This window comes from Mus musculus, chromosome X (assembly GCF_000001635.26).
Source record: "Mus musculus strain C57BL/6J chromosome X, GRCm38.p6 C57BL/6J".
Lineage (NCBI taxonomy): Eukaryota > Metazoa > Chordata > Mammalia > Rodentia > Muridae > Mus > Mus musculus.
In genome coordinates this window covers 163,220,398-163,292,486 of record NC_000086.7, presented here as the reverse complement: position 1 = coordinate 163,292,486, position 72,089 = coordinate 163,220,398, and the positions used below count along the sequence as shown (strand labels likewise).

The following is a 72,089-nucleotide window of genomic DNA, read 5'->3' as shown; positions in this document are numbered from 1 at the left end:
AGTGGCATTTTACATGCTTCAGTAGTCAAATAAAACTAGCCATCCCTATCCAACCTAGCCATAGACAGGTCATGGCTTAATCTGGAAAGTGTCACTAGTACTTCTTACTTGGCACTGCTGTTGCAAGGACTTTGAATACAGCATGCACAGTGATTTATTGTATCTAACATTATTCCAGAAAAAAATCCCCAGGCACTACTTAGTATCGTCAAAAACTCTCTACTTACATAGGTACACAAGAGGCTGACAGTGGTACTAGAGCATGAAGATAAAATAAGGTACATTAGAATTCCTCTATCTAATGTATATTTATTGCCCATCAACCACATGAATGTGCAAACCAAACCACATAGCCATGGGGGAAACGGTGAGCGAAAGTGAGATAACAATGAAAACAAGTGTGGCTTGCCGGAGGCCAACTCCTACCAACAACCATTCACATAGCTTTTTCATGTTAAGAGGCAGAAAATAACAGAAGAAAAAGTGAGAGACACAAATTTTAGCCTAAGTGATGGTTGCTTTTAGTTTTAGCCAGTGCCTTGGTTTTGCTCCAGATTAAAGTAGTTATGGGATCTAAAATATGTGAGAAAGAAATGAACCTACCCCATCTGGCATCACTCTCAGCCACCCAGCTTCAGATGTGGGTCAGTGATGAAGGGCTTCACTACTTGTAGCACAGATTCCTTACTACTGGTGACATAGAAAAGTCATGTACATAGACTTTTCACAATGATATCTCATAGGGCTCAATCTGCTAGGTTCTGATTCAATTAATTAATGGTGTCAGTGCAACAGAATGGTTTTAAGAAGGCTCCTTGGATGAGCTGACTGTAAAACCAGGGCTGAGATATTTCAGTGTGCATGCATACATGCAAAGGCTTAGAATTCCTTCCTATCCCACAGCAGATAAAACTAAGGTAAACAACTTTGGATGGTGGAAAAAAGCTACATTCCTTGATATTAACTTGAGAGCCCAGAAGCAATTCTCTGTTGTAATTCTGAAATAATATGATCTCCATTGGCATGGGTACTTTAAAGACTTTTTTTAAAGCCCTTTCCATGCTACAGAGATGGTTTAGTAGGTAAAACACTTGCTATACAAGTATAAGGACCTGAGCTCAAATCCACAGGATCATGTTAAGTTGGGTGTGGTAGCATGCATCTGCAATCCCAGTGCTCCTATGATGAGATGGAAGGTAAGAACAAGAGAATCCCTCAAAACTCATGCCAGCTAGCCTGGAGTACAGTGACAAACACATTGGAGACCCTGCTTCAAATAAGGTGGAAAACAAAGAGTAATTCTTGAGGTATTCCTTTGAATACCTATGGAAATATACATGCCATGTCTCATGTGTGCCAACACTACACACACACACACACACACACACACACACACACACAATCACATCATATACATACAAATATATGTACATCATATCACACCACAAAAAGAAACAGATTTGGGGCAATGGCTAGGTGTGTAAAGGCTCTTGCCACACAAAGCTTGATGACCCGAGTGCAATCCCTGGAACGAGGCAAATGGTGGACAGAGAGAATCAATTCTAAAAAGTTCCCCTCTCACTTCCAAAGATATGTACCTGCACCCTGCAGCACATACATATCATGGACACATACAAATAATAAAATTTATTAAAAACTCTATGGTATTAGTACAGAGACAGGCAGGTAGATAAATGGAATGGAATGGAAGACCCAGAAATGAACCCACACACCTATGGTTACTTGATTTTTGGCAAAGGAGCTAAAGCCACCCAGTGGAAAAAAAGACAGCATTTTCAACAAATGATGCTGGTTCAACTGGCAGTCAGCATGTAGAAGAATGCAAATCAATCCAATCTTATCTCCTTGTACAAAACTCAAATCCAAGTGGATCAAGGACCTCCTCATAAAACCAGAAACACTGAAATAGAAGAGAAAGTGGGGAAGAGCCTCAAATACATGGGCACAAGGGAAATTTCCCGAACAGACCACCAGTGGCTTATGCTCTAAGATCAACTATAGACAAATGGAACCTCATAAAATTGCAAAGCTTCTGTAAGGCAAAGGGCACTGTCAATAGGACAAAATGGCAATCAACAAATTGGGAAAAGATCTTTACTAATCCTACATCTGATACAGGGCTAATATCCAAAATGTACAAAGAATTCAACAAGTTAGACTCCAGAGAACCAAATAACCCTGTTTAAAAAATGGGATACAGAACTAAATAAAGAATTCTCAACTGAGGAATACCAAATGGCTGAGAAGCACCTCAAGAAATGTTCAACATCCTTAGTCATCACAGAAATGCAAATCAAAACAACCCTGAGATTCCACCTCAAATTTAGTCAGAATGGCTAAGATCAAAAACTCAGGGGACTGCAGATGCTGGAGAGGATGTGGAAAAAGAGGAACACTCCTCCATTGTTAGTGGGATTGCAAGCTGGTACAACCACTCTGGAAATCAGTTTGGCGTTTCCTCAGAAAATTGGACATAGTATTTATTACCTGAGGACTCAGATATACCGCTCCTGGGCATATATATCCAAAAGATGCTCCAACATACAACAAGGACACATGCTCCACTATATCCATAGCAGCCTTATTTATAATAGCCAGAAGCTGGAAAGAATCCAGATGCCATTCAACAGAGGAATGAATACAGAAAATGTGGTACATTTACACTCAGCTATAAAAAAACCGATGACTTCATGAAATTCTTACGCAAATGGTGGAACTATAAAATATCATCCAGAGTGAGGTAACCCAATCACTAAACAACACACATGGTATGCACTCACTGATAAGTGGATATTAGCCAAAAATCTTGGAATACCCAAGATACAATTCACAGACCACGTGAAGCTCAAGAAGAAGGAAGACCGAGGCAGGCAGATTTCTGAGTTTGAGACCAGCCTGGTCTACAGAGTGAGTTCCAGGACAGCCAGGGCTACACAGAGAAACCCTGTCTCAAGAAAACCAAAGAAGAAGAAGAAGAAGAAGAAGAAGAAGAAGAAGAAGAAGAAGAAGAAGAAGAAGAAGAAGAAGAAGAAGAAGAAGAAGAAAGACCAAAGTGTGGATGCTTCGGTCCTTCTTAGAAGGGGGAACAAAATACTCACAGGAGGGAATATGGAGACAAAGTGTGGAGCAGAGACTTAAGGAAAGGCCATCCAGAGATTGCCCCATCTGGGGATCCATCCCATATACAGTCACCAAACCCAGACACTATTGTGGATGCCAAGAAGTGCTTGCTGAAAGAAGCCTAATCTAGCTGCCTCCTGAGAGGCTCTGCCAGAGCCTGACAAATACAGAGACAGATGCTTGCAGCCAACCATTAGACTGAGCACAGGGTCCCCAATGGAGGAGTTAGATAAAGGACTGAAGGAGTTGAAGAGGTTTGCAACCCCATAGGAAGAACAACAATATCAACCAACCAGACCCCCAGAACTCCCAGTGACTAAACTACCAACCAAAGAGTACACATAGAGGGACCCATGTCTCCAGCTGCATATGTAGCAGAGGATGGCCTTGTATCAATGGGAGGAGAGGCTCTTGGTTCTGTGAATGTTCAATGACCCAGTGTAGGGGAATTCCAGGGCAGGGAAGCAAGAGTGGGTGGGTTTGTGTGGGAGCACCCTCATAGAAGCAGGGGGAGGGGGAATGGGTTAGGGGTTTCCGAGGTGGAGGGAGGCAGGAAAGGGGATAACATTTGAAATGTAAATAAAGAAAACATCCAATAAAAAATTAAAATAAATAAATAATAAAATAATGCCCTTTCTTTATATTATGTTATAAAGGAGAGATCTAAGACCAAAAGAAGGTCAACCTAATTTAGCCCAATGAGATTGTCACCATGACTGAAACCTAGACATATTTTAACAAGCTAGGTTAGGTTGTAATTGGGCTACCTAATGCTAAATGACTTCCCATGAGCTACTCAGCAACACCCATGTTTTCTTTCTGCAGTGTTCTCACACTTGTTCCTTATCCATCCTCTCTGAGAGTTGTATGGGCAGAGGCACGCTGTATGTCTCATCTCATTCTGCAGTGAATCCCCAGCATCTAGCAAGATGGCAGATACAAGTTTTCTCAGATACATTTGGCCCCTTACTGGCCTTTTGCTTTCTCCATAATTTCACAAACTTGAGTACAATTGGTTACATAGAACCTTTCCAATCTTTTTTTTAAGGCTTGTTCTTACTTAATTCTAAGAAACAGTTCCAGGGCACAGATAGCCATGCTTCCATATAACCTAAAAATCTGAGTTCATTCTCTAAGGCCCACATTGTAGAAGGTGAAAATTGACTCCTGAAAGTTGTCCTTTGATCTCTGCACATGTATGAATATGCACACAGACACACAGAGACAGACATACACAATGGGGGGAGGGGGAGAAAAAAACCATTTAGCTTTTGTGTTGCTGTGACAAATCACTTTGACCAAAAGCAACTAAGGAAGGAAAACATTTTATTTATCTAGCAAGTTAATAGTCCATCATTGAAAGAAGCCAATACAGGACCTTGAAACAGAAACCAGGAAGGAAGGATGCTGACTGGCTTGCTCACAAGCTTATGTTCAGCTAGCTACCTTTCTTAATATAGCTCAGACTCACCTTCCTAGGAATGGTACTGCCCACAGTGGGCTGGGCCATCCTACACCAATTAGCAAATTTTTAAAAACGGCCACACCCACCTATCTATGCTGAACTTTCAGGTTACAAAGTTTAGATAGTCTTAACAATATTGAATCTGTGATATGTGACATTCAGAGTCCATGAAGAAGGACACGATTCTTCAATTGAGGTTTCCTCTTCCCAGCTGTGTCAAGTTGAGTAGTCGTCACACTCCCAAATAAATAAATGTGGAAATTCAGTTAATAGCTCCATATTGTAACCCATAACATTACAAAGCATGGGTTAAATCTTCGGTATTTCAACAATGTTTTGAGGTGCTGGGTATTGAACCCAGGCTCTCAAATATCCTAAGCAAGAGATCCACCACTGAGCTACTTCTCAGCCCGGTCTGAAAATGTGGAAATGGCCCATCGCATTGAGTAGATCAGTACGTTCCCAGGGGCAGATTAGACAGAATTTAATCACACATCCGAACAACACTGGGTTCCACATCCCTATGCTTTGCACCTTAAAAGATAGAAAAGCATATCCAGATAGATGCTGCACATTTCTTACCACCTCCTTCACCGATAGTGTTCTCACAGTCCTATTTTCTGCAAAGAGCAAAATCAATATTTCAGGGTAACCTTAGTATTAAGAGGATTCCTCATGACTCTCAAGATTCTTTTAATTGAATCTCCAAAGTCTGTGAAAAGGAAATCTAAGCCAGCATACAGTACATGTATAAATCCTTACATCTGGCCCTTTCTTAGTTCCAAGCTGCCAGCCTAAGGGTTTAGGGAAGGCAGTGGGGAAGAAAGTTCAGCATGAGGCTTTAGAGGACCTGAACAAGAAGGCGCCCAGGATTTTCAAAACCAGATAGATATGTGACACATAGCTCTCTTCACTGCATGCCAAGGGAAAACACACTAAAGCGGCTGTGATGGTTTGTATATTCTCGGACCAGGGAGTGGCACCATCTGGAGGTGTGGACTGGTTGGAATAGGTGTGTCACTGTGGGTGTGGGCTTAAGACTCTCATCGTAGTTGCCTGGAAGTCAGTCTCCCACTAGCAGCCTTTGGATGAAGACGTAGAATTCTCAGCTCCTCCTGCACCATGCCTGCCTGGATACTGCCATGCTCCTACCTTGATGGTAATGGACTGAACCTCTGAACCTGTAAGCCAGCCCAATTAAATGTTTTTTATAAGACTTGCTGTGGTCATGGTGTCTGTTCACAGCAGTAAAACCCTAACTAAAACAGATGTTGGTACCAGGGACTGGGGTATTTCTGTGATAGGCCTGACCATGCTTTTATTTGAAAGAATGTGGATTTTTGGACTTTGGATTTGGAAAGCAGTGGAATACTTTAAATGGGGCTTAATGGGTCATCCTAGTAGGAATATGGAAGACTTTGTTGCTGGGAGTAATTTGAACTGTGTTGACCTGGCCCAAGAGATTTCAAAGGAGAAGAATTTCAGAATGTGGCATAAAGACTGTTTTTGTGGTATTTTGGTGAAGAATGTGGCTACTTTTTGCCCATGTCTGAAAAGTCAGCCTGAGGCTAAGGTGAAGGGAATCAGATTAATTGCATTGACAAAGGATATTTCAAAAAAGCTCAGCAGAGACTTTGTTCTCTGATTAAATCTTATGAAGAGAAGTTTAAACAAGCATAGCAAGCTTAGAAAGGAAAAATATAAAATATATGGTTCGAGTATTAAAGGGGTACCAGGAAGTGAAATAGAGCAAAATCCTGTGTTCTAGGAGATAACAGATTAAGGGTGTGGGACCTTGGGGCAAGATCCTACACAGCTAAATTTAGATCCAGACATGGTGGTACACATCTTTAATCCCAGGAGACAGGCATGCTGATCTCTGCATTCAAGGCCAATCTACAGAGCAAGACCCAGGATAGCCAAGCTTAGGCAGTAAAGGATTTGGAAAACAGAAAGCCAGTGACAATGTAATAGTACAAGCGGGTCATGTTCTAATCCTGCAAGCAGCAGAACTCGGCAGCTTCAGCCATGTGGCTCTGGCTCTAGAGTTAAGAATGTAAGGAACTTCTGGGACAATTGATACTTGTTAGCTGAAGCTAAGAAATTAGCAATGATTATGAAGAGACTAGCATCATCGAGGTGAAATCTTCTGGGAAGTGTTTTCTGGGAGCACAAAGAAGCTGTGTTCCAAAGATAGCCAAGGTTGTACCTTGTGCTGCAGCTGGACTTGGTAATGTGTAAGAATCACCCAGGTGGTACTGGTTTTGAAGGCATGAAGGTGCCATGAAGAACAGCTGAGGCTTGGCACTGTGAGAGGTCACGGAAGGCCATTGGAGAAGGTATAGCCTCAGCTGTAGTTGATGGCCCAGGACTGAAGGGGTCAGGCAAAGGATTTGAGGCTTGGCACTATGAAGAGAGCCTATTGGTGAAGCCTAGTTGGAATGGAACACCCCAGTGTATTGGAGATGTCAGTACCATGGGATGATCACCAAGAACAGCAGCCGTAGTGGAGTGAATCAACCTGAGCTTAGAGTGCTACAGAGGGCAGAGCTGGAGAAGTGATGCCAGCCCTTAGGAGGAGTCCAAAAGATCAAGTGGAATCCCAGACACTGAAACAAGAAGCTGTAACATTGAAATTGCCTTGGAGACTCAAAGATGTTAAAGATGCCAGAGCCATGGGGTACATGCTGAGGAAAGCTGCTAACAGGGAGTGGAACCAGTCCAGGAGAAAGCAGTTTGTTGTAGTCAACAAAGATGAAAAAGGAGTGGCGATCTGAAGACTGCTTTGACATCAGCCATGGAGATGCAGAGTTTGGAGTTTGCCCAGCTGGTTTCCTGTCTTTCTTTGGGGATTATAGTTAATTAGTTGGATGAATCTCAGAAGAGACCTTGAACTTTGGACTTTTAGCATTGTTGAGACTGCTATAGACTATGAGGACTTTGAAAGTTGAACTAAATGCATTTTGCATTATGATATGTTTAAGTATGGCCCCCATAAGAAAGAAAGAAAAAAACAGTATGGCCCCCATAGACTCATGTTTTTGAAAAAGTCTATGAGGGCCAGGGAGTGAAATGTGATGGTTTGTATATTCTCGGACCATGGACTGGCACCATCTGGAGGTGTGGCCTGGTTGGAATAGGTGTGTCACTGTGGGTGTTGGCTTAAGAGTCTAGTTGCCTGGAAGTCAGTCTTCCACTAGCAGCCTTTGGATGAAGACATAGAACTCTCAGCTCCTCCTGTGCCATGCCTGCCTGGATACTGCCATGCTCTCACCTTGATGATAATGGACTGAACCTCTGAACCTGTAAGCCAGTCCCAATTAAATGTTGTTTTTTATAAGACTTGCCGTGGTCATGGTGTCTGTTCACAGCAGCAAAACCCTAACTAATACAGTGGCTTTCTCTTGTTACTTTGTTTTCACAGAAGCCTAGCCAACATGCAAGTAGAATGGATTCTATGTGTCACATATCACAGACTCAATATTGTTAAGACTGTCTAAACTTTGTAACCTGAAAGTTCAACATGATAATAAAAAACATCACATTGATGATTTTTATAGATGTTAATAAATTGATCCTAAAATTTCTAAAGAAGTGCACAGGACATTGACTAGACAGATTAGAAAAAAATAAAAAACACAGACTAGGAAGACTCTTTTGAATTTTAAGACAAACAAATTAAAGCATCTAAGAATTGGAGCAAAACATTATTATTCATAGGAAATTGAAAATAATATACAAATTAACAGAATTAATGCTCATTCTATTGAGTATTCACTTTAGAATAATCTTCAGAATTACTTACCGAAAAATAATATGTGCCTAATGTACTATCGGTTTATTCCATTTTAGAAATACAGACTAGGAAACTCTTACATGCTTCTAACTAGGAGAAATTTATAACTATATAAATAGGATTGTGTTCATGTTAGGAACAAATAGAGCAATAAGAAAACCAATGCAAATACCTCTCAGTAATAGATAAGATACGTACATCATAATCATCACATGAAGGAACATTATGCAACAGTGAACTAAGTACTTAATCTCTTGTCTACCGATTCCACTTGTGATCCTATATAATGTTTTCAGAGTGCTGGCAATGAGTGACAGGTTGGACCAGGATAGAAGAGGAAGTAGATCAACAAAACCTCAAATCTTGGTCTGACTTAGGAAGCAAACTCTAAGGACAACCTAAGAGACAACGGCCTGCACATTTTTATTTCCCTGGGTCATCAATGTCTCCAGGCTCTGGAGTTTGAATGGGTCACTATAAAATGACTCCAAAAGAAGCTTTTACATTCAATTTTGTGTATCAAATGCATCAAGTGTAGAGTTAGATTAAATCTCTTCTTAGTTCCCTGAGTCTTTTGATCAAAATAGAAAGGGTTCTTTTCTTCTTTCATTGTGATACATAATAGCATATGTCTTATCCTAGGATTGTCACCAATTTCTCAATAATAATTTTGCTCTCCATTCAACCCACATAAAAGCTCACTGTTTCAGCCTTTGTGAGTACTAGTTCGACTGAGGGTAACAAGCTTCCTGAAGAGCTACAATGTGTTTGTGTCTTCTAGTTATAGTTGACATCCTTATTTAACAGCACAGTTCCCCTATTTAAAACATTATGTATCTCCTTGATTTCTTCTTGTCTTTTTCTCCCACGAAAGTTGGAGTTCATCATCAAAACCATTTCAGAGACACTTCAGTTTTCAATCATCCAGATTCGAACTACTCTTTTGTTCTCACATACACAGCCTCAAACAAAATGGCTTCTGAAAATACAAAGCACATCAGGGGCCATCTGTAAGCGACATCCCACTTACTTATAAACCAGTGTGTGTCCATCAGCTTGTAGATGGCCACGTTCTTGTTGCATTTTCACACTGGAGAGGAAACAGACAAAACTCTAAATCCTGATGTTTCCTCTTTTAAGGACATTAATCTACCTGGTGAGATGGGTCAGCAGGTAAAAGCACTTGCTGCTAGACCCAAAGACCTGAGTTCAATCCCCAGAATTCACACAGTGAAAAGACAGAACCAACTTCCCTGATGTCCACACCCACTCCATGATGCAAACCAATCCACATACACATAAACACATAGAGACACAAACAAACCAATAAATGAGCAAATATAATTTTTAAGGTAGGAAGAGCTAGAGAGACAGTTTAGCTGTGAAGAACTAACTGCTCTTGTAAATAGCATAAATTCAGCTCCCAGTACCCACATCAGGTGGCTCACAACTACCTGTAACTCCAGCCCCAGAGAATCTGATACACACACACACACACACACACACACACACTTTAAAAGTTAATTTTACAAAAAGAAAATGAAGACACTAATCCCATAGGATCATGGTTCCACCCTTACAATATCATTTCACAATATAATTACTTCCTGAAATGGAAACTTCTGGTTTCTTTGGAAAGTCAGCTATGTCAAGTGATGTTCTGCTATGGCACACAGGCTAAAGAATGTTTTGCTAAGCCGGACGTGGTGGCGCACGCCTTTAATCCCAGCACTCGGGAGGCAGAGGCAGGCAGATTTCTGAGTTCAAGGCCAGCCTGGTCTACAAAAGTGAGTTCCAGTACAGCCAGGGCTACACAGAGAAACCCTGTCTCAAAAAACCAAAAAAAAAAAAAAAAAAAAAAAGAGAATGTTTTGCTAAAGCAGACACACAAAAGAATGTTTTGCTGAAATCTACAGCAAACCAGTAGCCAACATCAAAGTAAATGGAGAGAAGCTGGAAGCAATCCCACTAAAATCAGGGACTAGACAAGGCTGCCCACTTTCTCCCTACCTTTTCAACATAGTACTTGAAGTATTAGCCAGAGCAATTCGACAACAAAAGGAGATCAAGGGGATACAAATTGGAAAAGAGGAAGTCAAAATATCACTTTTTGCAGATGATATGATAGTATATATAAGTGACCCTAAAAATTCTACCAGAGAACTCCTAAACCTGATAAACAGCTTCGGTGAAGTAGCTGGATATAAAATAAACTCAAACAAGTCAATGGCCTTTCTCTATACAAAGAATAAACAGGCTGAGAAAGAAATTAGGGAAACAACACCCTTCTCAATAGTCACAAGTAATATAAAATATCTTGGCGTGACTCTAACTAAGGAAGTGAAAGATCTGTATGATAAAAACTTCAAATCTCTGAAGAAAGAAATTAAGGAAGATCTCAGAAGATGGAAAGATCTCCCATGCTCATGGATTGGCAGGATCAACATTGTAAAAATGGCTATCTTGCCAAAAGCAATCTACAGATTCAATGCAATCCCCATCAAAATTCCAACTCAATTCTTCAACGAATTGGAAGGAGCAATTTGCAAATTTGTCTGGAATAACAAAAAACCTAGGATAGCAAAAAGTCTTCTCAAGGATAAAAGAACTTCTGGCGGAATCACCATGCCAGACCTAAAGCTTTACTACAGAGCAATTGTGATAAAAACTGCATGGTACTGGTATAGAGACAGACAAGTAGACCAATGGAATAGAATTGAAGACCCAGAAATGAACCCACACACCTATGGTCACTTGATCTTCGACAAGGGAGCTAAAACCATCCAGTGGAAGAAAGACAGCATTTTCAACAATTGGTGCTGGCACAACTGGTTGTTATCGTGTAGAAGAATGCGAATCGATCCATACTTATCTCCTTGTACTAAGGTCAAATCTAAGTGGATCAAGGAACTTCACATAAAACCAGAGACACTGAAACTTATAGAGGAGAAAGTGGGGAAAAGCCTTGAAGATATGGGCACAGGGGAAAAATTCCTGAACAGAACAGCAATGGCTTGTGCTGTAAGATCGAGAATTGACAAATGGGACCTAATGAAACTCCAAAGTTTCTGCAAGGCAAAAGACACAGTCAATAAGACAAAAAGACCACCAACAGATTGGGAAAGGATCTTTACCTATCCTAAATCAGATAGGGGACTAATATCCAACATATATAAAGAACTCAAGAAGGTGGACTTCAGAAAATCAAATAACCCCATTAAAAAATGGGGCTCAGAACTGAACAAAGAATTCTCACCTGAGGAATACCGAATGGCAGAGAAGCACCTGAAAAAATGTTCAACATCCTTAATCATCAGGGAAATGCAAATCAAAACAACCCTGAGATTCCACCTCACACCAGTCAGAATGGCTAAGATCAAAAATTCAGGTGACAGCAGATGCTGGCGTGGATGTGGAGAAAGAGGAACACTCCTCCATTGTTGGTGGGAGTGCAGGCTTGCACAACCACTCTGGAAATCAGTCTGGCGGTTCCTCAGAAAATTGGACATAATACTACCGGAGGATCCAGCAATACCTCTCCTGGGCATATATCCAGAAGATGCCCCAACTGGTAAGAAGGACACATGCTCCACTATGTTCATAGCAGCCTTATTTATAATAGCCAGAAGCTGGAAAGAACCTAGATGCCCCTCAACAGAGGAATGGATACAGAAAATGTGGTACATCTACACAATGGAGTACTACTCAGCTATTAAAAAGAATGAATTTATGAAATTCCTAGCCAAATGGATGGACCTGGAGGGCATCATCCTGAGTGAGGTAACACATTCACAAAGAAACTCACACAATATGTACTCACTGATAAGTGGATATTAGCCCCAAACCTAGGATACCCACGATATAAGATATAATTTGCTAAACACATGAAACTCAAGAAGAATGAAGACTGAAGTGTGGACACTATGCCCCTCCTTAGAATTGGGAACAAAACACCATGGAAGGAGTTACAGAGACAAAGTTTGGAGCTGAGATGAAAGGATGGACCATGTAGAGACTGCCATATCCAGGGATCCACCCCATAATCAGCATCCAAACGCTGACACCATTGCATACACTAGCAAGATTTTATTGAAAGGACCCAGATGTAGCTGTCTCTTGTGAGACTATGCCAGGGCCTAGCAAACACAGAAGTGGATGCTCACAGTCAGCTAATGGATGGATCATAGGGCTCCCAATGGAGGAGCTAGAGAAAGTAGCCAAGGAGCTAAAGGGATCTGCAACCCTATAGGTGGAACAACATTATGAACTAACCAGTACCCCGGAGCTCTTGACTCTAGCTGCATATATATCAAAAGATGGCCTAGTCGGCCATCACTGGAAAGAGAGGCCCATTGGACTTGCAAACTTTATATGCCCCAGTACAGGGGAACACCAGGGCCAAAAAGCGGGAGTGGGTGGGCAGGGGAGTGGGGGTGGGTGGATATGGGGGACTTTTGGTATAGCATTGGAAATGTAAATGAGCTAAATACCTAATAAAAAATGGAAAAAAAAAGAATGTTTTGCTGAAGCAGAGGCAGTGAAAGTGTTTTGCTAAAGCAGACATGTAAAAGAATGTTTTCCTGAAGGAGACACAGGTGAAAGAATGTTTTCCTACAGAGAACACATAAAAGGAGTCATGATGTTTAGAACGAATATAAATATGACCCACAGACAGTGGGAGCTCAAGCATTTTACTCCACCTCACTAGTCTTCACTGAGATGCACATATACTGGGTCTCCTAACATTGCTTTGCTGAGCTTTGCTTATGGTGACTTCATCAAGAGAAACTCGCCAAAGAACTCCTCCTGATGTTCCTGCAGCTTCTCACCACATCCTCCAACTCTGGCCGGTTGGCTAGCCTTGCAGATTCTTCTGGACTGAACTGCCCTTGTGTGGTGCCTGCCGAAAGGACTGGACTACAGCTGCTGATTCATGTTTGGTGTTTGCTAATAGATTGAATTGAGAACAAATATTAGAATCCCCTCAAACAACTATTTCTAAACAGGTCCACTACCCCCGTGTCCTAATAACCTTTCTATTCCATTACCTCTAGTGGGTGGTGGGCTAGAGGTGAGGTTGAACCCTAATTAAAGTAAGTTGAGAAAAATGTATTCCTATAACTTCCTTATTCCTACTATAGCCATACTGGGAGTTAGTGTTTCAGTGAGTCAACGGGGGCTACAGACTCAGCCCATTGGCCCAGAACACAGTGTAACATGAAGTATATGTGGTTAAGGGACAGGTTAATTTTGTTGCCTCTGTGTTACCTAGAGTCCAAGATGGAGAACGCAAAGAATCTAAGGATCAGACCAGCCTTCAAAATCATGACAAAGATATTTCTGTTAAAGTTAGGAGAGACGACCTATTTTCTTCACTAGTTTCTTAGTCCGACAACACTAGTTGCACTTTTTAAATATTTAGATACATGGCATGTACGCATTGTTGGACTTGTATTTCAGTCCCTACAAATGTTAGCAGTCTCCATCTTCCTTCACTGCAATCACCGAGTAACAATTTGCTTCCTTCCAGGAATAGTCTTTAACTTCAGGGAAGCAGTTGCCATCCCATAGTCAAAAACTCTGACCCAGAATTGTTCCTGTCTGGAAGAAGTACAGGGACAAAAATGGAGGAGAGCCTGAGGAAAAGGAGGTCCAGTGACAGGCCCAAATTGGGAACCATCTCAAGGGGAGACCTCAAGGCCTGACACTATTACTGATGCTATGGTATGCCTACAAATAGGGTCCTATCATAACTGTCCTCTGAAAGGCCCAACAAACAGCTGGAAGAGTCAGATGCAGATATTTACACCCAACCAATGGACAGAAGCCAGGGAGCCCTGTGATTGAATTAGGGAAAAGCTGGAAGAAGCTGAGGAGAAGGGTGACCCTGTAAGAGGACCAGCTGTCTCAACTAACCTGGACTCCCAAGATCTCTCAGACACTAGGCCGCCAACCAGGCAGCATACAACAGCTGATATGAGGCTCCCCGACACATATACAACAGAGGACTGCTGGATCTGGACTCAGTCAGAGAAGATGTACTTAACCCTCCAGAGACTTGAGGCCCCAGGGAGTGAGGCCTGATGGCATGGGGTTGGGGGATGGGAACATCCTTTGGAGATGGGTAGGGAGGATGTGTTGGATGTGGAATAGTCAGAAGGTGGACAGGGAGGGGGATAAAGTCTGGACTGTAAAAAAAAAGATTAAAGAATGAATTTTTAAAAATATTTTATTATTACGTATTTTCCTCAATTACATTTAGAATGCTATCCCAAAAGTCCCCCATACCCTCCCCCCCCCACTCCCCTACCCACCCATTCCCATTTTTTGGCCCTGGCGTTCCCCTGTACTGGGGCATATAAAGTTTGCCTGACCAATGGGCCTCTCTTTCCAGTGATGGCCGACTAGGCCATCTTTTGATACATGAATTTTTAAAAAGAAAAAAAATAAAGTCCCTTGAAATATATGTTTACTATGTGTGACTATGCTTACAATTGGTTATATATAGAACATCCATTGCCCTTTGTTCTCAAGTTAGATATCTGCCAACATTCCAATTGAATCTTAGTTTCTCTCTATGTTGCAACATATATAAGCTATGTGAAAAGGCATCTCAGAAAAGTGTCATATCTTCCGTCCATTCTCTCCCCTTCAACTTCACATTCCTGAGAGTCAAGCATTTTAATAAATTTTTAAAATTATTCTTCTAGCATGTCTTTCTGTAACTAGAAGCCAAATGTCTACATATATCCTCATCTCTTACTCTTTTGCTGCACAAGGCATCAGTACTGCATCTTGTGTCTTATGACAACAAACAGACTAAGTCCACTCTAAATTGGTATCTTTCTCAACCCATTCTCATTACACATAAAACTCCATTATATACAGGCAGGTGAGATGGCTCAATGGGCGAGCCACTTGCCTTGAAAGCCTGAAAACCCAAATTTGATCCCTGGGAGGCACATAAAGGTAGAGTAAGAGGATACGACGTTCCATGAAGCTGTCTTCTGACACCCCTATGCACACAGTGGCAAACACAGATCCTCCCCCTACTCACATAATAATGCATGTTTAATGCCATGCTATAAACAGGCCACAGATTATTTTAACTGATCTCCGTGTCATATGTATTTTTACCCATCTCGATCTTTTGCTATTTTAAGCCTCACTACCACCAAAAATCTTTTCCCTCTATCTCTTCAGGACTATGCAGGAATATCTTTTCCACAGATTTCTAGAAGAGGAATTCCTAGGAATTCAAAGAGCAATTATGTCTGTGATTTCAATGGAGGTTATGAAACTCCTCCAAGACATACATGAAGAATATCCAAGTTAGATCTCTGCCAGCATTCCACTTGAATCTTAGTTTCTGACTCTGTACATACAACATATATAAGCCATACAAAAGTTTGAGAAGGTAGAGTATGGTGATATAGATCTATAATCCTCCTCACTCAGGAATCACAGAAGCAGAATTGCCATGAGTTCAAGCCAAGCCTTGGCTACATACTGTGCTCAAAGCCAGCCTAAGCTGCAAAGCAAGACTCTGTCACAAAGAAAGAAGAAAGAAAGAGAGAAAGAGAGAAAGAGAGAAAGAGAGAGAGAAGAAAGAAAGAAAGAAAGAAAGAAAGAAAGAAAGAAAGAAAGAAAGAGAGAGAGAGAAAGAGAGAGACAGAAAGAAAGACAGAAAGAAAGACAGAAAGAAAGAAAGAAAGAAAGAAAGAAAGAAAGAAAGAAAGAAAGAAGGAAGGAAGGAAGGAAGGAAGGAAGGAAGGAAGGAAGGAAGGAAGGAAGGAAGGAAGGAAGGAAAGACAGAGATGGGATTGGAGAGATGGCTCAGCCATTAAGAGTACTTGCTGCTCTTGCAGAGGACCTATGTTCAGTTCCCAGAAACACACTAAGCAGATCACAAGTACCAGAAACTCCAAGAATAGACTCTAGTACCCTCTTCTGGACTCTGTAGGTACTTATGTGCACATACAAAAAAGCAGGCACACACATGCATGCATTAATTACAAGTATAAAAATATATTTTTAAAGAACAATAGCAAAAAGCAGTTTGGAGATTTATGATATTGTCTATTGTGCAATCTAATATTAATATGTAATCTAATCTCTCTAAGTGGCTTCTAGAGAAGCATTCATTACTCAAATCTTATAAAGGACATCACCCATGATGATTGGGTGATTCTATTGATTCCTTTTAACTTTTTAAAATTTTTAGTGATATGAAGGGATTTTTGGTGTGCGGAAAGGTTTTTTTCTCATGGATGTCTACTTTTACTTAGGTCCTATATTTTAGTGAAAGACTTGGCAGCCCTGAGCATCTTCCCACTCCTATTCATTACCTACAATTAGCTCTGCCCATTCATTAGTCCAAAATATCCCACATGAATATTCATTTGCCACACACTTATCTCCATCCTTTCCCCAAGACAGCTCAGGTATCTCAGCTCTTCCAGATAAAACTGTTATAAATACACACAGGCAAAATGCATACATAAAATAATGATGGATCAACAAAATAAGTTTATTTTGTTTAGAAGTCTATGTGTTTAAAATCTTTTTTGAAGTATTTTAAGATGGAGAGACAGCTCAGTAGGTAAGAGCGAATGCATGGCCATACATACCTCTGACCCTGCTGTTAGGGGTAGAGACAGGCAGATACCAGGAACTTCTCTGACTAGCCAGCCTAACCAACTTGCCATGTGTCAGGTTCAATAAGAAACTTTGTCCCAATAAATAAGGTAGAGAGCATTAAAGGAAGCTACCAATGTCTCCCTCTGGCCTCCATATGTGTGTACAGGTGCACATATCTGCTCACAAATGTGCACATATATCATATGCATACCCTACACATACCTGCAGAGATATACATACATTTTTTAAAAATGCAATTTATTGCTATAAAACTCAAGCAGATGCTTATACCTGAAACATAAAAATGTAAACTGGAACCAGTACTTTATATTTTGACCTTAATCATAGTGGTTTGAATGAAAATGACCCCCATAGGCTCATAGGGACAGCATTATAAAGAGATATGTAGCCTTGTTGGAGTACATGTGGCACTTTCAGAGGAAATGTGTCAATGGGGGTGGGCTTTTAGGTCTCAAGTGCACAAGCAAGGCCTACTGTAGCAATCTGTTCCTGCTGCCTGCCAATCCAGGTGTGGAACTCTCAGCTCCTTCTCTAGTACCATGTTTGCCTAAATACCACCATGCTTCCTTCCATGACGATAATGGAACTAACTTCTGAAATTATAAGCCAGCCCCAATTAAATGTTTTCCTTTATAAGAGTTACCAATGTCATGGAGTGTCTTCACAGCAATAGAAACCCTAACAAAGACAATATCTCTGATTAGCTTCATTTCAAGATATATACCTGGTAAGGTCCAGAAAAGCTTTTGAACTTGTATACCAGTAAAAAGATTTTTTTAAATTTCTTTCTAATGTTTTCTTTTTATTTTTACTTTACATAATATATATACATATATATATGTATGTGTGTGTGTGTGTGTGTGTGTGTGTGTGTGTATTCTAGTGCCTAGGGAGGTCAGGGTCTTGAGATCCTTCAGAGACTGGAATTACAGGCAGTTGTGAGTAGCCCAACATGGGTAGTAGGAACTAAAATTGTGTCCTCTGGAAGAGGAGCAAGTACTCTCAACCACTGAGCCATCTCTCCAGCCCTAGAGAAACACTTTTAAATGCTCTTGTTTGATGTAATCACACATTTTTTTTTTGAGGGAACAAACCCGTTGCCCATTAAAAGAAAAAAGAATAAATAGCTATGCATATTCATCCAGTAAAAATTAGTGTCCTGGAGTTAGTCATGTAAACTTGGACAACTTTTACAATGAAATATTGGTAAAACAAAAAAAAATGCAAACTGTAGACTATATGAACATGCCCCCAATGAAGTTCCCTAAGTAAAACACAACACAATGGTAGCTAGACCATATTCCCCAATACAGGAACAACAGGTCACTTAAGGTTGCAAAGAATTTGACATGCTGATGGCCCATATTGAGATATCCTGTTAATGTTAAATATAGTCAAGGTTTCAGAGTATTGGTATGAGAAAAAAATGAAAAATGCCTCATTGATCATTTTTCTTTGGACTTCATGGTAAAAGCAATGGATAGTTCCCAGAGCAGCAGTCAGGGAACATCTCTGAAGAGGTAGAGAGCAAATACTTTAGGTTTTATGGACCATACTGTCTCCACTGAAACTACCCTATTCTATTATTGCAATGAGAAACCATCCATAGATAACATGCAGATTAATGATATTGACTGTCCCAATAAAACTTAATCAAAACAAGTAATAGGCTAAATTTCATCCACAAACTATAGAGTGCCAACCCCTGCACTACAGGAAGGAAAGGGCTAAAACTAAGCCCTAGAAAATACAAACCATAATGAAAGAAGTCATAAATAAGCAAGATTCAGGCACAGTCTCTCCCCAGGACAGGCATGCTAGCTCCAGCAGCAGATATAAGCAATTAAAATGTTTAATTACTCACATTTCAGTATCAATGAGATATTTAGTGAATATGTCCTTGCTTAGTTACCTAATGATTTTTTTTTCAACTTGTGTCAAGTTTATTTGTAAAAACAGCATAGGACACTGGTCATCTCCAAACAGTGTGTAGGCAGGTATATCACAGCAGTACATCTGTTTTCACACTGGCAGGAACCTTTTCTTTGGGGCCTTCACAGGGGCCTGAGCACCTTTGGGAGCCTGAGCTGGAGCTGAAGCCTGGGCCTTAACTGAAGCTTTGGCCTCTGCCTCAGCCTGAACCTTGGACTTTGGTTGGCAGAGTCTACAACCATTGGCCATGTAGCTTCAAATTTGCTTTCCAAGCTTGGGGTGATTGATGAAAGCCAGACAGCTGAGTTTGTGGCTGGGGGCCCTTTGACATCTTGGGCTTGATGGCCTGAGGCTTCACGAGGGCCATGATGGCCTCTGCCCATGCACTCACTGCCTTTGTATTGTTGGCCTGCATTTTCTTCAGATCTTTCTTGTGCTTCTTGGAAAAGAGCATGTTCCTCAGGAACTTGGGGTCAACCCCCTTAAGAGATTCGTATCCTTGTGACCAGGATTACTTGATGACATTTCTGTGCCATTTGTGGGACTGGTTGTGTGTGGTGTGGTTCTTGGACTTGGCCATGTCTGCATGGTAACCTGTGACTCCCACAGGGCCTGGGACCTGAAGAGAAAGAGATGATCATTCATTTTTTTTCTCAAGTTGCAGCATATAATATTCCATTTGGAAATATTTAATTCACTCTTTTTCTCCTAAAGATACATAAACTACAAGTGGGAAAATTTTTATTTCATTTCCAGAATTCATGAAGGATGAGAAAGAAAGATAACATGACAGAAGCATAGTGGCTTCCTGCTTCTCCCACTAGAATAACATGCCATCTACTCAGCTTACAATTTGTAAATTACTCTTCCCAGCAGAGAATGAGCAGGATCAAATTCATTCTGCTGTAGTTCAGCAGAAGATGGGAGAAGAAGTAAGAGGCATCCAGCCATGGGCTAGAACCATCAAGCTAAGAAATACATAGGAAGCTTATAGGGAACAACAGCCCATAGAAAGCTTTCTGGCATGTATTCAACAGATGTACGTGCATGAACTCACAGAGACTGTATGTGCCAACATGCACAAGGCCTGCATAGGTCCACAGTAGACAGGATCCCAGTCCTAAGAGAAGGAAAAAGTAGACTCAAGCTCCCATCCCTAACCGAGAAGCTATCTCCAACTGACAACTGCTCACAAAGGAAAAATCAGTTCTCTGTAATGTTCCCAGCCTTTGAGGAAGATAACAAGTCATGCAGCCCTTCCTTTGAAGGGATAAATCTATGTTTTTCCACAATCCCAGTTCTCTTAGTGCTTATCCATGAGCACAAGAACCTCCATGCTCATTAACATGACCTAACGCAAGCACTTAGGAAGTAGAGGCAGGAGAATCAAGAGTTTGAGATCATCTTTGGCTACATACCAAATTGAGGTCACCCTGGGTTACATGAGACTTGTCTCTAAATACAAGATGATAGTGGTAGTAATAATAGAGATATAATCTGGAGATAAAGAAGAGTAAAAAGAATACAAGAAGGTATCAAATTTCTTAAGTTTTTCATCTTGAACCACTTATATATCTCAGGACCCTAGAAAAAATTGAACATGAGGTAAGATTTATTAAGTCTAAGTAAGTAAGAATTATGATGAGAAAGGTGCTAAAAGCATAAACAGGCCAGAGGGTCTTAATTCTTAAGAGGGCAAAAGAGAACTCCATCTCTATAGATTAATGAGCAATTTATAGGACAAGGTCCTAGAGTAGGTTATTGAAAGAACTATTTATGAAGACTGAAAGACTGAAGTGGTGTTCATGAGAGTCAAGGATTCACTTGGGATGAGTAACATCTGGCCATTTGATTTTCATTACTGGCAGAGACATCTATCTAAGTGGGATATCTAAGAATGTGGTAGCCAGTAAGAAGATGAAAATTAGCAAGTCATTAACAAAGCCCGTAAAGATGTCCTTAGGGACAGACTGAATGAGTTAGGTTGATTTTTTAGTAATTGAACATCCTTACTTCCTAGGATCTAATTGCTAAATCAAGAAAACCTAGGCAAAAGTCTTAGTGGCTTCCTAAAAGCTCTATTCTTGTCTATGACTATTCAATATATTGATCACAGATTTAGAAGAGATAATCTGTATTGAGCTCATCAAATATGGATGGAATGGATAAATTAAGTAACACAGAAAGGTGTCATAATCTATTATAGACTCAAACATGCTTCAAGCAGATTTTCAGTTATTTCATTGCATGATTGCATTCCTCCTACTGGAAGAGTACAGTTTAGTACATGGTACTTAGTGTCAGTGAATGGCTCATGAGTGAACAAATAATTGAATAAGTAAATAATTTAAGGATAGACAGAGTCAAAGAGGGCAAGGTTAATAATGGAAATTTCTTGTCCTTGTAATGTTTCGCCAGCAAAACACACTCGGACAACCAGATCCTTCTACAGCAAAGCTTTATTGCTTACTTATCAGGAAGACCTCGAATACAGGAAACTCAGTCCTTTTATAACCCACAAAGAGCGGTTGGAGACGTGTCAGGTCCTGATTAGCTGCTCACCATTAGCCCAGATGACGTCACAGGACAGGCAGGGCACAAGGCATGAAAAAATACCCCAGCACATGCGCAGACTACTTGTTTACTAGTTAGAACACCGGATATCAGCGCCATCTTGTAATGGCGATTGCAAGGGCGGCTCCTCACAGAAATTGACAGTTAACTGCCAGAATATGCCCCTCCCTTCCTGAATAAAAATGAAGCTGTGTTTAGGCATATATGTGTTCAACTCTATTTCCCAGACTTCTTTGCAGTTAGACTAACAAAAATATGCTTGTTTTGATTTACTGAGGAATTCTTCCCTTTAGAATAGGATTTGCCTTGTGGTTAGTTTAATAGTAATTTTCTCTATGCATTTAATATTTTTGACTTGTAAAATAAGCTTGCAGGCAGGACTACACTGAATCACGATCATAAGAATAATATGAAATGAGTTTAATAAAAGGAACTATTGAGAAAAATAGGGGAGGCCACAGGGAGCTTACAAGGAGTAGCTAGTAGTAACAGGGAAGTAAGTGAAAGGCCAAGGCGAAGAAGTTACAGGGACTTGAACTGTGAGGGCTCAGAGCAATATGAAATGCACTGTGCAGCTTAGAGCAGTCTTACCAGAAGAAGCTAGAGGCTGATAACCTGAGCCTCACCTGCTTCCCTTCTGGGAGCAGAACTTGCTTCCCTTTGGCTGAGCCCAACTAGGAACCAGAGGGCAGAAAATACCACCAATGAATCTGGCATGTCAGCCCTTGTGTCCCAGAGCACAGTAGAAGGGCTGGAGAGTCCTTGAAAAGAAACAGAAGAAACAGAACTATAAGATGGATCTGAGTTTTCTACTTTATGTGTCAACCATCCTCATCATATAGCACACCATTGCATTTTATTCAGGTGATCAACACTAAAGAAACCTCAGCATAGGGACTAGAACAATAACCAGCACCCATGTCAGCTAGCTCACAGCTACCTACCCATAATTGTCTCTGGCCTCTGAGGGTACATCATATGTACATATTCACACACACACATGCATGCATGCACATGCATGCATAATTAAAAATAATAAAAATAAATTCTCTTTTAAAAACTGAAACTTTGGACTAGAGAGATGGCTCAGCAGTTAAGAGCACTGACTGCTCTTCTGAAGGTCCTGAGTTCAATTCCCAGCAACCACATGGTGGCTCACAACCATCCGTAAGGAGATCTGGCACCCTCTTCTGGAGTGTATGAAGACAGCTACAGTGTACTTACATTAAATAAATAAATAAATAAATAAATAAATAAATAATTTTTTAAGCAAAAAAAAAAACTGAAACTTCAGTGCATTCTCTAAAACAAGTAATTTGAAATGGCCTAATGTAGGAGTAATATTTATATGTACTTTGTGAAGACGTATCTTTGCCCTTCCTTGCCTGCCTAAGGCATCTTCTTGTTGGTTAAAATAAAAAGCCTATGAATAGAAGGTAGGACATCTAGCAGAGAGAGAGAGGAACTCTGGGAAACAGTGAGGCAGGGTGATTCACCACCAAGATCAGGCTGGTGTGCTTCAGCTCTGCCCTGCAGTAAACATTATGTAAACTAAAAGGAAAGCAATCCTTGTTTCAGAAAGAATGCCTACAACAGGAAGACACAAGCCTTACTTTCTAGAAGTCCCCAAAAGATCTAAGACAAAAGCTTGAATATATCAGATGTTTAAAAAGAAAGAGGAAGAAAGAAAGAAAGATAGAAAGAAAGGAAGGAAGGAAGGAAGGAAGGAAGGAAGGAAGGAAGGAAGGAAGGAAGGAAGGAAAAATCTGGCTGTATAAATTTAGAGTAACAGGGAGAAAAGAATCAGCTAGAGTAATACTGTTGTGTTTGGACTTTGAATTGGACAACTGTTCCTCCACCATCTTCATGTGCGCAAAAAGAGGAAAACGTCCTGTTGGTGATTTTTATTTCAGCATGACTTTGTCTCTGTCAGTAGTCTGGTTTGGTGACAGAGTATGATTTTTCCAGAAAGGCCTTGGGTACCCTCACACATTTGCTGCTGCAACTCCTCCCACCCACAAAGCAGCATTTCTCCTTCTTTCCACATCCTTCACTTTGTATGGTAATTATTTAACATGCCTGACTCCCTTGTCAGACAGGAGTTCCTGAGAGGAAGGATCGGGCTTTATTCATCTTTGCATCCTGTACTCCCAGGAGCACCTTCCCCAGAAAACATACCCACTGAGTACTTGTCAAATAAATTAATCATAAAGCAACCTTGCCTTCTGTCTTTTCTCCCTAGGGGAAAAGAATTCTCATTCTAATAACATCACACATTCTAAAGACTGAAGCTAATGGATATAGAATTCTCAAAGAACAAATATTTTTTAAGGTGAATCTAATAGTTTAAGTTTGAGCAAGTTTAGATTTTTCTGTTTTGTTTTTTAAGCCTTATTATAAAGACTTTGCAACTAAGAAGCATCATCCACCAAAACTAACCAGACCCAAAGTCTATACATCTCAGTGACCGTCTAGACATTTAGAACGTAGGTAATGGACAGTCATGAAAAAGAATATAAGCTAATTGCTTTTTCTATTTCTAAGTCTATTATGGATTTTCTGATTTCATAGTAGATAAGTGTGTATGTTTCTACATGTGTGTGTCTGCATGTGTATGTGTGTGTTCAATAATTGCCGCAGACACTCTGGGTCCCTTTGTCTGCATGGAACGGGTCTCTAGTTGCAGGTGGGCAAAGAGTCGGTGGAAATGACAGACAGGAGATTGTGTAGAAATCTGAATGTAATTTGTCAAGTCGAGCATCAAACTTTTTATACAGAAGAATAATAAGAAACCAGGCAAAATACAATCCACCAAGTTACAGTGAGGCAATACAAAAGAAATGTATACATCAAAAGAAGGCGGGGACCAGGCCGCTGCCACTAAGAAGGGAGCCAGGTGTAAAGCTAGTCTTTTGTTAAGCCCACCACCGGGGGTTCTGCTCTAACAGACCTTCTCATGAATACTGCAATACCACAACCCGCCTATTTCCTGGGCCCTGATAATTTCTTGTATGAGTGTAACTTTTAAGTATCTGTGGGGAATCTCCATTTGTCAGAAGAATTCACCAACTTGCTTCTAATATGCAATGTAGCCTATACTGAAGACTTCTATCTCAGTGGGATTCCCTGGCTCTTTCATGGTATTCCCTTGTTTGGCTGAGACTGGCTACTTTCCTTAGTAAACACTCTTCAGACCAGCCCTGAGCTGTTGGCTCCGTCTTTTGTAATGCTTAATTAGTTACTGAATATGTAACTTCCTTACTGCATTCCTACAGGATTCCAAGTTCATCGGTTTCTGGAACATTGGAACACTGGTGGGAGGCTTTAGCTATGTCAGAATTCAATCTTAAAAGACACTTATAATGAAATAATACTAAAAGAGAGCACGTGGATCCATACGCTAGACTAACGCGGGGATAGGGTGTGAGTATACGGGTTAATGAAAATGCCAAAGCTCCAGGAGGTGAGTTTCTGTGAAACTCTATGCCTCATGAGTGCTCCCAGGTTTCTCAGCCTGTCAAGCAGACTTCACTGGAGTGTGTGTGGCAAATAATGAAACTAAAATCCATTGTAAAGCTGTACAGCCTCATAATGTCTATTCTAAATGTATTTATTTTATCTTATCTTATTTCATTGGAGACACGGTCTCATGTATCCTAGACTCACCCCAAATTTGTTATATAACCATGGTTGAGTTTGAACTCTTAATCCCCCTCCCTCAACTTCACAAGTACTGGGACTATAGAAATGTACCACCACAACCACTCTAGCCTAGGGTTTTCTTTTTTACTTTTTGGTTATTATTTTTCAGTATTTTGTTTGGTGGTTTTGGTATTCTGTTTTTGACATTGTCTTGGTTTACATTTTTACTTGTTTGTTCATTTAGTTGTTTTATTGAGACAAGGTCTCATATAGCCCAAATTAGCCTTGAACTTGGTATGTAACAGAGGATGATCTCAATATTCAGATCCTCTTGCTTCTATTGAAATACCCACAAAGTGAGGACTCCCCCATGTTCTGACTCAGGAGAGGCAACACCCCAAATCACTCACGAGAAACAGTCTTGCTGCAAACTGCAAGAGAACTTTTTATTTCAAGAGCGCTCTCAGGCCCACAGTCATACACCACACAGGGGTAGAGGACTGTGGTGGCCCGAGTAGCTGGGTAATGGGGTATTTATTTTTTTTATATTTTTTATTACATATTTTCCTCAATTACATTTCCAATGCTATCCCAAAAGTCCCCAATACCCTCCCCCCCCCTTCCCTACCCACCCATTCCCATTTTCTTGGCCCTGGCATTCCCCTGTACTGGGGCATATACAGTTTGCGTGTCCAATGGGCCTCTCTTTCCAGTGATGACTGACTAGGCCATCTTTTGATACATATGCAGCTAGAGTCAAGAGCTCTGGGGTACTGGTTAGTTCATAATGTTGTTCCACCTATAGGGTTGCAGATCCCTTTAGCTCCTTGGGTACTTTCTCTAGCTCCTCCATTGGAAGCCCTGTGATCCATCCAATAGCTGACTGTGAGCATCCACTTCTGTGTTTGCTAGGCCCCAGCATAGTCTATTTAAAGGAAGAAACCACAACTCAAGGAGGTGGGGGAGGGGGGGGTGTTGTTGGAAAATACCAAAAATACCAGTTAAGAGTCACAAGGAAGTGCAAAGTGAGAAGAGTCACAGGGAATACCTGGTAATTGTGCAGGTTATTTCTCAAGACAGTTTCTAAGAGCCCCTAACAATAGCACATTTGCATAGTGGGTTCCAGCAATGGTCAGGGTGGGTCAGGATGACTTTCTTTGAATGAACACTCCTTGTACCCAGGAAGTGAGTGGGTGGAGGAATGTCGCTATCTGTTTTATGATTAGCATACCTTGGAGCATTGAGTCACAGAGATCACATTCTCAAGCCTGGGCCTAAAGGCTTAGAATTTTGCTTTTACGTTCTACTTTTTCACTATCTCCAAAGTCCTGGGATTATAAAAGTGCTACATCATGCCCTTCTGAGTAACTTTTATTTTCATTTGCATGTGCTGTGCAAGGAACTGTAAGATATGTTCACTTTAATCACCTAGACCTGGAGCCAGTACACCTTCTTTTAAAGGCCAGGCAATTGAGATTCCACCTCACACCAGTCAGAATGGCTAAGATCAAAAATTCAGGTGACAGCAGATGCTGGCGAGGATGTGGAGAAAGAGAAACACTCCTCCATTGTTGATGGGATTGCAGGCTTGTACAACCACTCTGGAAATCAGTCTGGCGATTCCTCAGAAAATTGAACACAGTACTACCGGAGGATCCAGCAATACCTCTCCTGGGCATATATCCAGAAGATGTCCCAACCGGTAAGAAGGACACATGCTCCACTATGTTCATAGCAGCCTTATTTATAATAGCCAGAAGCTGAAAAGAACCCAGATGCCCCTCAACAGAGGAATGGATACAGAAAATGTGGTACATTTACACAATGGAGTACTACTCAGCTATTAAAAAGAATGAATTTATGAAATTCCTAGGCAAATGGATGGACCTGGAGGGCATCATCCTGAGTGAGGTAACACATTCACAAAGGAACTCACACAATATGTACTCACTGATAAGTGGATATTAGCCCAAAACCTAGGATACCCAAGATATAAGATACAATTTGCTAAACACATGAAACTCAAGAAGAATGAAGACTGAAGTGTGGACACTATCCCCCTCCTTAGAATTGGGAACAAAACACCCATGGAAGGAGTTACAGAGACAAAGTTTGGAGCTGAGACGAAAGGATGGACCATATAGAGACTGCCATATGCAGGGATCCACCCCATAATCAGCTTCCAAACGCTGGCACCATTGCATACACTAGCAAGATTTTGCTGAAAGGACCCAGATGTAGCTGTCTCTTGTGAGACTATGCCGGGGCCTAGCAAACACAGAAGTGGATGCTCACAGTCAGCTAATGGATGGATCACAGGGCTCCCAATAGAGGAGCTAGAGAAAGTACCCAAGAAGCTAAAGGGATCTGCAACCCTATAGGTGGAACAACATTATGAACTAACCAGTACCCCGGAGCTCTTGACTCTAGCTGCATATGTATCAAAAGATGGCCTAGTCGGCCATCACTGGAAAGAGAGGCCCATTGGACATGCAAACTTTATATGCCCCAGTACAGGGGAACGCCAGGGCCAAAAAAAAAAAAAATGGGAATGGGTGGGTAGGGAAGTGGGGGGGAGGGTATGGGGGACTTTTGGTATAGCATTGGAAATGTAATTGAGGAAAATATGTAATAAAAAAAAAGAAAAAAACAAAAACAAAATAAATAAAAAATAAGGGCCAGGCAATGATTGTTAGGTTTTACAAGGCATATGCTAGAACTGGAGCAGAATGCAACAGATTCTGTATCTTGTTAAATACAAGTCAAAATTGATAGGTATTCTCTACCAATGCAATGAGCCAATACAAGTCAGATTAAAACATAAAGGCAAGTTGATCAAGGAGAGCTCTCTGGCAAGTGCAGAGGAGGGGCCAGTGAAGTCACTGTGGAGAGGGAGTCAGAGGGGAAGGGGAAAGAGATAGAAAAAGCAGAATATGCACAGAAAGAGAAGAGAGATGTAGAGAGAGGGGGAGATAGAAGAGGTGACCAAAATATCTGGATTATACAGGAAAGAGTTTTGGGTGGAGAGGAAGCTCAGCCCTTTGGTTGGAAAGTTCAAGGCAGAAGGTGGGGTATTCCAGTCATGCCCTGTAAAAGGTATGGACTGACGGATGCTGGGAGAGCCTAGAATCCATGTCCACTTTGGTGGACAAATCAGCCATTTGTCCCAGTTCTGAATCCCAACAAAAATAAACACAGCCAAAATGTGAACAGGTAGAGAACAATTTATTACTTGCAGCAGTCAAGAAGAACAGGGGAGTCATTTTCAAAGCAATGCTCTTCTTAAACAAAAGAAGCACAAGGGTTTTTATTCAGGGAACTGATACATATTCATAAATGGTTGGGCTGTTCCTAAGAACCTCAGTCCAAGGTCACGGATATTAAAGTGATGGACAGGAATACTACTGGGCATGCTTGGTTTATGCTATAAAATTTTAGCTGGAAACAAAGAAAAGAATGCTTTGAAGGTATGTTAACAACAGAGTCTGTACCTGAAGGTGCCTGCCTAACTTTGTAGCTAATGATATGAAACACAGAAACCCAAAGTTTAAAGTGTGTAGTGCTGCCTGTGTGCATTGAATACTGAAGGAGTAAATCATTTAAGTCTGAATTAAGAAAGTGCAGTTAACTGGACTACTAAATTTGCTGTTTCAGAAATAACTTTATGTAGCTATTCCAAGTCTCTTAGTAAGCTTTCAAAGCTGGGCTAAGTTCATTTATCCCTGCATCTGCCTTGTGTTTGAATTCACAAACTGTTTTAATTCAATACAACTGAAGATCATTCTCTCACAGACCTAGAGGTTAAGACTGAAATCAAGATGCTCCCAAGGCATTGCTCCCTCTGATGGCTCTAGGAAAGGATTTTTCTAGCTTTTCATCATTGCCAGCAACCCCTGATCTTCCTTAGATTACAATGCATGGACTCCAATCTCTGCCTCTAGAAGTGCATGGCTCCCTCCTATGTGTTGCTGTTTTTGTGCCTTCTCTTCTAAGGACACGATTCATATTACATTAAGGATACATACTACTCCAGTATGACTTGTCTCAGCTAACTACATCTGCAATGACCCAGCTTCCAAATAAGGCCACATATTAAGGCAATGGAAATAGTAGGGCTATATTATATCTTTTTAGGAGACACAATTTAACCCATAACTGCCCCATTCTCATCACTAAGCACCTTAGATAGGACCACAAGCATCTATCCTTCAGATGAGAGGGATGAGATAGGCTGATTCCATAACAGGCTTCATACTGGCAGTTAAGGAGACTAGGCCTGAATTTCTGTTTCCAAACTGGGAAAGTCCAGGCAAGCCAAGGCAAGTCAGTTACTGAAAAAAAAAAAAAAAAAAAAAAAAAACAGGCTTCATCCAGCTAGTCAGAAGCTGCCCTGGCACCTGACCTGAGGCAAGGACAATAGGTCAGCAACATTTTCCAGATTTACCCAGCAACAATTTCCAGCCCCACACCATGGTTATGAGAATTTCCGCACAGATGGACCCAACAGAATAATATAGAGGTCATCTACCCAGGAATTCCACAAATGTGCTTTAAATTGGGCCTTCAAACCCACTTTGGGGTCTCTCCATCTAAGAATGAGGGACCCCACACACACACATGCTGGTCTTCTGCAGAATAAAATACTCCTTGCTTTTACATACCGTTTGTGTCTGGGGTATCATTCTTCAAGAACAACAGAGCCTTACACAATGACCTAAGGAAAAAAGTGTTTTTGATGTAATGCCCTGTGGTGAATGGAGGAAGAATGGCAGAGCACTGGAATTGGCTTTGTGCCTCCTGGATAGTGGAGGTTGGTTCTGGGAGGAAGAAGGGAATGAGAAATAGAGGGAGAAGAATCAGAGATAACAGAGCACTCCAATTTAATCTATAATAAAAGAAACATTAAAGAAATTGGGGAAACTATTTCTATTGATTCCAAGTGGTTTGCACATGGTGATACATGCTTGTAATGCCAGCACTCAGGAGGTAGAAGCAGGAGAATCAGGAGTTCAAGGTTATTTGGAGTTAAACATCAGGTTCAAAGCAAGACTGGGCTCCATGAAACCCAGTCTCCAGTAATTTTTTAAAATATGACCATTGTGGTTGAATAATATTGAATTGATTATTAATACACAAGAGATCAGATTTTTCTCCTTCCATTGTAGTTAATCTCACAACAGGTGTTTTTCCAGCTTGAGTTAGGATAGGCAATATTTTAGTGCTACCAACATTGTCTTCTAACAGCATTAACCACGTAAAAGGTTATCCTACGATATGCAGAGAAACACTTTTTCAGAAGCTTGAGTGGAGATGACCACCTTTTCTCTTGATCTTTCTCATGGCTCCAAGTCTATCTCAACAGAAATTCTTTTTTTTTTTCTTTTTTGGTTTTTTGAGACAGGGTTTCTCTGTATAGCCCTGGCTGTCCTGGAACTCACTTTGTAGACCAGGCTGGCCTCGAACTCAGAGATCCACCTGCCTCTGCCTCCCGAGTGCTGGGATTAAAGGCGTGCGCCACCACGCCCAGCTAGAAATTCTTATATCTGGGCATATATCATGTTTTGTTTGAACACAGGACCCTGGACCCTCCCACCACTGTTTCTGATCAGCAAATCTACAGTCAGATCCAAGAACCACCATTTCTTTTTTAAATTTTTATTAGCATATAGTAAGTATACATTATAATAGGCTTGTCACGATGATATTTTCATAAAAAGTACCTCAATATTTCAGTTATATTCACCCCAATATTACCCTTTCTTCTTCCCCTCCCACTGATCTACTTCCTCTTCACAACTAGTCCCTCTTCTGCTTTCATGTCTTGTGTGTTTGTGTCTGTGTCTGTGTAACCCAGTAAGCTGCATTAGGATTGCTTAAAGCAGAAATGGTAAGGGGTTATTCACAGGAATATGGGCACAGGAATATAGGCACCTTACCAGTGGCTATACCACTGCAGAAAATGTTTCTCCCATCATTATCAACTACTAACTTAATAGAAATCTTCAAGGAGGGGAGGGGCCCAATGCGCCCCTCCCCACTATGACAGTATGTTGATAGCCCAGTCTTATAGAGGTCATGATCACAACTGCTATGAGTGTGAGCTCAATAGAACATTCACGATGTGTCTAGATGCTGAGCCTGGCGTTGCCTTGGTGAGGGCAAAGTAACATGGTTCCTGCCCCTGGGACAGGGCCCTAGTGTGAGCCTCCACAAGTGTCAGTGAATACAGTGGGCATAAAGCTTGTTTGTGTAATAATGTACATATTTCTGGAACCAGTAATAGCAATGGGGGTCTCTTTCCTTCCGAGGAATGTTCTCCCTATTAATATATTAATGACCCCATGATAATTAGAAACAGCCTGAGTCCAGGAGTGGCTATGTCTCAGCAAAATGGTAAATGCTAGGCCCTTCAAGACAGTCCTCAAGGCTATAAGGGAAAGAGTTCTAAATATATGAGTTCAAAAATATATAATTTCTCAACTATGCAAAAAATAAGGATGCACTATGTATTATGAGGGGCTTCACAAATCTAAAGAAACAAAAGCAGCTGTGTTATACTTGTCAGAAAAGTACTAAGGAGGGAGAAAAGAGATTTAGGGAGTGGTGATCACAGATCCCACCCAGCTAAGTGTTGTGTGTTTGTGCTTACAAAGGCAGATGGATTCCTGAGTTCAGGATCAGTCTAGGACAGAGCAAGGTTACACCCAGGTATGGTGGAAATGGTAATTTCAGGGCAGAGTCCCACCCACCTAGTTTATTTATGTTTAACAAAGGCAGACAGATCTCTGAATTCTTTTGCAATGTTAAGAAAAATTGTATACTTGTAGTCTCCTAAGAATCAAAGGAGTGGGGTCACTAGATGCTGATCCATAAGATAATGAAAAGGAAACTCGGAGTAAATGATTGGATTGATGTGTAAATAAATAAATAAAACTGTGCTTTCTGTCTGCAGGAGATGAGCTAGCAAAAAATGATTGCAGCTCTTTAGATTTTTCTCTAGAGAGACCTGAGCTGTCTGGAGATCTCTGGAGATTGAAAACAGCTCTTCAAGAATTTTTCTAACAGGATTTTGACTTGGTCGGAAGATCCAATAATTCTTTATAGCAGCTTTTCTGACCAAAGTCAGAAAACCCATGAGTTATCCAGATATAGCTTTTCAAATTTTTACTAGTACAGAGAGCTGTCTCAACCAGCGGGTTTTTAGAATAGCATAAAAAGTTGTCTAGAGCAGAGTACACACACACAGGCACACAAACACACACACACACACACACAGAGAGAGAGAGAGAGAGAGAGAGAGAGAGAGAGAGAGAGAGAGAGCGCAGTCTGGAAAGCCATCTCTGCAGAACCTAGCCCTCCAGCTTGGACCCACAATTTGATTTTGAGTTGTTTGTTTTTGCCGCTTCTAGACACCCCTTGTTTCAGAACCCTCTCCAAGCCAAGGCTGGTCCTTGGCACCTGGAAGACAGCAATTCACAGACCTCCTCCTCACCCTCCAGGTTTTATGTTTTTTCTCCTTCCTCTTCAGTGTTGTTCCCTTAGCCTCGGAGTGGGTGAGATAGATGTTCCACTTAAGGGTGAGCATTCAACAGCCAGTTATTCATATAGCTTTGACCAGTTTGGAGCCACAGCCTAAAGGAATCTGCAGTTCTAACCAATTCTCTGATGATACTGATGATGTTGGTCTGGGGACCTCATTTTTAAGAACCACTCACCTAATGGAAAATGAAAAGAATGCCTTACTTGGAAGCAAGACTGAATTTAGTATGAGTCATCCATAACTGATAAATTCTTAGATCAATGTAGCCCCCTTGCTCTTTTTTAGACAGGCTTTCACTATGTAGCCAGGCTTGGAACTAGTGCTATCCACCTATCTCTGCTTCCCAAGTGCTAAGATCACAAGGCATGGCCACTACTCCTTGTGATAGAAACTTTTTATATAATTGTTTTAAGAATAAAAAGTAGCATTGATATATCAGAATGTTAATTAACTTATTTGGGAGCAAATAAGCCTAAGAAAAAGAAAAAAAATCCCACCAGGGCTAAGAACTGATCAAGTATTGGAGCCTATAAGATGGATCAGTGGATAAGTACACTTGCTGCTAAGCCTGGCCGCCTGAGTTAAATCCCCAAAAGCAGCATGATAGACAGAGAATTGACTCCTACATGTTGTCTTTTGACCTCCACATACACACAGAACAAATGAGAGCATGCTCACACACACACACACACACACACACACACACAGACACACATACACACACACACAGACACACACACACACACACTAAACAAACAAACAAATATAATAAAAATGTTTAATCAAATATTAGTTGCTTACTTGTTATTCTTGGCACTGCATTGTATGAAAACAACATAAGGAAGTCTGCTACTTGATAAGTTTTTAAATAAAAAACAATACCAAGCATTGTGTTTACTAAAAATACAAACTATCCCTAGAAAGATGTATGTAGCTAGGAATATAGTCCATAAAACAATGGCCTGTGTCCTGGCCATCTGTTTTAGAAACAAACACAGAAATCCCCAATTCCTTACCTTGTGCCCCAGAGTCTCCTTACCTACTACTTACAGTCACTGCTCCCACTTCATTCCACCTGATTCCCTGTCATTTGCCCTACCACACCTGCTATGCAAGAGGTATTGTTCCTACTCTCGCCTGCCAACAGTTCCAGATGTGTTTTATACTTTGCTCCTGTTTTCCCAAAACCCTGCATCATTTTCAAATTGCTGCAATATATAGAGAGGTTGATAGTGCTCTTCAAAAACAGGCATCCTGCTCTTACAGACATCTCAAAAAGCCCCATTTCTCAGTTTATATTTTACCAAGTATTGATTTTCACAAGCCTTGGATGGATAAACCACCTTCAGAAAGTTGTTGTTTGGGTTTTCATTGCAACCCAAAACTGTACTTTGAAGATACCATACAAAACAACAACAACAACAACAACAACCTGGGACTGGTTAAGATAGCTAAGTAAGTAAATGTTCTTTCTGTGAATGCCTTATGACCTAAATTCAATTCCCAGAATCCATGTAAAGGTGGAAGAAAATAACTGACTTTACAATGTGGCCCACTGATTGCCACCAGGGTATCATGTCATGAGTGCAGGAGCCCACACATGTAAGACTCCGGGGAGCCTTAGCTTACTGGGGACCTACTGAGTGAACCATGTGGGGCCGAGATCAATGCAAAAAGCAAGAGGAATTTAGTGTTCCAATGCAGTGGGGTCATCCCAGACCCGAAGAAGAGGCAGAGGCCCCCAGCAAGTTTTTATATGGTTTCTGGGGGCAGACTAGAACATCAGCAACTAGACACAATATGATTGGTGGAACAGTGCACCCTTTAAACTGATTGGTCTTTAGGATAAGGACTTCCCTTATCTGAAGATGGGCAATAGAGGAATGTGTCCCCACCCACGTGGGTTCTGCATTTATGTCTGAGAAATGTTAATTAGCCTCGCCCTTCCCGAGGGGCAAGTGTTTAATGACCTTCCCAAAGTTCCTAAGCTGACCTTTTCACACACACACACACACACACACACACACACACACACACACACACACATGCACACGCACATGCACACGCACACACCATGCTCACATACAAGAAAAATAAAATAATTTTTAAAGAGAAAATAAGATCTAAATGCCAACAATTATTGAGTTGCCTTGTAAAATGTCAGCTTCATCAAGTTAGTTTATCAGATTTCTCCTAAGGTTCACCATGGAAAGCAAAGGTAAAAGTACTAAGGTCAGTGGAATAGAAGCTGTGGCCACTCACCCTGCCCCTTCATAACAGCCAAACCTGCTAGAACTCTGGGAAACTGATGATAATTTTCAAAGGTTGCTCAGCTTCAAAGAAATATGAGTTCACCAAGAAGTGTTTTTGTTGGTGTCTTGTTTTGTTTAGGGGGTTACTGTGGTGTGGTGTGTGTGTGTGTGTGTGTGTGTGTGTGTGTGTGTGTGTGAGAGAGAGAGAGAGAGAGAGAGAGAGAGAGAGACAGAGAGAGAAAAACAGAGACAGAGAGACAGAAAGAAACAGAGACAGAGTTACAGAGAGAGACAGGGCTAGAGAACACACGTAAAAGTGGAGAGGGATATGGGAATATGGTTGGGGATGTCTGAAGGGATTTGGAAGACATGATTAAGATATATTGCACACATGTATGGAATTATCAAAGAATAAATAAAAGATGGGTGGAGGGAGATGATGAGCCAAAAATGTGGTCAGCCAATAACTCTGAGCACCACAGTTAGAACAGGGGAGAAATGAAGGAAACTGTGCTCTGTGTATGTGCTACGTCTTCTGATTTTCAAAACCTGGGCTCAGGAAAGCTGACATAAGAAATAGAATAACAATCCAGGGAATCTCAATTACCTGGAAGTTGTTACTAATGCAGTTTTCTATTCCAAGAAAGACCTAAGTTTTTTTTTCCCCTTCCTATATTTCCAGTATTATTGCTAGCACATGATGGAGTACATTTCAGAAACTGGCTTGTTCATCTCTGTTCCAACTCCACTCTGCACCTTCCTATATTACAGAGACAGCAAAAAACTGTTTTCCAGACTCCTTCAATGCTAGGGTTATAGATGAGATCCACATTCTATGTAACAGACACACTCATCTAATACTTAGATTTGGGATCATGTTATGTAGAAAGAGAGGCCAGGTATAAAAGGAAAAAAATCCATTTTATGAGTGCAAATTCTAGCTGAGATGGCAGAATTCCAGTGTCAGCAGTAGAAGCTGTGGCTTCCCAGCCTAGTAGAGGTGGTTTTTCTGTCACAGCAAAGGTAATGTGTTGGCTCCAAGTTGCAAGACCCAAACTCAATGCTCAAAAGCTAGCTGTACTTCTATATGCTAGCAATGAACAGATCAAAGGGGGAAGAAATTGGAGGAAGACACATTTGTAATAGGATCAAAAAGAATGCCTATGGGCAAACTTAAGGAAGCAAAAGACTGTATACTAGAATTGAAAAAAAAAACACTGATAGAAAAAATCCAAGAAGCTATAGGTCAGTAGGAAAATATCCCATGTCTATCTGTTATAACAGTGTTGCTTAGTCAATAACATTTACCTTGCAAGACTAAGGATACGAGTTTGATACCCAGAACCAATGTTAAAAATAATGTTTGGTATGATGACCTTATAACCTGTACATCAGAGATTTGGAGACAAGAAGAGCCCTGGGTCTTGCTAGCCTCCTCAGTCTAATCTTCTAGACAAGCTCCAGGCCAGTGGTGGACCTTGCCTCAAAAAACATGGTGGATACCATAACACAAATGACATGGAAAGTTGATCTCTGCTCCCCACACACATGTGCACATACATGCATATGTATCATCATAGAAATATACACATCTACCCACATAGACACAAAAATTGTCTAAATGCCCATACTACCTAGTACAATTACAAGTTTAATGCAATGCCATCAAATATTGTATAGAAATTGTACAATATTTGACCTACAAGAGGCCACACACTTAAAGAAAACTGACTTTTTTATATTAAGTATTTTAAAGTTAATGTAGATAAACTATCAAACTTCCAGAAGTTAAATAAGCATTAAAAGCTTCATGACATTAGAATGAATAATCATTTCTTGGGTAGGACAGCAAATGTGTAGACATCAAAAACAAAGACAAAGGGACTAGATGAATCATAAAACTTTGAGACACTGAAATGGCAACCTATGGTATTGGGGGAGATATTTGCAAATGATAGAAGGCATATGAGGGTCATATCTGGTACCAATTATATTAACCTTCAATATATAAAGTGCTCCTACTACTCAATAATAAAAAATTTAAGGTTGGTCAAGGATCTATGTATACATTTCTCTAAAGAAAATACACAAATGGCCAAAAGCATATGAAAAGACCTTCAATGTCACTATCTATTAGGAAACAAACAAACAAAGCAAAGTCACAATGAGATATCATTTTACACTCATTAAACATAGGACAAAATTATCTCTGATACAAAGACACTTACCTCACAAGCCTAATATCCTAGTTTGCTGTTGCTGAGGGAGGAAAAAAAAAGATGAAAAGGTTTATATCTGCTTACAGATTAATGGTCTTTATGGAAAGGAATTGAGGACAAGAACTCGAGGTAGGAACTGAAGGAGCAGCTGTGGGGGAACATGGCTTACTGGCTTGATCCTCTGGCTTGCTTAGCTAACTTCCTTATCCAGTACAGGCCTACCTGCCGCAAAATGGTACTGCCCATGGTGAGTTGGACCCTCCTACATCAATTATTACTCAAGAAAGGTACCCACTGACATGATGACAAACAAATCTGGTGAAGGCAATTATTCTGTTGAGGTTCTCCCAGGTGTGTCAATGGACATCCAAGACTATCTCTGGAACCTACTGTGGAAGAAGAGATCTAACTCCTAAAAGTTGTCCCCTGACTTACAAACACACATACATACACACACATACCACCCATTTGGGGTTTGTTAGAAAGGTTGTATAGAGTTTCCATCATAAGGGTGAAAATGTTCTTGTGGTCTGCTGTACTACCACAGGAAAATAGTTAACTATATACTATACAGTACACTGAATTTTTTAAGAGAGTCAACTTTTATCATGGGAGAGTCAACTTTTAATGGGAGTCAACTTTTATCATGGGAGAGTCAACTTTTATCATGGGAGTCAAGTTATGATTTTTACCATGGTAAAAAGTTCATATCAAACAATAGTGAAGATACATTTAACAGTAGCTCTAAGCCCTGTTAAGATAAGATACAGGTCCGGGGATGCAGCCCATTGATGGAGCATTTGCCTAGTGTCCCCAAGACACTGGTCTTGATCCCCAAAAGTGGGGGAAAAGATACAAATAAGTGTTCTCATAATAATCATGTATATTAAACATTGTAGGCCTGGAAATATGGCTTGGTCATTAAGAGCACAAACTGCTTTTCCAGAGGACCCAAGTTGAGTTCTCAATTCCCCAGCCAAGCTCCAACAACCAGGGATGTATGCCCTCTTCTGGCCCCAGAGGGCATCTGCATGCACAGGCACAAACTCACACACAGATACATTAGAAATAAAAATAAATCTTTTAAAATATTTAACATATTTTAGTTCTAACCATTGCAATAAGGTATAAATTAGAAATCAACATAAAAGTATCATTACAAGCTGGGAACATTTCATGCATATCAAACGATATAAAATCCATGAAAAAAAACTTTAAACTGGTTTTTAAGTTCAGTAAAGTAGCTGCATATGAAATAAATATACAGAAAATACTAATTTTCCTCTAAAAGTAACCATACAGGATAGATACTTGAAAAACAGATTACACTGCCAGGAATAACAAAGATATAAAATACCCATTTAATAAACACAGTGAACCTCAATGGTAAGTAAGCCCTTGCTCTTTCAAAGCATACCACGTTCCTGGCGTCAAATAGAGTAGTAAATGGGGACTAGTCTAACACTGAGGAAGTAACACATTCTGCTTCCTTGCCTGGATGCCATGTGCCCGCATTTAAAGATGTTTTAAAGTGTTGACAAACTGTAGCCTCCTTTTCCCAAGTGTGTTGCTCAGTGGAGACTCAAGCTACATAAAGGAGAATATGAAGGAAAAACAAGAAATCCAGGGTATTGATGAAAGGATCTTTCCCCACCCCCCCCCCAAAAAAAAAGAAATTTAAAAAAAACACCCTTGGAGTATCTGGCCCATCCAAAGATGTTTCAGACATTGTCAAGGGATATTTATTTGATCACATGTTGCCATTTTAAATTTAGCAAAAACCCTGGCTAAGGAACTTTCTCCTGCTTGCTTATTCCAATTTCTAGGTGTTTTAAATCAAGTCTCTAGTGGAAGACTACTCAAGTCCAAAATGGCCTCCTAAATGAATTTCTCTGTTGCTATGCAGCCCATTCATCCCATCATTCCAGAGTCCACCTTTCCTGAAAAGAAAGGGTGTCTCCTTATCGCTGAGCTACCCTCTGGGAAAGAGAAAGAACAAAAGGAGAAGGTTTGCTTAAGTGCAGAACAAAGCCTGCATTGTCCTCCTCCACCTCCTCTTTCCCAAATCCACAATACTACCCTCTAAGTAAGCTCAGTTGAGCAGTTGTACTACATGACAAGAAAAGGAGACGTTGCTCAAAACCAAAGTCCTTTCACCAAAAAGCTGTTGGCATCCCAACACAGTAGTAGATCAAACTCATATGCAAACAATTGCATTTCACATGATGATTTACCTAAACAGAACCTAGAATCTGCTGTAAAATGAGGACTTGCAAAATCAAAATGGTTCTTCCTTAGGTAGCTAAGTCTCTGAGCTGCTAGTTTTGCATGTCTTTAGAATGGAAAAAGCTCATAAACACAGAGTTCTCTGTAGCTGCTTTCTAAACACCACATAGCACTGCCTTTACTTTTATAAAAGAATGAAATGAGGCGGTGGAGGCACAGGAATCAACAGTTTAACACTTCAAGGTTATCCTTGCTTATGTAGTGAGTTCAAGGCTAGCCTGAACTATGTGAGACCTTCTTACAAAGATTTTTTTCAAGCTGAAAAATGTAACAACGTTTCTGTTAACATATATTTCTTTTTTATTATAAAGAACTTTTATCATACTGGGTTACATACAACCATTTTCATACCAGTAAATAAAGTGCTTTGAGTATATTCTCCCATCTACAGATATTTCTAAGAGATAAATGCTTTTTTAAATCAGATTGCTTTTTGGACTATAAGAAAAGTATAAAATCTGGCAGAGACACTGAAGCAATTTGCCTGGCTCTCAGAGAGAGAGAGAGATTTGATAAATTTTGACACAGAAAAGTAATAAATAAAATTATGTTTAAAAGTCTGTTTTTATATATACACATGGAAATTATCCTGCTTGAGTTTGAGGTATATTTTTTCAAAGCAATGATATTAAACTGTCATGGTATTAAGGCAGAAAAGAATCCCTGTATTCACCTAGGCAAGATGGACTATCAAATAAGATTTTGTTCTAAACAGTAAATTTTTTTATAGAAAACATGTAGCATTTCTGTGATAAGCCTAAACATATCTTCTTAGTTTCATAATATTGTTAACTTTAATATTTAGTCATTTCTCTTTCTTGAAAGGAGATCACTCCTCTCTGTCACTTCAATTTGAAATTTCTTAAGTTTTGCTGTAAAGAACCTCTTGCAGGTAAAGACATAACTAACCATAGCAATAATAAAGGAATTCCCAAGCTTTGGCCAAAAAAAAGGCATTTATAACTTGTTTTTCAATATAGCTTTCAATATTAATTTCAATGACAGCTCATCTCTGACACATTCCTTAAGTTCCAGTTCATGTCCATGCCTCTAAAGCTCTCCTTCCTGTACCCCATGACAGTTACTACAAGAATAGAAAAGTAACTTTCTGAACCAATCAGGAACCCAGGTCTTGGTGAGAGTATATATTTACAAATATAATAAACTTGATGTTCCTGTTTTGAGTTTTCAGAATGACTGTAGCACACTGTTCCTGTGTGAAACTATTCAAATATGGCACTGTTCCAGTGTGACACTGCTCCTGGGGAGATCCAACACACATGCCAGTGCACGCGTGTGCGCGCACACACACACACACACACACACACACACACACACACACACACCTACTCACTCCAGATAGGAAAAGGAAGACAGACAAAAATATCAATACCAATAATACCAACAAAGTCCAGTGTGGTGAAGCTATGAGGGTTTTGGAGTTAGCTGTAGGAGATTTGGGTAAGGAGCTACTGGAAAGATCAGGGTTAATAACTCCCAGGCAATAGCAGCAGTGCAGGCTCACCAGAGCACTGGTGATGACTCCAGGAAGCTGGAGCCCTGGCGCCCTGGAGCCCTCTGGAGCCCTGGAGCCCTCCTCAGGACATTTGTTTTGTTGAGTTTTGTTTTGTTGTTGTTGTTATTTTTGCTATTTTTGTTTTGTTTTGAAATAGGGTTTCTCTGTGAAACAGCCCTGGCTGTCCTGGAACTCACTCTGTAGATCAAGCTGGCCTTGAACTCACAGAGATCCACTTGCCTCTGCCTCCCTGGTGCTGGGAATAAAGTTGTGAGGCACCACGCCCTAGCTTCCTCCTTAGGAATTTAAAGCTCCACAAGTTGGAAAGTCACTTCCTGGCAGCTATGTTGCTCTGCATCTCTTCAGGCGTCCTTGTTATTTATACGACCTTAAAGTGGGAGAACTGTGTGCATCTGCTAAATTTCAGAAACTTCTTGGTAATTTGGAGGTGTTTATTTTCTGATTTCCTGAGTCTGGTGGCAACTCCCTTTAGAACTTCCTGGGACTAAACCTGTGACATGCTTCACTATTGCCTGGTGCATAGTATTTATTAGGACTGTATTCAGGGCTACAGCATTTTCTATTCCCTTGTTATTATGAGGAAACTTTACTCTAACTTCTTTGGGAATATTATGATTGTGTGTGTGTGTGTGTGTGTGTGTGTGTGTGTGTGTGTGTGTGTGTGTGAGTGTGTGAGTGTGTGTGTCAGTTTATGTGTGTGTGTGTGCATGCGTGAGTGAGACTTAGCAAGGAGGCTCTGTTCTGAGAAATGCACCATTAATCCATGCCATCCCAAGTGTACTTCCATGAGCCTCGACAGCATGTCTCCATCACTCTCATGGTCTTTTCATGCAATCAAGTGATATAATACACATGAGATAGTGCTGAGATATCACAGCATTACTGTTTCACAGGAAAGTTTGCTATATGTGTGCTACCTGTGTGGTTGTACATGTATGTAGAAGTCGGAGATCAATGTCAGATATCTTAATCATCCTCCACTTTTTCTTTCAAGACAGGGGCTGTCACTGAACCCAGAGAGTTCACCGATTTGGCTAGACTGGCTATCCAGCAAGCCTCGGGGATCATCTGGTCTCCATTCCCCAGTAGGAGAATTACAAGTATGCACACCAGGCCCAGCTTTGTACCTGAGTTCTGGGGATCAAACTCAAGTCTTCATGCTTATGCAACAAACACAACACCAACTTGGCCATTTTCCTACATCAGCTTTTTTTAAAAAAAACAGGCTTCTGCTACTTTAGAGTAAATTCTAAAATAATGATTCTAAGTACAATACAGTACATACATAAAGTAGTTATCATTGTAAATACATAACATTGTTATTATCATAATAAATACATATACCAGTGAAATAATTATTATCATTGTTAAGTATTATGTACTGTGCATAAGAAATGTATTGCTATGTTTTAATTCAACTAGCTGTGCAATAGGTTTGTTTCCAACAGCATCTCAACAGACACATGAGTGATCCAATGCATCACAGCATTACCATGACTACAGCATCATTTAGGGGATAGGAATTCATTCTTCAGCTTTGTTATAAACTTATGAGACCACCACCTCCCATGCAGTCCATGTTGGACCGTAATATCACTGTTTGTGGCACAGATATATATATCATCTCCTAAAGCAGTCTTCTCAATATACTTAACACATTAAATATTTCTGCCTAATAACAAATTTACATATTTCATAATTTTCACTTGTTTATTAATCTATTTATTCACTTTACATATGAATATCAGTCCCTCTCTCCTCTCAGTGACCCCCTCATGCAGATCCTCCCCCATTCCTCCCTCCCCTTCTTCTCTGAGAAAGGGGAGACCTCCCTGGGTATCACCCCACTCTGGTACATCAAGTCACTGCAAGATTTCGTGCATCCTCTCCCACTGAGGCCAGACAAGGTGGCCCAGTTAGGGGGACAGAATCCACAGGCACACAACATACTCAGGGTCAGCCCCTGAACACCTGGAACACCAGTTGTTGGGATCTGCATGAAGACCAAGCTGCACATATGCTACATATGTGTGGGGAGGCCTAGGTCCAGCCCATGTTTGCTCTTTAGTTGGTGGTTCAGTCTCTGGGAGCCACCAAGACTATAGGTTAGTTGGCTCTGTTGGTCTTCTTGTGGAGTCCCTATCTCCTTCAGGTCCCTCAATCCTTCCACCAACTCTTCCACAAGACTCTCTGAGCTCCATCTAATGTTTGGCTGTGGGTCTCTCTCTGCATCTATTTCCATTAGCTGCTGGGTAGAGCCTCTCAGATGACAGATATGCTAGGCTCCTGTCTGCAAGTATAACAGAGTATCCTTAATAGTGTCAGGGATTGGTTCTTGCCCTGGGATAGGTCTCAGTTTGGGCCAGTCATTGGATGGTCATTGACTCCATATCTGTTTCATCTTTGTTCCTGTACTTCCTGTAGGCAGGACACATATTGGGTTAAAGGTTTTGTGGGTAGGTTGCTGTCCTTATCCCTCCCCTGGGAGTCCTGCCTGACTATTGGAGGTAGCCACTTCAGGCTCCATATACCCCACTGCAAAGAGTCTCAGCTAGAGACTCCCTGGGGCCTCCCTCCTGTCTCAGGTCTCTGGCACATCCTAGAGATGCAACCCCTGACCACTGCCGATTTTCATTCTCTACCAACTTCTCTCTCCCTACATCTGATACCACCCCTGCCCATTTGCCCTTCACATCCTCTCTCCCACCTAGTTTTCTCCCTCCATCAACCTCCAATGTCTATTTTATTTCCCCTTCTGAGAAAGATTCAAGCACCTTGCCTTGAGCCCCCTTTGTTATATGGGTTTTGGGGGTTTGTGGAGTGTAGTCTGGCTATCCTGTACTTTATAGCTGATATCCATTTATCAGTGAATACATACTATGCATGTCCTTTTGGGTCTGGGTTACCCCACTCAGGGTATTTAACATGAATCCCATCTGGCATCAGTAGCAGCAATCTTAGAATGAAGTTTGTTCTTGCATCTTAGGAAACTAGTGCAGACAATGCCTTAAAGATTCTTTATGCCTAAGGTTTGGGACTCATTTCTCTTTTGCAGAACTATAAAGTGGTGGAGAAGCCTCAGAGGATCAGTGCTTGGGTTTCAAGGGCCCAAATACAGCACATAGGAAGAAAAAGTGATTGCACCAAGAAATTCTCTGTCTCTTAACTCCAACTGCAAGATAAATTGAAACAAGTTATTACTGCTTTGTCATCAGGACATGCTACATATTTTGTGGGTCCTAATGCAAATGAAATTATGGGGCTCTTTTTTTTTCAAAGCTCATGAAGAACTCTAAGACAGTGTCAGCAGGCTGTGTACCCATGAAGCCCACTGTATGTAAGGTGCTTCTTACTGTTAAGTTGCCCTGTCGCCTTGGAAATGACCTGGAGGTTTCAAGGTTGAAAGCCATCCCTTTGCATTTTGTGAGTTCAAAAAGAAAGCATAAATATAAACATAACGGTTGGGGTGATAGCTCTGTCTATAAAGTTCTTGCCCTGAAAGCATCGGGAACTGAGCATGCTCAGAATTCACATTTTAAAAGTGAGATACAATCCATACACTTATGATCGGTGTTGGGGAAAGCTCCCTTTAGTTAAGGAAAATTCTACCCAGAAGAAACCCTGAAACTCACTGGCCAACCAGCTTAGCCTGGTGAGCCGCAGCCCAGTCAGAAATCCTGTCTCAAAAACCAAGATGAGGCTATGGGGACAGATCACTGGGTAAAATATTTACAGTGAAAGCGTGACAATGAGAAATTGCATGCCCAGAATGCACATACAGCCAGGCACAGCAGCACACATTTAAAATCTCTGTGCTTTGGTGGTAAGATGGACCATGGAGACTGTAAAACCCTCTGAAACATATGGACCACCTATCGTGGTAAACAAGAGAAAAAAAGAGATGCTGTCACAAACAGGGCAGAAGACAGGGTTGAACACCTGAGGTTTTCCTCTAACATCTGCATAAGTATAAATACCTGCACACATGCATGCCCGCGCGCACACACACACACACACACACATACTGTTTAATCAGAATACAGACATGCTTCACAGGAAATCTATATCCTCGTCAGATGACCTAGAGAAGACCATATCTTGTGTGGGGATGTCTTCTAGGACCCCACCTATCCATCCAGATAGGAACATGTTTACTTCAGGCATCAAGAATTCAATTGTATCTGTTGATATCTTAATAGTATAAAATTGAAGTGGAGAGCAGACAGGAGCAGAAGGAACAGACCACTTCCAGGATAGAAGACTATTTCTCTTTATCTTTCAAACTCAGATGATGAGATCACAGAGTTTCCAAGTTCAGTAGTGATAATGAACAGGCTACATGGTATACCAGTTGGCATTCCTCAGCTCTTAGCAATAGAAATCAACTCTGGTTGACTTCAATATAAAGCCTCTTACTGGAAGACACCTCACACAAGTTAAACTGACTCTCTTGGATCCAATAATTTCCCACTTCTGAAGTTGAGTAACAGTAAGCAACTATCCAGTCCTATCTGTGCCTCAATATCTCATGGATATGCATTGATTCGTTGACTATTAATTCATAGGTTGATTTTGAGGCCATATACAGTAAAACAAGACAGGCATTTTGCATAATGGTGGCAAGGAGACAGCCCTCAAAAAATGGTGGTATGGTGGCTCAATGAATCAGTGTACATCATTCCTTGTACTAGGGCTATTTGTGGGTAAATGCACAGAGGTGAAATGGACAGACTTTGAAACCATCTAGATCCCACTCACAACTCTCCCAGTTCACTAGCTGTGTGACCTCCTGTCTGTCACTGTTTCCTCTCCAGTGTTATGAGCATCACTCAGAGCCAAAGCCCAATGGCCTTTGGATGAGTGAGAAAATTCACCTCTCCAGAACCTCTGTTTGCCCAACCATAAATTGGAACTTGCCTGACTATATCAATATAGTTCGAAATAAAAACATACATGTTGCCTGACATGCTCCTTTACCATATTTACTGTGCTTGTCTCTCCACAAATGTCCCTTTCTCAAAAACTAAACATTAGCGTAACCTCCTCCCCACCCCATCATAGCGCTAATGGAACTCATTGTGTAATCAAAAATAAGGAAATAAATAAAAAATGTGAAAATAGAGTTAGAAAGAAGTGATTGGTGAGAAGGGGACAAGAAAGGGTAATGAAGATGACTCTGGTCAAAATATGTTTATATATGTGTATGAAAATATCACTGTGAAACCCATAATGCATACATAATTAATACATACTAATTTCAAAAGGCAAAAAGGTGGTATTATCAACCTTTAAAAAATGGCCCTGGAGTGTGGCTCATTTTGAATACTCAGGTTAAATCAGTGCATTCAATGAGACCCAAGCAGTTCTTTTTAAAATATAAAAGTATGAGTCACAGGGGAATTCATTTCAGTATTACCTGGTGATCCTTGAAATAACTGATTCCATAGCAAATCCTTCCTCTGTTCCCATTTCCTGCTTTCATTACTCCAACAGGTTTCAAATCTTTGATGGCCACCCAAAAGGGAACCTTGAGAGGCATAAGAATAAAACCATACTATTTAATAAAGCAAATGTCTATGTCTACTTCACTTCTCCATCTGCAATAAACAAAACTGAAAAGTGCTTACTTCTACAAGTTTTTGAGAATTGGTTATCCTGAAAACAAATGTATTCTTCCTTTAAGACAGTGGTTCTCAACCTGTGGGTCATGACCCCTTTAGGGATTGAATGACCCTTTTACAGGAGTCGCATATCACATACCCTGCATATCAGCTATTTATGTTATGACTTGAAACAGAAGCAAAATACAGTTATGAAGTAGCAATGAAAATAATTTTATGATTGTGAGTCACCATAACATGAGGAACTGCAGTAAAAAGGGTCGTAGCTGTAGGAAAGTTGAGAACCACTGCTTTAAGATATGGCTGGAAAAGAATATCAATGTAATAAGTTGAAATTCAATGTGGGCACCTGTTTCCCCAGGACCCAACAGGAGCAAGCAATTTTCTCCCAATCTATGCTGCTGTACAAACACAGGCACATGAAATAACAGCATGGGGTCTCTGGTTCCAACACAATTAAAAAAAAAGCTCCCTCCTTTCATTTAAAACTCCTTCAATTACCTTTTGCTTCATTTGCTCGTATTTTTGCAGATGTTTTCTTCCTTTCTGATTGTTTTCCATCACGCTGATAGATGGAGAAAGCAACTATGTAGTTCATATGTCAGTTCTCTTCCCTGTTGATGGCATGGCTCTCTTAAATTTTCAGTAAAGGGGTTTGGTTACATGAGGTTTGTCCATGTTAATGACCAAAAACGTGTGTGTGTGCATGTATGTATTTGCACATACTTATGTGAAACTATAGGAAAAGCTACAGGCTAGTTTAAATGATAACTATTCTTTAAAAACACACTCCTCTGTGGGTTGCATATTCTAGCAGATAAGACAAAGTAAAAATGAAAATAGAAATTGGGGAGATTGGCAATCAGGAAACCTGGGCTTTGGGGTCTCATTTTATGGCTAGTTGCTTTGGTGACTGCAGCTTCGAAGATGGTATCCCATGATCTCTTCCTTCAAGCATCCATCCTCTTACATAGTTCCCTCCCACATTATATCAGTGGAGGACTGTGTGACCAATAACACAGAAAGTATGATGCCATATGACTTTTGAAGTTAGATCAGAAAAGACATTGCAGCTTCTCTCCCTCTTCTTTCTCTTCCTCTTCCTCTTCCCCTTCCTCTCCCTCTCCTTCTCCCTTTTTCTGTCTTTCGGATCATTTATTTCCAGAGAAGCCCCTTGCAATCCTGGAAGGATACTCAAGCAGACTCCTGAGGAGGATAAGGTGGGGAAGACAAGAGGCCTAGGGCAAATGGTCACTTCAGTAAGCTTAGAAGGAGAATGTCAAGTCTATCAAGCCTCTGATGGCTCCAGCCTTGAATGATATTAAGATTGCAACCTCTTGGGAGACCTGAAGCCAGAACTATTACCTGAGCAGTGAGCCCCCATTAAAAATAGCCCACAGAAACTCTAACATACTATTTAATCTTTTAAGTCAATAGATTGTGATGTAATTTATTACATAGAAACAGATTGCTAATACAGTAATCCAACACAAATGGTCACTTTATGTTTCATTTCTCAAGTTATTTTCATTTAATCAATAAATATTTAGTGTCTAGGGCTGGTGAGATGGCTCAGTGGGTAAGGGCACTTGCTTCAAAGTCTAATGACTTAAGTTCAATCTCTGTGACCCAAAAAATGAAAGAAGTGAGCCCACTCCCTGAGGTTGTCCTCTGACCTCTGCCTGTGCTGTGCTACACGTGCACCTCACACACACATACACACTCACACACACACATAAATTCACACAAAATAAATAAAACACAATTTAAAAATCTATTATGAGAATACTATGTGATTAAAAATATTTACTGCCTAGAGTGTCAAACATTATTAAAATGGGAGGTTTGGACTAAATGTTACTTCCAGAAACAATAATAGAATCTGAACTTTGCTGAATCAAATACAACTCAAAGTCAATATCATTGATCTGCTAACCCAACAGCAATCCCCTTATCCCTTATTTATTTCAAATGCAGACACTAGAAACAGTACTTCTTGGCTTGCCCAGTCTCCCTTGCCACCAGTGGTAACCACGTAACATCATGTTGCTCAATGAGACAGAATCAGGAACTCACTTAAAGGGTTTCCAGGAATGATTTTGTCTTCCTGTTAAAATAGACCAATGTGGCTGGCACCACTTTTCTCTCTCTACTCAATATTTGAGGTTGAAGCTTCATGCTGTAGGGATGGGTCTAGGCAATTAAAAGACACTAGGCATGATATAACTCAACTACCAAATCAATGCCTAGAGCTTCCTGCCCATGGACGCTCGAAGTCAGTCAGAAAGGTTATATTTTCTATTAGTTATACCTAAATTTGATCCTAACTAGCACAATGTTTTCAAGATAAATGAGGGAAAGTTTCTCTTTATTATGTTTCCTAAATTCCATGAATTATTGACATACATTTTTGTTACCATCAACAGCAAAAAAGTTTGTTTCTTATGCTTCTGTTATATCTATTATATAAATTGTCATGTGCTGTTCAAATTCACTGACAAGCAGGCTCTAAAGGTGAAACTGGCTCCCCCTCTCTAAGAATGTTTGCTCTGAAGTGTCCTCTAAGACAACCTCATCGGGAGGTGGACTGCTCCTTTCCAAGTCTGTGACAGATGGGGAAAGGAAAAGCAAACGACCCAAGAGTAAAAGCATTGTGTTGAAAACAGCTAGAAGGAAAATCATCCCCACCACTGCTTAGTCCGTGTGAGAATGCCTGCAGTGGGAACAGGAAGCCGGGAGCTTAGCCATGGACAGTTCAGCCACTGAGAGAAAACTCCATAGGAAGCTCCAGCTGACTACTTCAACCTCTCCAGTCAGTTCCTCTTGGATGTCTCATGATGTTGCCACTTCTTCTTACTTTCTCAATCAGGCTACTCCAGTCATGTCTGCTGTGTGCTATCAACTCCTGATCGGACGATGTTTTGCTATCTATCGGCTACTTGTCATTTATTCTTTGACTTGTTCTTGCTCTACATGCTTCATAAACCACTCATCCCAAACCATAAGAACAACTACCATAGCTCACTCTCTGGGTCACACAAAGTAGCTCCTAAACAATAGGCAAGATGGCAACAATACTAACCATTTCTGAAGTCTTTCCTATGTGCTGAGCACTGTTCTAAGTGCTTTGTAAGGTTAATTCATCCAATCATCACAATAACTCCCTGAGATAGATGTTATTATTTTCTCCATTGTGCAGGAGTGGAATTTGAGGCACTAATACATTAAGGAAGCCTGTAAGGATTCATAACTTATTAAATTCTAGAGCTTAAATGTAAACCAAGATAATTTGATTTCCATATCTGCTATTTGCTTCCTTAGAGGACTTTATTAGGTAAATCTTGACAGGGCAAAAATCTATAGCTAAGAAAAAATATTTTACATAGAAATAAAAGTGAAATTGTGGCATATGCAACTTGAAATCATTACATGAAGAAAAAGAATCCCTAGTTTATAATTCTTCTCCATCTGGGAGCATGTAAGACTTTGGATTCTAACTGGAATATCAGAGAGAGAATTTGGGGGCAGAGTTGGATTTCACATGAAAAGAACTCCAAGTATCTGGACTGCAACATCAGAGATCTATGCCCAGCAGAAATGTAGATCTCTGAAGAACTTAGGTACAGATGTGTGGACACTTCGGGCTAGATCAACATATGTTGTCTGTGGGCTGGCAGGATTCTCTGTCTCTCTAGCCAAGGATTAGTTCTATCATTTCATGTTGGTAAGGCTTGGGAGAACACAGCGTCCTTGACCTTGGCCGGTGTCCGGCAGTCTTGTTGCTTTCTTCTAAGGCTGAAAGAGTAGCACAGGACCATGTCACCTTTTATTACTTAAAGAAACCATCATTTGAAAGAGAAAGCCAAGTAAGAGAAGCAACAACCCAGTCTGGGATCATGGTCATTATCCAGAAAAGGATGAGTCAACTGGCCACACATTATCAACAAAAGAGAGCTGTTAGAGAGAATACAACCTAGAATACACAGAAATATCAACTGCTTACAGAAATTCATGGATAACACATAAGCACAAGACTTACTAGATCTTACCTAACAAAGAAGATGACACCATTTTCTCTCCAGTTACAGTCTAAGGTGGGACCAGACAGGAGCACACAGGCCACAGAAGCAGCAGTGCAGCTGGGACAGGGTCCTAAGGTCCTACATATTCATCCAGGAAGTGGGGCTGTTCCTCAGCCCTCTGTGCACTGGTCTTGCCAGGAGAGAACTGGTCTCCCAGGAGCACTGACACAGGCTTACAGATGATATTGTAATTGAAGTCCTAGCCAGAGCAATTACACAACAAAAGGAGATCAAAGGGATACAAATTGGAAAGGAAAAAGTCAAAATATCACTATTTGCAGACGATATGGTAGCATACTTAAGTGAACAAAAAATTCCACAAGAGAACTCCTAAACCTGATAAACAACTTCAGCAAAACAGCTGGATATAAAATTAACTCAAACAAATCAGTGGCCTTCCTCTACAGAAAGGGTAAACAGGCTGAGAAAGAAATTAGGGAAACAACACTCTTCACAAATAGTCACAAATAATATAAAATACTTTGGTGTGACTCTAACTAAGGAAGTGAAAGATCTGTATGATAAGAACTTCAAGTCTCAGAACAAAGAAATTGAAGATCTCAGAAGATGGAAAGATCTCCCATGCTTATGGATTGGCAGGATTAATATAGTAAAAATGGCCATCTTGCTGAAAGCAATCTACAGATTCAATGAAATCCCCATCAAAATTCCAGCTCAATTCTTCACAGAGTTAGAAAGGGAAATTTGCAAATTCATCTGGAATAACAAAAATCCTAGGGTAGCAAAAACGATTCTCAACATCAAAAGAACTTCTGGTGGAATCACTATCCCTGATCTCAAGCTGTACTACAGAGCAATTGTGATAAAAACTGCATGGTATTGGTACAATGACAGGCAGGTAGATCAGTGGAATAGAAATGAAGACTCAGAAATGAACCCATACACCTATGGTCACTTGATCTTTGACAAAGGAGCTAAAACCATCCAGCGGAAAAAAGACAGCATTTTCAACAAATGGTGCTGGCTCAACTGGTGGTTAGCATGTAGAAGAATGCAAATCAATCCATTCTTATCTCCTTGTACAAAGCTCAAGTCCAAGTGGATCAAGGGCCTCCACACAAAACCAGATACACTGAAACTAATAGAAAAGAAAATGGGGAAGAGCCTCCAGCACATGGGCACAGTGGAAAACTTCCTGAACAGAACACTAATAACTTATGCTCTAAGATCAAGAATTGACAAATAGGACCTCATAAAATTGCAAAGCTCTGTAAGGCAAAGGATACTGTCAACAGGCCAAAAGAGCAACCAACAGATTGAGAAAAGATCTTTACCAATCCTACATCCAATAGAGGACTAATATCCAGTATATACAAAGAACTCATGAAGTTAGACTCCAGAGAACCAAATAACCCTGTTTTAAAAATGGGGTACAGAGCTAAACAAAGAATTCTCAACTGAGGATTACTGAATGGCTGAGAAGCACCTAACGAAATGTTCAACATTCCTAGTCATCAGAGAAATGCAAATCAAAAGGACTCCATGATAAAATCAAATTTTAAAATGATCTATCTACAAATCCAGTTCTACAGAAAGATATAAACAGAAAACATCAATCAACATCACAGACATGCAAATAAAAACAACCCTGAGATTCCACCTCACACCAGTCAGAATGGCTAAGATCAAACAGGTGACAGCAGAGGCTGGCGAGGATGTAGAGAAAGAGGAACACTCCTCGATTGTTGGTGGGATTGCAAGCTGGTACAACCACTCTGGAAATCAGTTTCACGGTTCCTCAGAACATTGGACATAGTACTACCTGAGGACCCAGCTATACTACTCCTGGGCATATATCCAGAAGATGCTCCAACATGTAATAAGGACACATGCTCCACTATGTCCATAGCAGCCTTATTTATAATAGCCAGAAGCTGGAAAGAACCCAGATGTCCCTCAACAGAGGAATGGATACAGAAAATGTTGTACATTTACACAATGGAGTGCTACTCAGCTATTAAAAACAATGAATTTATGAAATTCTTAGACAAATGGATGTATCTGGAGGATATCATCCTGAGTGAGGTAACTCAATCACAAAAGGCCACACATGGTATGCACTCACTGATAAGTGGATATTAGCCAAGATGTTAGCCTGTTAAGGCTCTATGCCCCAGTATAGAGGAATGTCAGGGCCAGGAAGCAAGAGTGGGTAGGTTGATGAGCAGGGTGAGGAGGGAGGGGGTCTTCGGAGGGGAAACCAGGAAAGGTGATAACATTTGAAATGTAAATAAAGAAAGTTTGGAGCTGAGACAAAAGGGTGGACTATCCAGAGACTGCCCTACCTGGGGATCCATCCCATAATCAGCCACCGAACACAGACACTATTGCATATGCCAGCAAGATTTTGCTGAAAGGAACCTGATATATCTGTCTCTTGTGAGGCTATGCCAGTGCCTGGCAAATACAGAAGTGGATGCTCATTGTCATCTATAGGATGGAACACAGGGCCCCCAATGGAGGAGCTAGAGAAAGTACCCAAGGAGCTAAAGGGGTCTGCAACCCTATAGGTAGAACAACAATATGAACTAACCAGTACCCCCAGAGCTCATGTCTCTAGCTGCATATGTAGCAGATGGCCTAGTTGGCCATCATTGGGAAGAGAGGCCCCTTGGTCTTGCAAACTTTACAACAGTACAGGGGAACGCCAGGGCCAAGAAGAGGGAGTGGGTGGGTAGGGGAGCAGGGTGGGAAGAGGGTATAGTGGACTTTCGGGATAGCATTTGAAGTGTAAATAAAGAAAATATCTAATTAAAAAATTAAATTAAATTAAATTAACTCGAACAAAAAGATGTCTGGGGCTGGAGAGGCAGCTCAGAAGGTAAGAGCACTTGCTGCTTTCGCAGAGGACCAAAGTTCAGTTCCTAGTACCCACCTAGGACAGCTCACAATTGCCATTAACTTCAGCTCCTGGGATCCATCGTCCTCTTCAGGTCTCTGCAGTCACCTGCGCTCATGTGCACTGACTCACACAGAGACACACATGCATGCACGTGAATAAAAAAGTAAAAATAAGTTTTTCAATAAACAAACTGTTTGTGTAACCATCAAGTAGAAAACAATAGAAAAGGTGAGTTATAATGAGAATGACATTAACCATTAGTACTGTCTCTAGCACATTTATTGGGTGCCTAATTTATACTTTATACCATGAACTGTATACTTTATACACATAATAGTGTGGACTATGCAGCCCAGGCTGGCTGAAAACATAACCCCCCCACCCCTGTCTCTGAAGTGCCAAGGTTATAGGCATGCACCATCACACCAAGCTCGACATCATCTTTAATACAAAAGGATCAAATATGATGGATTCCTCCTGGAACAGTTTGGCCTATTTTGCAAATGGCCACTTGAGCCAAAAGAAACACAAGTAGTCGGGTGTGGTGGCTCACACCTTTAATCCCAGCACTTGGGAGGCAGAGGCAGGCGGATTTCTGAGTTTGAGGCCAGCCTGGTCTACAAAGTGAGTTCCAGGACAGCCAAGGCTATACAGAGAAACCCTGTCTCAGAAAACCAAAGAGAGAGAGAGAGAGAGAGACACAGAGAGAGACAGAGAGAGAGAGAGAGAGAGAGGGAGAGGGAGAGGGAGAGGGAGAGGGAGAGGGAGAGGGAGAGGGAGAGGGAGAGGGAGAGGGAGAGGGAGAGGGAGAGGGAGAGGGAGAGGGAGAGGGAGAAGTAATCACCGGTTATGAGAAAACTAAAGCCACACTCAGGTGATCTTTGAGGGAATGAATCAAGACTTTCCATACACAAAAGAAAATCTAAAAGGCTTCAGTGTATTAAACATTTGCTCTGGCAGATGTGCACTTAAGGCATTGTGAATGCTGTGTCCTTTTCTTTTCATGAATCTAAGTAGTAAATCCTATCATTAGTCTTCGATTCCTCCTGCTTCTGTCCCTGCCTGGAAGGTGACAGAGTTTTGTAAAGGTTAGAAGTAACAGGATAAAAATCTCCCAGAGCCCCAACTGCATCCTCTATCTTCTATGCATATACAATGAGTGAGCTCCTAGTCACAAACTAAGAGCAGCAACAACAGTAGCCAATATTAGCATCACTTGCTCCTGGTCCCTCCTGTCTCTGAGTACAAGAATTATAAAACCCACATTCCTACATTGCTGTGAGGTACCTCAATTTCCACAGGGAAATGCAATGAGAGCCAGGCAATGCTTGCACATGTCTTACAAGTGCGTTAAAGAAGAGGAAATGCAAACTCAAGAGATGCCAGTCTTTGATCAGAGGGCTTGCCCTGCCCACTGGATTTTCATCATACTCTGGATAGAGAAACTTACTCCATCTTCAAATGCTTTGTATTATTCAAGCAGCCAACAAACATTGCTCAACAAACAAATGATCCAGAGGGTTTGTGTGGGATCACTCTATCCCCAAGCAAATACAAACATAGGATCTGAAATTAGAATTTTACATCTCCCTAAGCTTCAACTTACTTCATTATTTTGAAAGTCACTGTAGGCTGTTCAGAACTTACAATATCAAAAACAGTGTATCTATTTTGAAGAGATGCAGAGCAAAAAAAAAATCTACTAAATAGTGGTTATCCTTCATACCCTACAAGTAGATAACCTTGAACAGAAGCAAATTATACCACTACATACTATATATAGACACAGACATCCTATGTCTGAGCTCTCAAATATTCAGCCATTGAATTATTCAATGAGTTTCCTGAGAAGAATAAAGTTATCAACAGCATCGGTGAAAGTTTGTGAATAAATAAATCACATGTGTCAACGCTTTAGTGGTAACTAATAGGTACTACTAAAAAAAAAGCATCAGAGGACAGGTAGAAGCAGTTTATCTCAATCTTCAGTCTTTCAGGTTTGTAGCTAATTTACCCAATGAAGTTTCTCTTTACAGGTGAGAAAACCCAGGCTCCAACAAATGAAATAGATTTCTCAAAGTCATATAAGCTAGTTTATAACAAGAAATGCATCTATCTCTTTCCCCCATGTGATCATGAAGTGTGTGATCAGGACTACTGATGAGTCTGTATTAGCATAGTCCTAGAAAGAAAAAAAAAGACACCCTTATAGGTTCGAAAACCAGCATGAAACTAACTTGGAACCTGTAACCATAAAATAATGACACATACTTTTTTTCTAAAATCAGAGGACTTTGAAAGAAAAAAAACAAAGCTGTAGCATTGTAATCAGCTTCTGCATTATTCTAACATTGGATAGGTACCTGTGTGTGTGTATGAGGAGTGGGGGCAGCTACTAGTCACCTTCAATCATTTACTTGATGCCAGTTATATCCCAAGGAGGAAAAAGTCAACCATTTAGGCCACCTCGCATAGTCATAAGAGAAAAAAAAAAAAAAAACCTCATTTATCAGTTAATGGGAATTTCAATCCTTTCAGCTTTTACACTTGGAAGAAAAATATAAGAAATAAATCATAATTATGTTTGCATCATAAATATTATACTAGGACAGCTTCATAGTTTGATCCAAATAGCTTCGTAACAGTGTGCACAAATTCCAGTGTGGAAGCCAGTGAGGTGGCTCAGTGGATAGTTTACCACCAAGCTTAATGACTTTAATTTAAACCCTGGCCCCACACAGTGGAAGAGGGAACAAACTCATGCAAGCTGTCCTCTGACCTCTACACATTCACACATGTGTGCACGTGTGAACACACACACACAATATTTTTTTAATTCCAGTGTGAGAAAAATCAAACTATCATTACACAAAAGGATTCAATTCCTAGGGACTCTTGAAAAGATTAGGAAAAAGAAAAATATGCCTGGCTGGTGAGATGGCTCAGTGGTTAAGAGCACTGACTGCTCTTCCGAAGGTCCTGAGTTCAATTCCCAGCAACCATTGACTGATTTCCATTTCCAACTTTTGGGAAGCCTTTGTTTATATATTTTTCATAATTGCTATGCATGTGCCTGTGAATTGAAAATGATCAGCTTTTTACCATGTTTAAAGATCTATACTGTCCTTAAGACCTAGATTTTTCTCATTGGGCATCTTTAGAAGGTAAGAAAAATACACTATAATAAATATATTCTAACAATGTTGTAAGCCCTACTTCCAAATGGATCTGTGGAAAGAAATGCAGCACCAATACATGATGGCTTGAAACTCTCATTCACCAACTGATGTGTGTTACGCTTCAATTTGGCTGAGGAAAGGCAATTTAAGGATTTCTCTGTGAATAATATATTCATAAGTAGGATGCATAAAACTGCAGTTACCAAGGTCAGCACAGCCCACTTGTAGACTTGTGTGTTTTTCAATGCAATGGCAGCTGATCTGCACTATGTGAGTCTCCATTTTCATTATCCCTGCCCAGCACCCAGAGACACACAGAAAATGTCATTTCACAGTAGTGCTGGAAGCTGAGCAAAGCAATCAATGGCTTGCCACTGTCCGAAAGAAATCTGAGCGGTCATAGGAGAGATGAGATAGCCTCAGAAATTTGCAGGAGAAAGACAAGTGAGAGTGAGCATTGTAACTGACCTTCAATATCCATGCTGTGTAGAGTAGCAGTCCTGAGCCATGCTCACCTTTTATGCAGAAAAAAAATCTGAGACACTTAGAGTCGGAAGTACCAGGAATAGTAGTTCATTTGGATTGTAGATCTGGGTGTGTCTGTGAGGATATTTCCAGAGAGGATTACTGAGGCAGAGGTAGGGAAGGTTGGGTGAGATCCCAGAGTGAGCAGCACCTCTGGCAGAAAGAAGGTCAGATGTGGAGACATCTGGGTTCCATTTTCACCTGCCAGTCTTCTATGCCTGCTGGTAAGTGCATCTACTTTGCTGCTTTTACTGCCACTGCCATCCTTCACTGATATCAGAAGCCTGCATTCTTAACTTCCCAACATGGACTGAAGCACAGTGGCTCTCCATGAATCCTCCATGCCTTCGCACCATGACAGAACTGCTGAGGCACCCAAGAGTCTAAGCAGCTATCAAATTCTTGGTCCTTCAGTATGCAGACAGCCATTGCGAGATTGTCCCTTCTGTACTATGGAAACCAATGGAATACATTCTCCTTGAAACATTTATTCATTCTACTGCTCATGCCTCTAAGCAGTGGTCATCAACCTGTGAGTCCCAACCCTTTTGGGATCAAACAACCCTTTTATAGCTGTTGCTAAGACCATTGGAAAATACAGCTATTTACATTAAGGTTTGTTACAGCTATGAAATAGCAATGAAAATAATTTTATGGTTGGGGGTCACCACATGAGGAACTGTATTAAAGGGTCAGGGCACTAGGAAATTTGAAAACCACTGCTCTAGAGAATCTACCAGGACTTGGTTAAAAGTTGTATTCATCAACCCACTGCCCCATGAATTAAATCTGAGCTGGAAATTATAGCCATCTCTAGTTGACACATGAAGATAACCATTGGGAGGCATGTGACTTTCTTTATCTGTTGCAAAACTAAGTAAGCCAGGCTAGATAATTTTCCAGCAAGGATAAACCAACAGGATGGAGGGCAGGGCATACTAAGAAAGACCAAGGAAAAACTTTTTGCGACTTTAAATATTAATCAAATATCAGTAGTTTTTCAAATGCCAGTCTTCCAGACACTCTGTTTAATATGTTACAACCTTCCCTAAGCTAATTTTCAGAGCCCCGTATTGAGACGAAACCAAATGACTGGTTGGTTGATGGCAAAGTTGAGACTCATATGAAAATTGAGGCTCTGCATTCCTAATCACAGCCCCAGACTTCCCCCCATGAAACCAGGAAGCTGCCATGACACACAGGCAAGTCCTCTCCCATGACAGCATATTAAAATTCAGATAATGGGACCAGCAAGGTGATCCAATTGGTAACATGCAAGCAGGAAGACTTGAGCTCATAGCCCAATCACCCACTTAAAAAGCCAGTCATGGTAGCATGTTCCTATAAAATCTAAGTGTAGAAAACAGGGTCAGGAGCATCCCTGGGGCTTGCTGGCCAACCAGCCTAGCCCAGTGATCCTTTCACTAAAATTCCTTCAGTAGAGAGAACACAAATCATGTCTACTTCTTCCTTAACTCACAACAAACCAAAGTTCACTGTGGAGAGCCAGTGACTTCATTAGGGTTACTCAGAGCACAGGTGAGGGGTTGTGGTAGGACCATGGGTGACCCTAAAAGAGGAACACTGGAAGATCTGCAGCCAGCAGAGACGATGGCTACATAGATGGGATCCCTTCTTCTAGTCCTTCTCCACTCACATGTTCCAGCCTCTCTCAAGACCACAATGAGTTACAGCAGGGTTGTGTTATAACTGCTTCAGAGAGGTGGCTGAATACTACCCTCCCAACCCATGAAGGACCCTTTTAGTCAACAAGCCCAGCTGTGATGATCTTCTGAACTGATGAAGAAGCTGAGGATAGGCTTGGAGGATAGTCCTATTCAAGAAAGGCCCGGATTCAGTGAGAGATCCTGAAGAATCGGGCTGCCTTCATCTTAGGCTTAAAAGCCATCTTATAGTAAAGACAAACTAGGTTCACTCCTGTTTATGATTAAACTTCTGTTTCTCAAGGATTGGACTATGCCCCACCTGTAACCTTAACTACAAATGGTTCTGTACTGCTCGTTCCAGGAATGATGATTGTGTCTTTGTTTCAAAAAGGTGTTTATAGCCATCTTGCAGCTCTACCTTTGTTTCAAAGAGTTATATGATCATCCCTGACTACCGTGTTATGGCTACCTGTTGTTAATACTTATGTTCTGCTCCTGTCACCCCACCTATTTTGCCTACCAAATCCCCCATTTGGAAAGCCCTTACCCCTGAGCTATAAATAAAAAAGTCTTGCATTCCTCACATGCAACGCTGACCTCTGGAACCCTGCCTTAGGGGGAGGCAGCCTATGTACATGAATAAAAGAAAACTTGTTTCAATTAGTTTGGTCATGACAATTTGCATCTGTGGTCTCTCTCCATCCACCTTTGGGATTAACAATCCCTCCTCACAAAAGATGGTAGAGAGAGACTGAGGAAGGCACGAGATGTCACCCTGGCCTACACAAGAATGCTCACACACCTAGACCTCCCCTCCTACACGAATGAGGCAAATAATAATTCTCCAATGCTGAGGTGGAGCCTGAAAAAAATGTATGTTTCTAACAAGCTCCTGAGTGTTGGCCATCCTTAGACAAAAGGTTAAACAGCAATTGTTAAGGAAACATGCAACTCTGGGGGAAAGCAGAAGGTAATTGGACTCAAAAAATACATAAGAAACTGTGAACTCTGTGTGGTAAGAAGTAAAACAAAAATACAGAAGACTCAAATAAGAATGAAGGAAATTGATAAGAAGGCAGGGATGACAAGAGAACTGGAGACAACAGCAAAGTGCTAAAGCAAACTAAAGAGTGGCATCTGCCCAAGAAAATATACACATTAAAAATGGATGACTGTGAACTTGCACAGCACTCCAAACATCATAAGGGAAAAGAAGAAATGGGTAGAAATCATAAAGAAGGAAGATAATGGCTCTGAGCACCACATTGTTTCCAAAAATAGATACTGGCAAGAAGGAGCCAGGATGACTAGACTTGAAGACACTAAGTTTGGAGATATACTAGAAGAAAATATTTCTGCATGTAAGCTGTTAATATAACACTAGGGTATAATAATAATAATACCTATTATTAATATATAATGATTTCAAACCTTAAATTTAAATATTATTTATATTTATGTAATAATATATTATTTTATATAATTTAATAAAATATATTTTAAAACCCACATATTATTATTATTATTATTATTATTATTATTATTATAGGGGGTTGAGACCAGCTCTCATGAATCCCAGACTGACCTTGAACTCATTACATAGAGGAGCTTGAACTTCTGAGCCTCGTACCTCCACCTCCTGAGTGCTGAAATTCTCTCTTTCTATCAAATAGATACCAAGGATCAAACTCAGCTCTTCAAACTTGGTGGCAAACACCCTTACCATTTCACTGACCCCACAAAAGGACAGAAAACATTTATCAGTGTGTCAATCAACTAGCAAGTGCTTTCATGAGCCTGAAGGCAGCATGAAAGTGAGCAACAAATAACTCTTCACCCATCTCACTGTTTTTATTCATTCTTCTTCTCATGAGTACCACCATTGATGCTTTATAATAAATACTCAGAATACCCTGCAAGAACGTCCAAGCAACAGCCCACAGGTCACATGCAGCTGAGAATATCTATGAGCGTAGAGCAATACAAAATCATATGTTTACATAAAACCTTATGTAAATGTTTAGGTTTGGAGGGAGGTGGAGACTCAGTTGTGCATTCCCAGCATGAAGTTTGTATATAACAAGTATTGTGTCACAATGGACAAAAAGATGGACATACCACTTAGGGCATAATTCCTGTTTCTTCTCAATCTTACCTATCAACTGTTATGCAGTCAGATTTTCCTTATTAAAATAAGTACTCAAAGCAATCAACTTATACAGATAAAAGGTTAACTTAGGAGCCAAGTTTTGGAATCACCCATAGTTAGCTGGCCTTATTGTTTCAGGTAAGGCAGCACACCATGGTGGGCATGTCTAGCAAAGCAAAACCATTTGCTAAAAGATACAGAAAGGATGGATCTGAGGTCCCATCATCTCCTTCAAGTGCATTTCCAGTGACTTAAAAATCTCTCTAGATTCCACCTCTAAAAGTCCCACCATTAGTGTCATTCTGGTGAGGAAGCCTTTGCCATATGAACTTTTGACATACCATTAAAATTCACAGTATAGCAAGCAATTCCTGATCAAAAGGAATAGCTGTGGATTCAAATCACATAGCACAGCTCCTTACATGTAGAAAACTCTTAATAACTTTGTTGAATGAAGGTCGAGTGAATCACAGGGTCCTGGTACCAGTTCTGCTATTAATCTTAGACAAATCAAACAGCCAAACTGAGCCTTTAGCTATTTTTATCTATAATAAAAGAAAACTAAGCTCATTGTTATCTGAGGTCAGGTTATTATATGAAACTAGGCAAATAAAAACTTTCCCACGCTCTAATATTGTATGTGTACATGTGTATGCATCTGTATGGAGGTGCACATATGTATAGGGGTTCATGTGTGCATAGAGACCAGAGGACAACCTCTGGCATCATTCTTCAGGGGTCATCCATCTTGTATTTTTAGGGAAGTAGGCTAGGCAGCTGACCAAGGATCCCTGGGGATCTGCCTGTCTCCACCTTCCCAACACTGAGATTATAAGCACACTGCTTTTTCACATGTATTCTTGAAACTAAACTTAAGTCCTTGTACTTACAAGGTACTTTACCAACAAAGCTGTCTCCCCAGTGGCTTTCCAATATCCTAAGCTTAGTAAAAGTAGCACAAAGCTGGTCACAATATGATGGAAACAGTCAAACCTTTGGAATCATAGTATACACAACTGTGATATTTCCTAAAATCCTAGCTTATAACAGCTCTTTGGAGCTCAAGTAAAGTTATGATGTGTCCTCATTTCTTAGCCCATTGTCTGAACCTGTGCTGTCTAATATGGTGTCCACTAGTCTGGCATAGCTAATTAGGCTCTTAAAATATCCCTCATCCAAGATGAGTTTTTTTTTCTAATTATCTTTCTGTTGCTGTGATTTAAAACAAAACAAAACATTCTGACAAAAAACAACCTGGGAAGGAAACAGTTTACTTCCAGATTATAGTTTGTCATTGAAGGAAGTCAGGGCAGGAACCCAGACAGGTTCTTGAAGCAGAAACTATGGAGGAAGTCTGCTTATTGACTTTCTCTCAGGCTTATCTTTAACTAACTTTCTTTTATATCCCAGGACCACTTGCCTAGGGGATAGTGCCACCCAAAGTGGGCTGGTCCTCCATCGATTAACAATCAAGACAATCTCCCATAGACATGTCCACAGACCAATCTTATCTGGATAATTCCTCAATTGAGAGACCTTTCTCATTTAACTCTAGGCTGTGTCAAGTTGACAAAGAAAACTAAGACAAGATGTGAATTAAATAAAAAAGCACAGCAATTCTGAAATTATATTATAAAAATGTAATATACTTTGGCCATGTTGGTCCAAATAAAACAGATCATAAATTAAATTTTGACTATTACTTGCTACTTTTTCAAAGCAAGTCATGAAAATTTAATGAGCTTCCCTGTTTCTACTACTTGACAGTGCCATTCTTGGAGCAATGATGGGATACAAAGATGAATGTCCCCATCTCTGACCTTTAAAAACCATTTGAGTATAATGAAGAGAGTAAGGAGGAGAGTGAATAAAGTATGAGTCAGAAGGATAGATCAAGAGGTATGAGAATCGAGCAAAAGCAGACAAAAGAATCCTGTTGACTGAGCTTGGTGTGGGGAGGGGACATGTAGGCACAGGAAACTGTCCTGCTGTATTTTCTCTTTGCTATTCCTACCAGAAGAGATGGTCAAATTACCACAATAGGCTCTGTGCTAACCAAAGCAAAGGAGCTGAGGAAAACCAAACTAAACCTGATCTCAAAGATATTATCATCCCTGAAATGCTCTGAGTACAAGAGAAAATATTTTATTTCCCTGCCTGTGGTGTTAAAATCTATCCAGGGACAGGTTGATATAAATTTCCCAAAATAAAGTGTTATGGCTTGCCTCTCCCTATACCCCTCTAAAAAGACAGCTTGTTCACAGAGCAATCTCTTGAATTGGCTAAATGGTTGTTCAAATAAACATTTTGAGAGATGGATCCCCCCCAGGTGCTTATAAATTCCACCAGTCCCTTAATGAGAATATCAGTGAGACGTCATAGCAACTGGAGAGAAAATGAAAACCAAGATATATGGCCGAATAGACTAGGGAGAGTTTAATAGACACCTACTTTGTGATTCCAGCTTCACCATCATCTTGTAAAGGCAAGAGATGCACAAAGGCAGTGAACTGAATTCTACCTTTAGCAATTTAATATCTAACCCCCTCCTTTTCTCCTCCCTAAAAGAGCTCTGCTTTTGTTGGAGAAGGCAAGAGGCCCAGGTACAGACGATATGCTGCAGCCTCTGCTAGAGATGGTCTAGAATGACCACGTGACCCAGCTCAGACCAGTGAAACAGAGCTGGAAGTCATTGGCAGGGCTTCCCTTCTTTCTCTTTCTCTTCCTCCTCCTCCTCCTCCTCCTCCTCCTCCTCCTCCTCCTCCTCTTCCTCCTCCTCCACTGCTGCTGCTTCTGCTTCTTCCTCCTCCTTCTTCTTCTTAATTGAAATAAATTCTTCTCTCATACTGACAACAATTTCCCCTCCCTCCACATGCCCCAGTCCACCCCCACCAACTTCCATCAGAAAAGAACAGGCCTTCAAAAGGCAACAATCAAACAAGACAAAAAAAATACATGACAAGACAAAAGCCTTCACACCAAGACTGGATAAAGCAACACAACAGGAGAAAAAGAGTCCCAGGAACAGGCAAAAGAATCAGTCACAACTGTTAGGAGTCCCACAAAAACACCAAGCTAAGAGTTATAACATATATGCAGAGGACCTGGTGCAAATTCATGCAGGCCCTGTCCCTGACACTTCCATCTGGTGACCACATGTGAGCCCTGCTTAGTTGATTAAGTGGACCGTGTTCTCCTGATGTCCTCCATCTCCTCACTTGTACAATCTCTCCAACCCTCTTCCTTCCTTATGGTTCTGATGGGAGAAATCTAGTGAAGACTTTCAATTTAGACTCTCTCTCTCTCTCTCTCTCTCTCTCTCTCTCTCTCTCTCTGCATAATGATGATGTCTGGATGTAGGTTTCTGTACCATCTCCCATCTGCTGCTAGAGGAAGCCTCTCTGATGATGAATGGACAAGGCTATACTCAATCTATGAGTATTGCAGAATATCATTATTAATCATTTTATTGATTTTTTTTTTTGGCCAGTCATGTTTGATTCTAACCCAGGTCTCTTTGGGCTGTCCAGTCTCTGGTTCCTTGATATCTACATATCCTAGATATGTAGAGCATGTGCTCCCTCTCATGCTGTGGGCCTCAAGTCAAACAAAACATTGGTTGGCCACTCCCACAAATTTTGTGCCACCATTGTCCCAGCACATCTTGCATGAAGGACAAATTCTTGGTCAAAGGTTTTGCAGCTAGGTTGGTGTCCAGGTTTCTCTTTTGGTAGCTTGCAGAGTACCTCCCCACACCAAAAGAGACTAGAACATAAGGGTGAAAGGATCCATGCAGGCACTAGTTCAGTCTCTCTATATTCAATGAGCTGAGTGAATGTTGATCTCAGCAAGCCTTACCCCATCTCAGTTTGTGGAAGGCAACCATCTGTCGTATCATCAACCTGGTTTGTTTGGGAATCTCCACAAATTTTCCTTGCCCAATAACTCAACTGAACACAACCCATTCTGTCTTAGTCAGGGTTTCTATTCCTGCACAAACATCATGACCAAGAAGCAAGTTGGGGAGGAAATGGTTTATTTGGCTTACACTTCCATACTGCTGTTTATCACCAAGGAAGTCAGGACTGGAACTCAAACAGGTCAGGAAGCAGGGGCTGATGCAGAGACCATGGAGGGATGTTCTTTACTGGATTGCTTCCCCTGGCTTGCTCAGCCTGCTTTCTTATAGAACCAAGACTACCAGCCTAGAGATGGTCCCACCCACAAGGGGCCTTTCCCCCTTGATCACTAATTGAGAAAATGCCTTACAGTTAGTTGTATCTCATGGAGGCATTTCCTCAACTGAAGCTCCTTTCTCTGTGATACCTCCAGCTGTGTCAAGTTGACATAAAACTAGCCAGTACACATTCCTACCACTAGAAGCCTTGCTTGGCTATAAATGTCCAGTTCAGACTTTGTATCCTCCATTACTAGGAGTTCTCACGAGGGTTACTCTCATAGATTCTAGGAACACTAGCTGTCTCTACCTCTCTCCCTCCACCCTCCTCCTACCTGATCCCTTCGGCTCCCATCCCCACCCCCAGTCCACCCTCAAAATCAATTCTATTTCCCTTGCTCAGGGAGATCCATGCATCCCCACTATAGCCCTCCTTTTAACCTAACCTCTCTGGATCTGTAGATTATGCATTTACTTAACAGCTAGCATCCACTTAGAAGTGAATACTCACTATATTTATCATTCTGTGTCTCAGTTACCTCACTTACAATGACTTTTTTTTTTAGTTCCAAACAATTTCCTGAAATTTTCATTATGTCATTTTTTTAAACATCTGAGTAATACTCCATTGTGTGAATGCACCATATGATCTTTATCTTCTGTAGAGGGACATCTAAGCTTTTTACAGTTTCTGGCTTTTATGAATAAAGCTGCTATAAATATAGTTGAGCATGTGTCCTTATGATGGGATGGAGCATCCTTTGAGTATATACCCACAAGTGGGCTAGCTGTGTTTTGAGGTAGGTCAATTCCAAATTTTCTGAGGAACTGGTTGGCAGGGCTTCTAACTGAGATCCTGAGAGGGAGTCTCATGGCATCCTCAGATAGGTCACCCTTCACCCTGTGGCCTATGCCCTGCCTTTCTTTCTGCCTTGCAATACAGGTATGGCAATGGAAGATAGGCCATCTACTGTGTTCTGAGTAGAAACTGTATACTGAGGGTATCTGAGGAAAGGAATAGAGCCTGCAGCCTTGGTATAATTATTAAACCACTCACCCTAGATTGTCTACCTCTGGAGTATTCATGGTGTGAAAATACTGTTTTTAAGCCACTGATTTTAGATGTTTCTGGCAACTGATACAAGCTGGCTGCTTGTTCTGTATACACAACTAATGATTCCAGCTTGTTTGTTTTCATATTTTGACGGCCAATAGCAATTATCAGTATCCCTAAATCTTGTTTGATGTATTAAATAGAAACAGAAATGTCTTCTCGGGGCTAGAGAGACTGCCCAGTGGTTAAGAGCACTTGCAGAAGACCCAGCTTTGATTCCCAGCACAGGCATAGCAGCTCATAACTGTCTGTAACACCAGTTTGGGGGTTTGGTCACCTTCTGGCTGGCTCTTCAAGAACAAAAGACATGTATGGTAAACATACATATATTCAGGGAAACCCTCATACACAATAAATTAATAAAATAAATTTACATAGTTAAAATACATTAATTAATATTTTAAAAATCCATACAAACACAAAAAAGGAACCAAACAAAATAAATAATATCAACTAAGATTAATGTAGGTGCTATATCAATAGCTCAGTTGGTGAAGTGATTGCCTAGTATTCTAGTTACTATTCTATTGCTGTGAAGAGACAACTTGAGTTTAATCCCTGGGACTCATATGGTAGGAGAGCACAACTCCCATAAGCTGTCCTCTGATCTCCATATGTATTCTAGTGATAAAGAGTTCATCAATGGGTTAACAACCTTAACTTAGTAATTCCAGAAATGCAACTTCAGAGACAATCATAAGCTAATTTTTTTCAAAAATTAACTTAATAGAACATCTTTAAAATACAGATAAATAACAGGTGGCAAAGTATAACAGATAAATTCGCCTTAATACAAAACAAACAAAAAAAAATGTGTGAATCCAGGTAAGTAAGGAATTAGATGTAAAATAAACAAGGAAAACTGTAGCTGTATCCTTGTAGCTGTGTCTTTTGGAGGTCAGAATACCACTTTCTGCTCAAACATCCTTGAAGCTGTAGGTGGATTCTTCTACTATAGCAGGAACTAAGATGCCAGGGTACTTTCCCAATTGCTACACAGCACTTCTGAATTATCTACATACTCAAAAGACTATCACTTGTATTGTGCTTTACATACAGCATACCCTTTTGAGCTTTTCTAGAAGATCATGGGAAGAAATAACCCCAAAGAGAGATCTGGTCTACCATGATTTGGTAGGGAAAGGTTGACCTATACCTCCAATATGCCATCTACCTCTTAAATATTTATAAAACTTTCTAAGAATCCACAACACAGAACCCACCAGAAAGCTCCCCACTTCAGGGTAGCTCACTGCAATCTCTCTGTAGGTGTTTTACTTTGCTGTACTAAATAAACTTCTGCTTATACCATGTTCTTCCAGAAGATGAGAATCAAGGGATATCCTGCATGGTTTTGTATCTATTGCTGTGGTTGAAAAAAGCTGACAAAGGCAATTTAAGGAAAAAGCAGTTTATTTTAGCACAGATTACAGTCCATCATAGCATAAAAAGTAGTAGGAACGTGTAACAGTCAGACTAGATCTACAAGTCAAGAGCAGAGCGAAATCAGTGCATGCATGCTTCTAATGTTTAGTTCCCTTTTTCTACACTTTTGTATACAAGCCAGGACTCAAGCCCAGGGAATGGTGCTGTCTACAGTGGGCTGTGTCTTCCCACATCAATTAACATGATTAAAACAATTGCCCATGGTCCACCATTTGTACCCCTGAGCTGAGGCTGGTCCACAGCCTGCTGTGCACGGGTCCCCCCCAGGAGAGACCTGTTCTCCCAGGAGTGCTTTTCTCAGAGGTAAGATAGTCACTTTCTCTCCAATAACTGTCTGGAGTGGGGTGGTAAGGAGGAAACAGGGCACAGGAAGATTGGAGCAGCTGGAACGGGATCCTTCTGGTTGCCAATCTGCACCCAGAGCTTGGGATGTTCCAGAGTCCTTTGTACACAAGTTCCACCAGGAGAGAGCTGGAACTCCTGAAAGTGCTGACACAGGCTTACAGACCCACAAGAGGAACAAACTCCAGCCAGAGACAGCAAGAACATCTAACACCAGAGATAACCAGATGGTGAAAGGCAAACGCAAGCATCTTACCAACAGAAACCAAGACTACTTGGCATCATCAGAACCCAGTTCTTCTACCACAGCAAGTCCTGGATCCCCCAACACAATGGAAAAGCAAGAACTGGATTTAAAATCACATTTCAACAGAATGCCAACTCTAACAACAAAAATAAAAGGGAGCAACAATTACTTTTCCTTAATATCTCTTAATATCAATGGACTCAATTCCCCAATAAAAAGACATAGACTAACAGACTGGCTACACAAACAGGACCCAACATTCTGCTGCTTACAGGAAACCCATCTCAGGGAAAAAGACAGACACTACCTCAGAGTGAAAGGCTGGAAAACAATTTTCCAAGCAAATGGACTGAAGAAACAAGCTGGAGTAGCTATTTTAATATCGGATAAAATCGACTTCCAACCCAAAGTTATCAAAAAAGACAAGGAGGGACACTTCATACTCATCAAAGGTAAAATCCTCCAAGAGGAACTCTCAATTCTGAATATCTATGCTCCAAATGCAAGGGCAGCCACATTCATTAGAGACACTTTAGTAAAGCTCAAAGCATACATTGCACCTCACACAATAATAGTGGGAGACTTCAACACACCACTTTCTTCAAAGGACAGATTGTGGAAACAGAAACTAAACAGGGACACAGTGAAACTAACAGAAGTTATGAAACAAATGGACCTGACAGATATCTACAGAACATTTTATCCTAAAACAAAAGGATATACCTTCTTCTCAGCACCTCACGGGACCTTCTCCAAAATTGACCATATAATTGGTCACAAAACAGGCCTCAATAGATACAAAAATATTGAAATTGTCCCATGTATCCTATCAGACCACCATGGCCTAAGACTGATCTTCAATAACAACATAAATAATGGAAAGCCAACATTCACGTGGAAACTGAATAACACTCTTCTCAATGATACCTTGGTCAAGGAAGGAATAAAGAAAGAAATTAAAGACTTTTTAGAGTTTAATGAAAATGAAGCCACAACGTACCCAAACCTATGGGACACAATGAAAGCATTTCTAAGAGGGAAACTCATAGCGCTGAGTGCCTCCAAGAAGAAACGGGAGACAGCACATACTAGCAGCTTGACAACACATCTAAAAGCCCTAGAAAAAAAGGAAGCAAATTCACCCAAGAGGAGTAGACGGCAGGAAATAATCAAACTCAGGGGTGAAATCAACCAAGTGGAAACAAGAAGAACTATTCAAAGAATTAACCAAACGAGGAGTTGGTTCTTTGAGAAAATCAACAAGATAGATAAACCCTTAGCTAGACTCACTAAAGGGCACAGGGACAAAATCCTAATTAACAAAATCAGAAATGAAAAGGGAGACATAACAACAGATCCTGAAGAAATCCAAAACACCATCAGATCCTTCTACAAAAGGCTATACTCAACAAAACTGGAAAACCTGGACGAAATGGACAAATTTCTGGACAGATACCAGGTACCAAAGTTGAATCAGGATCAAGTTGACCATCTAAACAGTCCCATATCACCTAAAGAAATAGAAGCAGTTATTAATAGTCTCCCAACCAAAAAAAGCCCAGGACCAGATGGGTTTAGTACAGAGTTCTATCAGACCTTCAAAGAAGATCTAATTCCAATTCTGCACAAACTATTTCACAAAATAGAAGTAGAAGGTACTCTACCCAACTCATTTTATGAAGCCACTATTACTCTGATACCTAAACCACAGAAAGATCCAACAAAGATAGAGAACTTCAGACCAATTTCTCTTATGAATATCGATGCAAAAATCCTCAATAAAATTCTCGCTAACCGAATCCAAGAACACATTAAAGCAATCATCCATCCTGACCAAGTAGGTTTTATTCCAGGGATGCAGGGATGGTTTAATATACGAAAATCCATCAATGTAATCCATTATATAAACAAACTCAAAGACAAAAACCACATGATCATCTCGTTAGATGCAGAAAAAGCATTTGACAAGATCCAGCACCAATTCATGATAAAAGTTTTGGAAAGATCAGGAATTCAAGGCCCATACCTAAACATGATAAAAGCAATCTACAGCAAACCAGTAGCCAACATCAAAGTAAATGGAGAGAAGCTGGAAGCAATCCCACTAAAATCAGGGACTAGACAAGGCTGCCCACTTTCTCCCTACCTTTTCAACATAGTACTTGAAGTATTAGCCAGAGCAATTCGACAACAAAAGGAGATCAAGGGGATACAAATTGGAAAAGAGGAAGTCAAAATATCACTTTTTGCAGATGATATGATAGTATATATAAGTGACCCTAAAAATTCTACCAGAGAACTCCTAAACCTGATAAACAGCTTCGGTGAAGTAGCTGGATATAAAATAAACTCAAACAAGTCAATGGCCTTTCTCTATACAAAGAATAAACAGGCTGAGAAAGAAATTAGGGAAACAACACCCTTCTCAATAGTCACAAATAATATAAAATATCTTGGCGTGACTCTAACTAAGGAGGTGAAAGATCTGTATGATAAAAACTTCAAATCTCTGAAGAAAGAAATTAAAGAAGATCTCAGAAGATGGAAAGATCTCCCATGCTCATGGATTGGCAGGATCAACATTGTAAAAATGGCTATCTTGCCAAAAGCAATCTACAGATTCAATGCAATCCCCATCAAAATTCCAACTCAATTCTTCAACGAATTGGAAGGAGCAATTTGCAAATTTGTCTGGAATAACAAAAAACCTAGGATAGCAAAAAGTCTTCTCAAGGATAAAAGAACTTCTGGCGGAATCACCATGCCAGACCTAAAGCTTTACTACAGAGCAATTGTGATAAAAACTGCATGGTACTGGTATAGAGACAGACAAGTAGACCAATGGAATAGAATTGAAGATCCAGAAATGAACCCACACACCTATGGTCACTTGATCTTCGACAAGGGAGCTAAAACCATCCAGTGGAAGAAAGACAGCATTTTCAACAATTGGTGCTGGCACAACTGGTTGTTATCGTGTAGAAGAATGCGAATCGATCCATACTTATCTCCTTGTACTAAGGTCAAATCTAAGTGGATCAAGGAACTTCACATAAAACCAGAGACACTGAAACTTATAGAGGAGAAAGTGGGGAAAAGCCTTGAAGATATGGGCACAGGGGAAAAATTCCTGAACAGAACAGCAATGGCTTGTGCTGTAAGATCGAGAATCGACAAATGGGACCTAATGAAACTCCAAAGTTTCTGCAAGGCAAAAGACACCGTCAATAAGACAAAAAGACCACCAACAGATTGGGAAAGGATCTTTACCTATCCTAAATCAGATAGGGGACTAATATCCAACATATATAAAGAACTCAAGAAGGTGGACTTCAGAAAATCAAATAACCCCATTAAAAAATGGGGCTCAGAACTGAACAAAGAATTCTCACCTGAGGAATACCGAATGGCAGAGAAGCACTTGAAAAAATGTTCAACATCCTTAATCATCAGGGAAATGCAAATCAAAACAACCCTGAGATTCCACCTCACACCAGTCAGAATGGCTAAGATCAAAAATTCAGGTGACAGCAGATGCTGGCAAGGATGTGGAGAAAGAGGAACACTCCTCCATTGTTGGTGGGAGTGCAGGCTTGTACAACCACTCTGGAAATCAGTCTGGCGGTTCCTCA

At 40.6% G+C, this 72,089-nt stretch overlaps 1 long non-coding RNA gene across 1 annotated transcript; it reads right to left on the bottom strand.

Annotated features, from left to right (window-relative positions):
• Nucleotides 1-19,094: 19,094 nt before the first annotated feature.
• On the bottom strand, nt 19,095-46,535 carry Gm15212. The gene is made up of 3 exons (XR_387100.3): nt 46,462-46,535; nt 37,232-37,262; nt 19,095-19,614 (listed from the first exon to the last, which is right to left on the bottom strand). It is a non-coding gene; the product is annotated as a predicted gene 15212 (long non-coding RNA).
• Nucleotides 46,536-72,089: the final 25,554 nt, after the last annotated feature.